At 43.5% G+C, this 72089-nt stretch overlaps 2 protein-coding genes across 4 annotated transcripts; both read left to right on the top strand.

The window, feature by feature from the left end:
• Window positions 1-3794: 3794 nt before the first annotated feature.
• On the top strand, window positions 3795-28289 carry LOC130360721 (uncharacterized). The gene is made up of 2 exons (XM_056563286.1): window positions 3795-3817; window positions 26842-28289. The coding sequence occupies exons 1-2, from the start codon at window positions 3802-3804 to the stop codon at window positions 27696-27698; spliced, it is 873 nt and encodes a 290-aa protein (XP_056419261.1). The 5' UTR covers window positions 3795-3801; the 3' UTR covers window positions 27699-28289.
• A 1965-nt stretch (window positions 28290-30254) lies between these two features.
• On the top strand, window positions 30255-62796 carry NOCT (nocturnin). Of its 3 annotated transcripts, none has more exons than XM_056563272.1 (3): window positions 30255-30493; window positions 60496-60765; window positions 61051-62796. In XM_056563272.1, exons 1-3 carry the CDS (start codon window positions 30433-30435, stop codon window positions 61884-61886), a joined length of 1167 nt encoding a protein of 388 aa, XP_056419247.1. In that variant the 5' UTR covers window positions 30255-30432; the 3' UTR covers window positions 61887-62796. The 3 variants fall into 3 exon arrangements, with proteins under 3 accessions (XP_056419247.1, XP_056419238.1, XP_056419250.1); XM_056563263.1 differs by lacking the exon at window positions 30255-30493 and adding an exon at window positions 46727-47143; XM_056563275.1 differs by lacking the exon at window positions 30255-30493 and adding an exon at window positions 55183-55345.
• Window positions 62797-72089: the final 9293 nt, after the last annotated feature.

Below are 72089 nucleotides of genomic sequence, written 5' to 3'. Positions count from 1 at the left end.
TGTGATCATTTTGACACCCCAGGGTGAGATCTTGCGTGGAGACCCAGATGGAGGGAGATTATCAGTGGTTTTGTATGTTTTCCAATTTCTAATAATTGCTCTCCCACAGGTTGATTTCTTAACACCAAGCTGCTTGCCTATTGCAGATTCAGTCTTCCCAGCCAGGTTCAGGTCTACAATATTGTTTCTGGTGTCCTTTGACAGCTGTTTGGTCTTGGCCATAGTGGAGTTTGGAGTGTGACTGTTTTAGGTTGTGTACAGGTGTCATTAATACACATAGGGCTGCCGTATAGAAATTGTGGGGCCCCTTACACAGCTCAGGCCTGGGCCCCCTGGACACCCCTCACAGTATCTGGCAATTGCGCATATCACGTTGCACGTCCTACGGCGTACAACATGATACCAGTGTCAGCACTACAAATCGGGCTGCTACCCTCGTGCACTTTTATCCCCCCTCTCCTTGATCAACCTCCTGTGCTCCTGTGCTATATCATTTTGACCCCCCCCCCCTCTCTGATCTCCCTCCCCGTACCACTTTATTTTCCACCCCCTGATCCCCCCTGTCACTTTATTTCCCCTCTCTGATCCTCCCCCCCCCCCCCCCTGCCCCTTTATTTCTCCAGTTCTTCCACTTTTCTGACACTAAGCTGGCCGGCAGGCTCAGGTACAAGGGCTCAGCTTATTAGCGAGGCTCCTCTGCGCTGCACTGACTAGTGATGTCCTCCCACACAACAGATTGATGTTAGGGGGGGGGACCACTTGTCAGAGCCGGCAGCCACTACTGCTCACTTTAAATCAGTGAGCAGAGCCAGCGGACCTACAGAAGCAGGCAGGGACGTGGCTGAAAACCACAGGGGCCCTGATGCATAAAAATTGCCCTGGGACTCTCCCACTCTTTCATGATCACCACCACAGATGAACCCATACTGTCCCCATAAAAAAATATATGGGAGCAGTATAAGGGCATCTAATGCTATAATAGGCAGTATAGGGGCTTACTACTACATGATAGATCTACACCAAAAAAACAAGGGTCCACATACCGCTAAAAGGTCATTTTATTAACACCAACAAAATTAAAAACATGTATGTAAGGTATCAGGAGAAAAACACACGTAAGCACCAGAGGCCACAACACACATGAAAATTCAGATATAATGGGGAGAGATTTATCAGATCCTGTGCAGAGGGAAAGAGGAGCAGTTGTAGATCACTTCTTTAATTTTTCAGAGGGCCTTTTTAAAATGAAAAGAAGCTTTCCCTCTGCACAGGATTTGATAAAATCTCCCCCATTATCTCTGAATTTCATGTGTGTTGTGGCCTCTGTGCTTACTTGTGGTTTTCTCCTGATGCCTCATATACATGTTTTTAATTTGGTTGGTGTTAATAAAATGACCTTTTAGCGATATGTGGACCCTTTTTTTATTTTGTGTAGGTTATTCGTTTTGGAGTTTTACCCTTACAGTTACAGTCGCCGGCAGATCAGCCAGGTATTGGGGCAGCAGTGGTGGCCGGACACAGGGGGCTCCGTCATGATTGAGACTGCTTCGACCATGATATTTATACCACATGTGTGAGGTATACAGTTGTGTGGGTAAAATGCAGTGTATGTGTGTGTGAACTATACTCTTTTTAGGACATCAGGACTTTCTTTTTTTTCCTCCTTACCTTCTTATAGCCAGAATACTTTTAATTTTCAACCTTTAGACCCATATGAGGCTTGTTGCTTTTTGTGACACCAATTGTACTCTGTAATGACATCACTCATGCTACCAGTCCACTTTTCAGTAAAAATGACATTATCTTTATTCTGTAGTTCCACACAATTACAACAATAAACTATTTTTATAGGCTTTGCTTTATTTTAATTCTTTTTTAAAATAACTTTTTGTACAAAACTTTATATACTTAAAATCATCCTTTTCTGACCCCCTATAACTTTAGTGTTTTAAAGGGGTATTCCAGGCCAAAACACTTTTTTTTATATATCAACTGGCTCTGGAAAGTTAAACAGATTTGTAAATTACTTCTATAAAAAAAAAAATCTTAATCCTTCCAATAGTTATTAGCTTCTGAAGTTGAGTTGTTGTTTTCTGTCTAACTGCTTTCTGATGACTCACGTCCCGGGAGCTGTGCAGTTCCTATGGGGATATTCTCCCATCATGCACAGCTCCCGGGATGTGACATCATCACTGAGCAGTTAGACAGAAAACTTCAGAAGCTAATAACTATTGGAAGGATTAAGATTTTTTAATAGAAGTAATTTACAAATCGGTTTAACTTTCCGGAGCCAGTTGATATATATAAAAAAAGGGTTTTGCCTGGAATACCCCTTTAACTTTTTCCATATACTGGGATGTGTGAGGGCTCACCTTTTGCACTTTGACCTGTAGTTTTTTCTGGTACTATTTTTGTTTTGATGGGACTTTTCAATCGCTTTTTATAAATTTTTTATGGTGTATGAAATGACTAAAAATGAGCAATTGTGGACTTTGGTATTTTTTTACAATTACGCCATTGACCGTGCAGGTTATTTAACGTTATATTGTAACAGTTTGGACATTTACGCACACTGCTATACCACGTTTGGATTCTTAAATTATTTTATTTAAAAAAAAATAGGAAAAGGGGGTGTGTGGTGGGTGTGTTAAATGCAGTGTGTGGGAATTTTATAGTGCAGTGTTTTTCAAACAATGTACCTCCTGCTGTTGCAAAACTACAACTCCCAGCATGCCCAGTAGTTTTGTTACAACTGGAGGCACCCTGTTTGGAAAACACAGATATAGTTATTTGTGTGTGTGTATGTACTAAAGGTTACTTTCTCATCATAAATACATTCCCCTATACTGGAACTTTTTCCTATGCCTCCACAGCACAGCAGCCAGGCTCCTCCCACCCATGTGAGTGATCACATGATAATGACATCACTGAAGATCCTCTGCCATCCCATACACAGCCCGATGTTCGGCAGTTAATCGCTCTACTCAGGGCCGTTTGAAGGAATTTGGGGGCCCCAAGCAAAATGGACATGGAGGCCCCCCCCCCCCTTTGATGTTCACGCACGTCACGCTCTAGGGCTGGCGTCAGGACATAGTAACGCCGGCCCTTGAATTCTGGGAGCGCAACGTGAGCGAACGTCGATGCGATGCACATTAGGTGCAGCAGTGTTCCCCTCACATTAGGTGCAGCAGTGTTCCCCCCACATTAGGTGCAGCATAGTTCTCCCCACATTAGGTTGGCAGTGTTCCCCACATTAGGCAGGCAGTGTTCCCCCTTAGTAGGCAGGCAGTGTTCCCCCCACATTAGGCAGGCAGTGTTCCCCCCACATTAGGTGCAGCAGTGTTGCCTACCCATACCCCCTGGTGGGGGTATTACTGCTGAGGCCCCCACCGATCACCTCGGTTGAAGTGGTTCTCCAGCTGTTGGAAAGTTAAAACTCCCATCATGTCTGGAGAGCCTCTGGCAATGGGAGTTGAAGTTTTGTAACAGCTGGAGAGACACAGATTGGACAGTTTTACCCATCATCACTGCAGAACTTACAAGTGACTACAGCTCTGATGGGACAGTCAGGAGAATACACAATGATATCAGTGACCTGAGTGACGTCTTCTGCCTTGAGTGATATCTTCTCTGTTATCTTTTCTTCTTCATCAGGTCCAGAGACCAGGTCTTCCTCCAGCTCCATCTTCTCTGCAGAGTCTGACATCCAGACATCATTGGCTCCTCACTGTCAGCAGATCCTCATCCTCTGTATGAAGACAGTAATCATTATAACCCTGCCAGAAAGTGTACCCTAAATAAATGACTGCCCCACAAGGTACCCTGAATACTGCTATACACTGTACCCACTAAAAATAATACTGCCCCACACTGTACCCTGAATAGAATACTGCTCCACACTGTACCCTGAATATAATACTGCTGTACACTGTACCCACTAAACATAATACTGCCAAACACTGTACCCTGAATATAATACTGCTATACACTGTACCCTGAATATAATACTGCTACACACTGTACCCTTGAATACAATACTGCCATACACTGTACCCACTAAATATAATCCTGCCATACACTGTACCCACTAAATATAATCCTGCCACACACTGTACCCTGAACATAATACTGCTATACACTGTATCCTGAATATAATACTGCCACACACTGTCCAAACTAAAATTAATACTGCCACACACTGTACCCTGAATATAATACTGCCACACACTGTACCAACTAAATATAATACTGCCACACACTGCAACCTGAATATAATACTGCCCCACAATGTACCCTGAATATAATACTGCCCCACACTGTACCCTGAATATAATACTGCCCCACACTGTACCCTGAATATAATACTGCCACACACTGTACCCTGAATATAATACTGCCCCACACTGTACCCAAAATAAAATACTGCCCCACACTGTACCCTGAATATAATACTGCTATACACTTAACTCACTAAATATAATCCTGCCACACACTGTACCCTGAACATAATACTGCCACACACTGTACCCTGAATATAAAACTGCTATACACTGTACCCTGAATATAATACTGCTACACACTGTACCCACTAAATATAATCCTGCCACACACTATACCCTGAATATAATACTGCTATACACTGTACCCACTAAATATAATACTGCCACACACTGTACCCTGAATATAATACTGCTATACACTGTACCCACTAAATATAATACTGCCACACACTGTACCCTGAATATAATACTGCCACACACTGTACCCTGAATAGAATACTGCCACACACTGTACCCTGAATATAATACTGCCATACACTGTACCCTGAATATAATACTGCCATACACTGTACCCTGAATATGATACTGCTATACACTGTACCCACTAAACATAATACTGCCCCACACTGTACCCTGAATATAATACTGCCCCACACTGTACCCTGAATATAATACTGCCCCACACTGTACCCAAAATAAAATACTGCCCCACACTGTACCCTGAATATAATACTGCTATACACTTAACCCACTAAATATAATCCTGCCACACACTGTACCCTGAACATAATACTGCCACACACTGTACCCTGAATATAAAACTGCTATACACTGTACCCTGAATATAATACTGCTACACACTGTACCCACTAAATATAATACTGCCACACACTGTACCCTGAATATAATATTGCTATACACTGTACCCACTAAATATAATACTGCCACACACTGTACCCTGAATATAATACTGCTATACACTGTACCCACTAAATATAATACTGCCACACACTGTACCCTGAATATAATATTGCTATACACTGTACCCACTAAATATAATACTGCCACACACTGTACCCTGAATATAATACTGCCACACACTGTACCCTGAATATAATACTGCCACACACTGTACCCTGAATATAATACTGCCATACACTGTACCCTGAATATAATACTGCCATACACTGTACCCTGAATAGGATACTGCTATACACTGTACCCACTAAATATAATACTGCCCCACACTGTACCCTGAATATAATACTGCCACACACTGTACCCTGAATATAATACTGCTATTCACTGTACCCACTAAATAAAATACTGCCCCACACTGTACCCTAAATAAAATACTGCCCCACACTGTACCCTGAATATAATACTGCCCCACACTGTACCCTGAATATAATACTGCCATACACTGTACCCTGAATAAAATACTGCTATAACCAGGGGGGGTTATGGGGGGGTGATGAGGAGAGGTGCAGGGGGAGCACCTCTCATCACCCCCATAACACCCCTCCCTGCACCTCTCATGACCCCCATAACACCACCCCTGCACCTCTTATCACCCCCATAACACCCCCCTGCACCTCTTATCACCCTCATAACACCCCCCCCTGCACCTCTTATCACCCCCATAACACCCCCCTGCACCTCTTATCACCTCCTGCACCTCTTATCACCCCCATAACACCCCTACTGCACCTCTCATCACCCCCATAACACCCCCCTGCACCTCTTATCACCCTCATAACACCCCCCTTGCACCTCTTATCACCCCCATAACACCCCCCCTGCACCTCTTATCACCCTCATAACACCCCCCCTGCACCTCTTATCACCCCCATAACACCCCTACTGCACCTCTCATCACCCCCATAACACCCCCTGCACCTCTTATCACCCTCATAACACCCCCCCCTGCACCTCTTATCACCCCCATAACACCCCCCTGCACCTCTTATCACCCTCATAACACCCCCCCCTGCACCTCTTATCACTCCCATAACACCCCCCCTGCACCTCTTATCACCCTCATAACACCCCCCCTGCACCTCTTATCACCCCCATAACACCCCCCTGCACCTCTTATCACCCTCATAACACCCCCCTGCACCTCTTATCACCCTCATAACACCCACTTGCACCTCTTATCACCCTCATAACACCCCCCTGTACCTGTTATCACCCTCATAACACCCCCCTGCACCTCTTATCACCCCCATAACACCCCCCCTGCACCTCTCATCACCCTCATAACACCCCCCCTGCACCTCTCATCACCCTCATAACACCCCCCTGCACCTCTTATCACCCTCATTACACCCCCCCTGCACCTCTTATCACCCCCATAACACCCCCCTGCACCTCTTATCACCCTCATAATACCCCCCCTGCACCTCTTATCACCCCCATAAACCCCCCCCTGCACCTCTTATCACCCTCATAACACCCCCCTTTACCTCTTATCACCCTCATAACACCCCCCCTGCACCTCTTATCACCCCCCCTGCACCTCTTATCACCCTCATAACACCCCCCTTTACCTCTTATCACCCTCATAACACCCCCCCTGCACCTCTTATCACCCCCATAACACCCCCCCTGCACCTCTCATCACCCTCATAACACCCCCTGCACCTCCCATCACCCCATAACACCCCCCCTGCACCTCTTATCACCCCATAACACCCCCCCCTGCACCTCTCATCACCCCCATAACACCCCCCCTGCACCTCTTATCACCCCCATAACAACTGTTGCTGCCTGTAAGAGCCTCCGCACATACAGGGAGGAGAGGACAGGTGGCAGTAAGTATTGGGTCACAGCTGCCAGTGGAAGCAGGAGACCAATGTTTTAACAGCTGTCTTCTGCTTCTGGGCTGGGGCTTCTGCAGGGGGGTGCAGCTCCCCCTTAATGTGGTACTGGCTGTTCCCCCTGATGGTCGCCCTGAATACAGGTATCGTGTGGAGGACAGAGGAGACTCTTAAAGGGGTACTCCATTGGAAAACTTTTTTTTTTTCAAATCAACTGGTGCCAGAAAGTTAAATAGATTTGTAAATTTTTTCTATTAAAAAAAATCTTAATCCATCCAGTACTTATCAGCTGCTAAAGTTGAGTTGTTCTTTTCTGTCTGACCAGAATGCTCTCTGCAGACACCACTGTCTGTATCAGGTGCTGTCCAGAACAGAAGAAAGTCCCCATAGCAAACATATGCTACTCTGGACAGTTGTTAAAATGGACAGAGGTGTCAGCAGAGAGCACTGTGGACAGACAGAAAAGAAATCCAAAAAGAAAAGAATTTCCTCTGTAGTATTCAGCAGCTAATAAGTACTGGAAGGATTAGAATTTTTTAATGGAAGTAATTAACAAATCTGTTTCACTTTTTGGCACCAGTTGATAAAAAAAAATATTTTCCACTGGAGTAACCCTTTAAAGAAGAAGTTACAGGTATGTGATAGCCAGAAATCTTGCTTGTTTGTAGGTGACCAAATAATTAATTTCCCCCATAATTTTCTAATTAATTCTTTAAAAATCAGACAATGTGATTTTATGGATTTTTTTTCTCATTAGGTCTCTCATAGTTGAGGTATACCTATGATGAAAATTACAGGCCTCTCTCATCTTTTTAAGTGGGAGAACTTGCACATTTGGTGGCTGAATAAATACTTTTTGCTCCACTGTATATATACTTTTTGTATTACATTTTGTGACCCCCATAAGGTCATAAAAGGCTTTCCCAACCACCTCTTGCAGCTACAAACAGGTAGGAGGTGGCTGGAAAGGCGAAACAGTAATATGGGACAACCCCTTTAATTGCGGACCACTTGGATGTTTTAAGTCTACAGTCAATCAGCAAGTTATGTTAAAATCCAAACGATTTAAAGTCAGTGAGGAAAAACTGTGGCAAACCCACAAAAGACAGTGGCAATAGAAATAAAACAGTTATTTAAAATAACCTGAATTGCGTTAATGGGATTTTGAACTTAAAGGGGTACTCAGGGAACATAATAGAAGATAAGTGTCTGATCATGGAGGTCTGACTGCTGAGACCCGCTGCAATTACTCGTCCTCAGCGTGCTCCGGCCCTCACTCTCTTAGTGCAAGTCACGGGCCGCTCAGCCAATCACCGGCTGAGGCTGGACATCACTGTGGCTGGTGATTGGCTAAGGAGTTTGCCACTTGCGCTTGTCTCGGAAGATGGGAGTTGGAGCGTGTCGGGGATGAGTAAATAGGATGGGCACCTTACAGAAGAATGTGGGAGGTCCTAGCAGCAATCTGACACTTATCCCTATCCTAGGGGATAAGATCAGTTTCACAGAGTAAGGGTGCATTCTCACCACGTTTTGTACATACGGGTGCCGGCGGGGGAGGGGCAAACCGGGCGCTCCCGTACCCCAGCCGGATCAGCCCGTGACTCCCTTTACTTTAATGACCCGAGCGGAGTCAAACGGTGACTCCGGTCGGCTCAGTTTTGACCCGTATGCAGTTTTGGACTGGACCTAAAACCGTAGTAAACTACGGTTTTAGGTCCAGTCAGGAAGCCGCATACGGGTCAAAACTGAGCCGACCGGAGTCACCGTTTGACTCTGCTCGGGTCATTAAAGTAAATGGAGTCACAGGCTGATCCGGCCGGGGTACAGGAGCGTCCGGTTTGCCCCTCCCCCGGCACCCGTATGTACAAAACGTGGTGTGAATGCACCCTAAGGCTGCTTTCACACTATAAAAACATAAAGTTCTTCCATTTTAAAGAGCCGTGATAATGTTCCGTTATGAAAACCCTTAAAAACAGCAGATAAACAGCCATTACAAAATCCTATTAAAGTCTATGGGATTTTTATATTATCCATTTTCACCCGTCATGTTATTTGTGACGGAAGAAAAGCGGTACATGCACTATTTTTCTCCCATCACAAAATAATGTCCATTATTAATAACGTGCTATGATGGGTTAAAACGAATAATGTAAAAATCCCATAGACTTTTATCGGATTTTGTTGGCTGTATGAAATCTTGTAACAGCCGTTTAACGGCCGTTTTTAAGGGTTTTCATAACAGAACATTATAACAGCTCTTTAAAATGGAAGAACTTTATAGTGTGAAAGCAGCCTAACCCTTTAACCAATAAAAGTTTCATAGTTTGTTGTTTTGTAATGTCCATGTACATACGGTATCAAACAGTTGTAAACAATTTGCTGCATTTTTGCTATCATTTGTTTATTGAATGACATTTGTTATGCTACTTAAAATGATAGAGTGCTATCTATAAAAGATCAAATATATACCTTATTATTATTAAGTCATCTGACATCAAGACAAACCACATGACAGCCCTCACAATACAAACATATTCTGTCATTCAGCTATCCTAATGATGTCCTGTCAACATGTAAAGGAAATGATTATCAGATGACTTAATGTAAAGGTGATGACAAAGCTAGAAGTCAAAAATAAAAACAACAAGTGTTTGTTTTATTTGTAAACACTGTTCATAGGGTGTTCCATTCATAAACCCAGGTACAATACCAAATGACAGCAGTTTATCTTTTTCCTTTGAGAAAGCCAGAACCTCCATTTCTAGGATCAGTCTCCCCCCTTTTTTATTTAATTTTTTTTTTAAATGAATAAGAAATCCACAACTAAAAGTGACATCATTTTACAATAAAAGGTAACTGTACAAGAAATGCATGCATCTGTCTAATGCTGTTTGTTTACATTAACACATATGGCAGGATTTACTTGACAGACTGGTTGAATTACATTCAGGCATCATGACAATAGTAACAGATAATTATGTTTGTGCTTTAATAGATAGAGTGCAGCTACAACTGCATCATGGTTACCTACATGCAGTATTTTTAACTCTATGTACACAACAGTGGTGCAGTTTACTTTAAAGGGGCAATGATAGGGGATAAGATATCTGATCGCGGGGGGGGGGTCCGGCCATTGGGACCCCCCACAGTCTCCGGCCCGTAACCCCGCTTTTCTGAACATTTACATTCAGACTGCCTGCTGTGGGGCGCTGTGTTAAAGACATCTCGCTTCACCCCCTCCATTCACGTCTATGGAAGGGAACTTGATGGCTATGGTCAACCACAGCCTTCATGCCCCTTCCCATAGACATGAATGGAGGGGGCGTGACATCCAGACCATAGCCGCACAAAGCTGGCATTCTGAACATAAATGTTCAGAATGCCAGGGTGCCGGACACCCAGCGATCAGATATCTTATCCCCAATCCTTTGGAGAAAAATTTGTTTGTGTGATGTTTTATACAAAACTACACCAGAAGCCATACAGTGCTAACTTTTATTTAAGGTCTATAACAAACTGTTGAAAATGAAAACATTATTAAAATGAACACTAAAGCTGCAGAACCTTTTTAAAGGGGTATTCTGGTATTCAGAGAATTGTTTTTAAATAAACTAACACCACAAGATATATAACTTACTAATATAGTGGTGTCACAAACTGTTCTGGTTTCAGTATGTTTTTGCCTAAACTACCCCTGACACAAGTGGTCAGCACCTGTACCTGCGAGGAAGGGGTTAAGTTGCAACGCATAGCTTCGCCACTTAACTCCTTTGGGGTCAGATAGTAAGCAGCGATCTATGCATATTGCTGCTTACTATAGAAGGCAGAACCCCCTATTAAAATACCAGGTGTCCTAATCCTCTATGGGAACTTAAGGGGAACTTTTAGGGTAACATTTTACTCTATATAACTGGTGGCAACACTATATACATATATATATATATATATATATATACTTGCCATATATACTTACTTCAGGCAGATCTGGGACTTGCTAAATTAAACATTTGAAGTCCTGTTCCCTCCTGCAATTTGCAACATCATGCTCTAGCTGCAGTCATGAAGAGCACCATTAATTTACTAACATTTTTTTCCTTTTTTTTATTTTCAGATAACTGTATCCAGAGGACTATGTCGGATTTTCTCATTTTTATTTATAAAATAGTTAAGTTCTTATATAAGTTAGATAAATGTCACTAGTGTGTTGTCTTTTTTGTTTTTTCTTGCTACTTGGCTTAGTAGTGGAGGTGTCTAATAGAAGGCATCTATTAAAAAGCTGGGGCTTAGTGCTAGCCACTCTCTGTATTACCCACTGCCACCAGGCATGCTGGGGAAGAGTCAATTACTGGCAGTCCTAGACTGTCAAAAATTACCTTTCAGGACTGGAGCAGTAGCAGGCTGGTATTATTAAGCTGGATAGGGACAAAATAAGTGGCTTTTTCCACCCTGGTACTACTAGGATGCTGCTGCTTTGTTCTTGGCTGGTTAAGGAAAAGATGGAGAACCCCATGCATTTGTTTAAAATTATTTAGTTATTTAAAATAAATGTATAGGGTCCCCCCTCTAATGACAAAACAATAGTCGCAGATTAATATGTATGGATATGAAAGGTCTGTCAAAATGTGAAACAGTAAGCAGTAAAACTTAGCTTTTCAGGTTATTTCCAGTTATTCTGATGTTGAAAAATTAACATATAAAACAGAATGACCCTGAAATTAGATTAAATGACTAAAATTGACAAACACATAAAAATACTATGTGGAAGCATATTGGCATGAAGTGAATATTAGTGAATCAGAGCATGGCAGCTATTCAAACCTTATCTGGTTTACCTTTGGCACATATAGGTTATTTACTAATCATAGTCCACTGTAGTGTAAAAAAAACTATTGAGTACTGCTGGATGTCAAAAGTCTGTATTTGTTTTACCAGAATATCCGCCAGCTGCACAAGCTGCAGTAAGCGAGGTTTAGATATCATTTACTGTTCTGCATAATGCAAAAACAACAGGCTATTCCAGTTATTCCTTATAATGAAAATAGAATATTTTTTCGACTTAATTATCAAAAAGCAATATGGCTGCCATCACTACCACATGGGTTGTACAGAAATGTTTATACTATAAAGGTGTTTTCCAGCTATTTTTTTTTCTGCTTGGGCTGCTGCAATAATAATAATAAACTTAAAAATACCTTCCACCAATATCGGTCTCCAATACTCTGATCCCAGTCTTTTTTTGGCTACTGGGGCCGACACGTAGCACTGCGCTCAGCTAATTGTCAGCCCCAGCATTATACTGCCTCGGCCAGGGATAGGCGGAGCTGCAGTGTGATGTAATGGACTGGACATCGCTGCCGCTGGGCATTAATTGAGCACAATGTTATGTGTCGGCCCCAGAAGCCGAATGAAGACTGGGGCCAAAGTTGGGAATACCAATATTGGCGTCACCGGGGATGTGGCTAAAGTTAAGTTAAAGTTTATTATTTTAATTGCGGCAGCTCGGGCATGAATAAAAAATGTTAACAAATTGTTGGATAACCCCTTTAACATAACAGGAAAACTAACTGAGTAACCAGTGCTCTGGTATAGCTAGAAATGTAGCATGTTAACTGTGTTAATGCTTCAAGTTTGACTTTTAACTCTGCTACAACTGTAGTTGGACTTTAAACAAATTAAGATAAAGGTCTTTAGTGCTTTAAGGAATTTAGCTTAGTACATAGAATGTTAGATGGCCTTAGAATGTAGATGGCCTTGTACACAGGACAAACTGGCTAAATGAGCCATGTATTGCCTCTGTAAAAGGCATAGCGCTCAACCAATGAACAAGTAAATCATCTTGTTCGGTGGATAATTAAATCTTTTAGGTTGAGCAATAGTTTGGGCAACTATTTGCTGCCAATTATTGGGCAATCAAAAGGCTCCTTTTAATAAGCACCGACTTGTACATAGTCAATCGGCGCTCGTACTGGAAAGCTTTATGTCCATGTAAAAGGGCTTTAAATCTCAAAGGAATGGTAAGTATAACTAAATGATTTATGGGTCTGGCTCTGTCAGGTTGAGGGATCAGATGGTGAGTGCAAAAAGAATAATGGCAACACGAGAGGAATTTACTAAAACCGGAATCTCACACCCAGATGTTTAGTAAAATCCTGCAGTCTTAAGATTTAGCCGATTTTTTAAAATGCATCAGACACTGCATCGGCTGCCCCATGCGACGCACTTTGAAATCTATACTAGTTCTGAGCTAATGTAGTTTTCAGCTGCATTATATGCTAGTTCTCTAGTCATGCCCCATTTCACTCTTAACCATGCCCATTTAGTTGGATGTCACACATCTGACATAAAACAGAGAGCTTAGAGATAAATTTCCAGCTATTCTATGCTACATTATAGGTGTACAATGTTGAAAATTTCCCCCCACAGTTTAATATAACTTCCTCGAACTCAAGATGACTTTTTACCTCACAGAGGTACTCAGTGCATGGCATTTTCCTACCAATTTACACAATGCACAGAAGCTTGAGGGTTCTCACAAAGAGATGAAGGGGGTCATGTATCAAGGCTAAAATCAGTGTATCAGTGTAAGTCACACACTTTTAGATGTTTAAACAACTTCTGCACTGTTCTGGTTATTGGAACTTCATTATGGAACAACTCGGGTCTCAGAGCTTACCTTATTAGAAGAAGAGCAATTTTGGGAGGAAAATGGTGTACCTCAATTGGGGCAATTATATGATGGGACAGTGTTTAAGAGTTTTGCTCAAATGCATGAGGATTTTTTTTTTTTTTTTTACATTCAGCATTTGAAAAAATAAATCTGAAGTTGAGGCATGCTGTGGAGGTTCAGTCTCTTTTGCATGGCCTTCCTTCTGTTGGCAGGATGGATTGGGTTCTGGAGTCCACTAATATGAAAGTGGTTATTTCTCTTGTTTACAATAATCTGCTGGATGTCTTCCATGAGTGCTATCATCTTTTTCTTAGAAGTCAATAAGAGAGAGATGTAGGATCTTTGATGGAGGAGCAATGGTCTAGAGCCCTGGCGATTACATCTCAATTGGCTGAAGTGCACTGCTTATCTCATATCTATGTCTCATATCCATGTCATACATAAAGTGCATCACATTTCTAATCCTAATTTGCATCACATTTGCCTGCGGCCAAACTCCTGCTTTCCCCGATATTGGGTGGAGGAGACTCATTTCCTTCCCTTTACTTCCTTTAATGTGGGAATGCCCGTTTGCACCCCTTTTGCTTCTATTGATTAGACGGCTATATAGTGTTGTTCTTCCAACAGGTCCAATTAAATGTCATCTTGGCCTGGTAGGTGAGGGTGATGTAACAGAAGGTATTAAAATTGGTATAGAGAGGATTCTTTATCAGGTAAGGAAGCTAATTGCCAAACATTGGATCAGACCTTCCACAGTCTCAGTTGACAAATTGATTGCTAGACCTAATGTGCTCATTAGATTGGATAAAGGTATCTAAAAAGCACCTTGCGGACAGAAAGTTTGAGATGATATGGGTCCATTGGATTGATACTCGGGTTCTGCATATCAGACATACATGGAATGTTTGTTCCTTCGTAAAACTGAAAAACTATTAAAAAAGATTATCTAATAAAAAAAAAGTCCAAAACTTTTGCGCAGATGCCACCCCGGACCACATATAACTAGCCGTGACATGCTGGTTTTAGCTATGCATGGTATGTATTACTCCACGGATCAGATGCAGCGCGCCCCCCTGCTCACAGAGTTTTAGTACATATGCAGCAATGCATAGCATCACTACTTATGTGTGCTAGCTGTACAATATACAGTGGTGCAGAGTGCACCTCTGTATACTGTGAAGGAGCCCAGTTTCCCCTCACTCTTATTACGGGAGTTCTGAGCTAGCTGTGCCCACAGGTGCAGCTGTGGCTCAGCAGGAGGTATACATTATATACCTTCTGCCCAGCCAGGAAAAAGTTAACTAATGATGCTGTGATCGCTACATATCTATTTTGGAGACACATACTACCCAACGATCTATATAAATCGCTGGGTACTGCTTCCTTGCACCCCTCTCTAAGCTGAGCGCTCTGAACTCTGCATTATTAAGGCTGGGGAGAACAAACAAAATGGCCCTTGCCTCCCTGGCAACACCAGCCTGCTACTGCTTGTTTTGAGTGTACAACACTGTGGAATCTGTGTCACTATATAAATAATTATTATTATCTGGCTGGTTATAAAAAATAAAATAGGGAGACCTAGCTTTCCCAACCCCCCCAAAAAAAAAGTTTAAAAAAAAGTGAGCTCTATGTTATGTAACGTAACACACAAGGAAGGCATTAGTAAACATTTCTTAATTTCATATACTGTATAACAGATTCTGTTAGTGGGCATGAGACCACCCCCTTTACACGTATACGTGAATAAGATTTGTATAAATAAAATTTTGGATTTAGAGCTTTCTGTATTTTTTCAATATATTATACCGGTCCTTTTGTCTTTTATGATGTTTTTCCTTCAGTGACCTGAATGAGAAATAAAAACAATGGTTAGACTATATTCGCATGAAACTGTCTAAAAGCACAGTACAAGACATCTTGTGCATATACAGCTTAATTAGATAGTACATGCAGTACTGACAATAAATGACCAGACCGAACATTGAGCTTATTCTGAACATTGCTGATTTGGAAGTTAATGTTTGTTTGGGGACGCAGTTCTGACCTTCAGTCTAATCCCAGTGGAGTATCAGCGGTTTATCGAGATAATAACACCATGTAAATAAAGCGGACATTCTACTCCTTTATATCTGTACCAGTTACTTCTTACTTCCCATTACGTAAGAGTTGGTGTGTAGCACAGGAATTTGTACTGCTGCTATACAATAGCATGGATTGATTTTAGAAGGTGGACAGTTTGTTTTTGTTCTTAGTTAAGCTGAGTCTTTATCTGAGACTACTTAGATATTACTGAAGATAAGATATTACTTATTTGAAGATAAGTGCCCTCAAGAACATTGTTTTTCTTTGTCAAATAAGACTATGTCCATTGTACATACATTCTATTTGAGGTATGTACGTGTGGCCTAAATGTTGTGAAGTTTCCCAATATATATCTCTAACAGAAGTCTCTAACTTATCGATATGTGCATAGAGTGGGATACATTGCCCATACAGCCTCCTTTCCTTCTGTACAAGTCTTGGAGTTCATTGACAGCTGTTTATATAGAGGCACATAACATAAATGGATAGTTAGGTCACTGGACTTTGCCTGGGCTGCAGGAGTTCCCGGACAAAGCTTCAGGAGAGGGGAAGCTCTCTGAATCCTGATGTTCTGCCTGGGTCTTAGCAGGAGAAAGGGGTCACAGTTGTTGGGGTGGAGGCAGCAACTCCCTCTGCCATGAGTTGTCTTATATAGTATAAAAAAGCAATGACGCTTCCCAATGCCGTACAGTGGCATCTGTAATAGGGTCAATCATAGGATATAATGCAGGATGCCGTGGTGTGAAATAGTGTAGTCTACTACACTAATCTATGCCCTTTTAATGGCAGTATAACCTACACCAAACAGAGTCATAGCAGACACTCTTGTAGCCTCAGATGGGCAATGGAGACCGATAGACACATTTATTATGTATGTTGGAAGCTTTTAAGAAAATCTACAGGAAAATTTGCAGTGGGAAATCCACACCAATTTCTTAGCAAAATCCATGCGTTCTGTTATGGATTTGCTATTGTGGATTTGCTGTGAGACATGTTTGCAGAAAATTCATCTCTTGTGGATTTACCTCTCATGGTATGAAGATCTGGGGAGCCCTTATGGTAGGACATCTAACTGCCAGATCTCAGCAGGATAATGCTCGCCCCCATTCAGCAGGACAATGCTCGCCCCCATACAGGAGGGTTTCCCAGCAATGTCTCCATCAGATTACAACACTTCCTTGTGTGGTCCTTTTTTTTGTTCATATTTAAATTTTGATAAAAATAGCATGTTTTAGACTATAGCCTTTACTGTATCCCCCCACCACCAAAAAATAAAAAATATATATTTACAAAAAAAAATAGCCAAAAATGAGCAATAAAAAATACAGCCAATTTTTGGAGCCACAAAATGAGACTCAAAAACAGTGTGTGAACATAGCCTTAGGTTAAATAGATGAATTTGCTGCTGGAATTTTACACAGTAAATTCACCAGTATCTGCAGGGAAATCCATAGCAGCAAATCTGTAAGGCATGGGCATTTGACTTCCGTTATGAACGCTCGTTAGGAAATCGGCAGTTATACGGCCGGTACAAAATCACTAACGGGCGTTAGAAAATCCCATTATAGTCTATGGGATTTTTCTAATAGCCGCTTTAACCCGTTATCGCCCGTTATTAATGAACGGGAGAAATAGTGCATGCACTAATTCTCCCATTACAATCGCCCGTCACAAAATAACGGCCGTTGGTCATAACGGGCGATAACGGGTTAAAATGGCTATTAGAAAAATCCCATAGACTATAATGGGATTTTCTAACACCTGTTAGTGATTTTGTACCGGCCGTATAACGGGCGTTCATAACGGAAGTATTTTTATAGTGCGAAAGGGGCCTAAGAAAAAGGTGTGGATTTTCCTGAAGATTTCCTCTTACTTAAAAACCTATAATTAAAAACCATACTTGTGGATTATGATGTGAGGTGCCCTCTGGTTATGCAAACACACGGTGGGGCAGTGCCACACATCTATTTGCCAATTTTGTTATTGTGTAGAATTCTATGTTTGTACTCTTGACTTATGTTTTTTTGTATGGATTCCAGGTTATCCCTAGTGAAGAGTTTCTACATCGTTGTTTAAATAGCGGGGCTGGTGTCAACTAGTCCACAGTGGAGTGTGACTGCTATCTGTGTCAAAGGTCTTTTTTCATCACTACATTGTATTTTATTTATACTGCTCCTGATTTATTTTATGTTGGTATATGATTACTAATGGAATCTCATGGTTAAAGGTATAGCTATATACTGTATTGATCTAAAATGGCACTGGAATTTACTGCAGATTTTACATGCACAAAGTTTGTGCAGAAAATCTTCAACAATTCTGTCCTAGATGCTTTTAACATTACTAGGTCGGCCCCATGATTTAAAGGGGCATTCCAACCCAAAAATGTATCCTCTACACACAGAAAAGAATCTGACTGTGGGAGTCTTAAATCCTGCAATTTTTAGAAGGAAGCCCTGATTTTTCCTTCATAATGGAGCAGTGGGTTGGTCCATTTATTGTCTGTGGTAGCCTCAGAGATACCTAAGAGACATAGTGAACAGAGGAAAGATTTAGGGCTGGAATTCCCCTTTAAAGGGGTACTCCGGTGGAAAACTTTTTTTTTATCAACTGGTGCCAGAAAGTTAAACAGATTTGTAAAATACTTCTATTAAAAAAATCTTAATCCTTCCAGTACTTATTAGCTGCTGAATACTACAGAGGAAATTATTTTCTTTTTGGAACACAGAGCTCTCAGCTGACATCATGACCACAGTGCTCTCTGCTGACATCTCTGTCCATTTTAGGAACTGTCCAGAGCAGCATATGTTTTCTATGGCAATTTTCTCCTACTCTGGACAGTTCATAAAATGGACAGAGATGTCAGAAGAGAGCACTGTGGTAATGATGTCAGCAAAGAGCTCTCTGTTCCAAAAAGATAAGAATTTCCTCCGTAGTATTCAGCAGCTAATAAGAACTGGAAGGATTAAGATTTTTTTAATCGAAGCAATTTACAAATCTGTTTAACTTTCTGGCACCAGTTGATTATAAAAAATAAAAAAAAGGTTTCCATCGGAGTACCCTTATAAGCAAAATTGTTACATTATAGTCAAGTATTCAAAACAGGCATAACAGGTGTGGTAATGTAAATATATTTCTATTACTAATAAACATCACTAATTCCTATTGCTTTATTGGTGAACCCCTACATATCAATAAACCAAAAAAATAAAAAATGGAGTCACTTAAATGACACGTTAAAACATCAGTTTTAATAAAGTCACTAAAAATGTGTGATAGCCTGGGGGAGTTGGGTTTGGGGAGTGTAGCTGTGCGGTGGCTTGTTAACCCTTGCTATTCGTGATGCCAGGGTGAGGGCTCCTCAGTAATGTTTGTCCTACCGCCACCATTCCCAAGAGCAATAGGGAGGTAGATAATAATGGAATGTCCACAACCGGAGAGTTTGCTGAAACAGTTGTAACTTTTACTGAAGATTTTATGCAAGCTTCATAACCAGAACAGTTGCTATACATGCAATCTTTCTTTGGAGATGGACAAAGGTTGGGACTTTGTCAATCTATTTAGAGTCTTTAAGATAACATGAGCTGTTCCACTGGATTTAGGGGATTAGTTGTGGTCCAGTAGTTATGCTAGTTTTAGCGGGGGTAGTTTAGAACTCACGGTTTAAGTTCCGCTGAGGCTGGTAGGTTTTCGGGCCTAGCGTGTCTTTGCAAGTTGCGCAGATCTGTCCTGCTATTCCGGCATCCACGAGAGCAGCAACCCAAGAGAGCGATAATTGGCTACAGCTCCCTTGTATGGGCAGGGGCTGGACTAATGGTAATTGGTCCATACTTGTGTCAATCACCATTACAAAGGATTGTGGGCAACACGTTACCCAAGGACCTCCAAAGGTCCGCTAACATACCATAGAGGATATTAACATGGTCACATGACCGAAGGTCCTGCGACGCTTAACAAGGTAAGTACTATACATTATATTAAATATACATTATTACCAAATGGATACATGTATTAACAGCATAGAATTAGAGTTGAGAAGAGATGACTAGGGGCTGTCCCACCTGGGGGACCATACCTGAGCGTAGTTACTCTGACTTTGGGGACAACTACACTAGTTACGGTATGCAATACGGTACCGTGACACCACAAATGCATGTAGAGTATAAAAAATCTAAAAAAGAGGGGGTCCCACCACAAGGGAAAAAAGCAACACCCCATGCTCACATGCACCCCTATAACAATTAAACTACATGAATGATCCTTACCCATCCATACTCCACACAACATTTTTGTTCGGATGTTGTACAGACCTTTGGTATGTAAATATGTCTACTGCTCCCTGTGCTCACAGTATTTTGTTTGATAATAAATATGCATTGTATTTATTGCTTCATATACCGTATTTATCGGCGTATAACACGCACTTTTTAGGCTAAAATTTTTAGCCTAAAGTCTATGTGCGTGTTATACGCCGATACACCCCCAGGAAAGGCAGGGGAGAGAGGCCGTCGCTGCCCGCTTCTCTCCCCCTGCCTTCCCTGGGGTCTAGAGCCCTGCTGCTGGCCCTTCTCTCCCCCTAGCTATCGGCGCCGCTGCCCGTTCTGTCCCCCTGACTATCGGTGCCGGCGCCCCACTGCCGGCGCCGATAGCCAGGGGGAGAGAAGCGGCGCCGACAGCCAGGGGGAGAGAAGGGGCAGCGGCACCCATTGCCGGCGCCGCTGACAGGTTGCCTCCCCCATCCCCAGTGGCATAATTACCTGGGTCGGGTCCGCGCTGCTGCAGGCCTCCGGTGTGCGTCCCCTGCGTCGTTGCTATGCACGGCGCGGCGCATGACGTCAGTGCGCCGCGCCGTGCATAGCAACGACGCAGGGGACGCGCGCCGGAGGCCTGCAGCAGTGCGGACCCGATAGTCAGGGGGACAGAACGGGCAGCGGCGCCGCTAGCCAGGGGGAGAGAAGGGCCGGCAGCATGGCTCTAGACCCCAGGGAAGGCAGGGGGAGAGAAGCGGGCAGCGACGGCCTCTCTCCCCCTGCCTTTCCTGGGGGTATATCGGGGTATACACGCGCACACACGCACCCTCATTTTACCATGGATATTTGGGTAAAAAACTTTTTTTACCCAAATATCCTTGGTAAAATGAGGGTGCGTGTTATAGGCCGGTGCGTGGTATACCCCGATAAATACGATAGTCCAGATGTGTTGGGATAATTTAAGTATTTTAATTGTTATAGGGGTATACAGTATGGGAAAGATTTATCATGGGTGTCTGTGTGCAGTCATTCCTCCTGCCTTTTTTTTTTTTTGCAGTGTTTTTGGCTTACTTGCGCCAAACTTATTAATAAGGGGCACAGAGTTTGATAAATTGTTCACAAATAAAAAATCACCTAAGAACTTGCTGTAGGGTGTTACTTTTCTAAGGCAAGGCAGACGGTATGAATTTGCATTTTATTTTTTTTTTTGCTGCCTTTTTTTTTTAAAGACGCACATAGTAAATATCTTCTATTGCAATGTTAATAATGATTTACTGCATTTCACGGTCAGGTTTGCAGAAAGTGTCTAATTTGAAATTGTGCAAAATTTTTGCACAAAACTAACTGCACAAAAATTTTGCACCAAATTACAGCCCAAAAAATGTCAGAAAGGCAATGATAAATCTACCCCAATGTGAGAATGTGGTGTCCCTTTTGTTATCATCATTACAGTCACACATATAAAATTATATTTGATTCCAACAACTTCTTGGTACGTTGTTATTATTTGTGTCAATGAGAGTATATATATATATATATATACACTACATACATTTATACAATTTACCTGCCCTTTACAACCATGGAAAGTCTACCTCAGCTCCCTTTGTTATGGTCTTGCTTTGATGACAACATAACTTATTTGTGTTCAGGACAGCAAAATGAAGAATGAAAACAAACTGGTTAACCCCATGACATTAATATGCTGATAGCAAACTCAAGGGTAGTTAGAAAAAATCTATAAATGCTTGTAAATATTAATATATATTTGATACATACAGTATATATGTTTCATGCAGTTGTTTACAGTCACAAGGTTCATGGTACACAGCAAGATAGGGGCCATATATGGGTTAAATATCCACCATGTCAATAATGCATGGTTGAGATCTATGCTTGGAAAACCTCCAGATATAAACACTGATGTACCCATGTACTTTAATCCCAAAGTATGTCAAAACTGTGCCTGTACCATATGTTTTTTATATACAAAAAATTTTAGCTAATTTTTTTCATGTCTTTTTAGTTTTTTTGCTTAAATGTATATTTTACTGCATGTGCGCATTTCCCATATACCCTGCTGAGCGGTATGTTTCACACTATCTATGACTAAGGACCGATAGGCTAGTAACAAGGTAGATGTTGTGTGCACCAGACTGCACATTGTTCTAGGATATTGTTACATTATGCGCTTCGGCCGCACACGCTGGGGGTGAGCGAATGGTCCCGTTACCTGCTGCTGCCGGTGGGGCTGGGATTCGCATCGCGGGACGGGCTCGCATGCGAATCTCAGCTGATGCTTCTCCTGCCCCTGCTTCTGCCTCTCTGCTCCGGCGCGTGGGTCCCGGTCCCTTAGGGCGCATGCACGCCAGAGCTTTAAGATTTAAAGGGCCAGTGCGCCCATTAGTCAAGTAACACCTGTGGCTCATGGATAAATTCCTCCACCTCCCACACTTCCCTGCTGGATCTTTGTTGCCCTAGAGCCTTAGAGAAAGCAATCCTGTGTATTGCCTTGCCGTGTATCATACCCTTGCTCCGTGACCTGACCTTGCTCCTTTGCAGCCTGCCTACTGACTATTTGCTACGTTCCTGAATACGCTACTGTGCCGCCTGCCCTGACCTCCTGCTATCCAGACCATGAGTTTCCTTATCCCACCTGTGCCTTGAATCTCCTCAGCCACCTGTGTGGCCGAGCTGTGCCAGGGGTAGCGACCTGGGTGCCGCCTGCCGCAGCAAGTCCATCCCCCTTTGCAGCGGGCTCTGGTGAAAACCAGTGGCACCTTAGACTCCACTCCCTGGTAAGGTCCGAGTCATCTACCACACAGGTCCAGCTGATCGACTATCATCAGTATTCCAGTCTACTGAAACATGAGTGGTGCAGTAAGATCCGGCCATGGATCCCGCTGAGGTACCCCTGCCTGAAGTTGCGGATCTTTCCTCCGTTGTGGTATGTCAGTCCCAGCAATTGGCGCAACAGGTGCAGCAACTTACCCAACTGTCTGCTATGATGCAACAGCTATTGGCCTTGCAACAACAACAGCAGCAGGTATCGCAACCTGGCCCAATCCCACCACCAGTTCCTGCAGTGGAGCTCAGGTCTGAACAGTTTCCGACAGAACTGTTAGGGACCGACCAGGGGACAGGGAGAGTGAGCCATAAACTGACCCTAAAACCGCTCTCCCTGCCTACTTGCCCATCCACCCTAACCGGTGGATCGACAACTGGGCGCCGGTCCCTCCCTGAACTAAAGTGCAGGGGCCTAATAAAAACACATACTAATAAATAGTCGGTCACAAACCAGAAAAATAACAGGAACATAGTACTCTATAACAGGTTAAGTTCAGAGGACACAGATCAGTGAGGAGCACAGGGGACACTATGGATCATGTAGAATCCAAAAAAAAAACACTAAAACTTAACATTTAAAGGGGTACTCCGGTGAAAAACTTTTTTTTTTAAATCAACTGGTGCCAGAAAGTTAAACAGACTTGTAAATTACTTCTATTAAAAAATCTTAATCCTTCCTGTACTTATTAGCTGCTGAATACTACAGTGGAAATTCTTTTCCGTTTGAAACACAGAGCTGTCTGCTGACATCACGAGTACAGTGCTCTCTGCTGACATCTCTGTCCATTTTAGGAACTGCCAGAGTAAAAGGAAATCCCCATAGCAAACATATGCTGTTCTGGGCAGTTCCTAAAATAGACAGAGATGTCAGCAGAGAGCACTGTGCTCATGATGTCAGCAGACAGCTCTGTGTTTCAAAAAGAAAAGAATTTCCACTGTAGTATTCAGCAGCTAATAAGTACAGGAAGGATTAAGATTTTTAATAGACGTAATTTACAAATCTGTTTAACTTTCTGGCACCAGTTGATTTAAAAAAATAAATATAAAAGTTTTTCACCGGAGTACCCCTTTAATTAAAACTATTATAAGAATCCTACTTGGATCCAAGTAGGATTCTTTTAATAGTTTTCATTAAATGTTAAGTTTTAGTGTTTTTTTTTTGGGATTCTACATTTGTTTTGATACACTAATCAGAAATCCAAATACGGTGACTTTTTTTGACACTATGGATCCGTGGTCATGAACAGAGTACACTATAGATCCATGCTTGTAAACAGAGGACACTATAGATCAGTAGTCATGTACAGAACTCCAAAGATCTGAATAAAGATTTAATAAACATATAGAGTTCAAAACACTAGACAGGAAAACAGATAAATCTGAATACGGACAGGTAAACGGGATCTATCGCTAAATAGGAATATATGCATTACCTATGCAAACCTCCAGTAGACACAAAGTTCCCATGGACAGGTAATAGGGATGCAAGCATACGCAGGATATATTTATAGAACACTGCTCACACTGAACACAAGACAGGAATAATCGCAATCCCATCAGAACACCTCCAGTAGATGTAGGAATAACAATATACCATGGACAGGTAACAGGGATGCCTAGTTACAACTCAGAAAAACGGATACAACATGATATAATTATAGAACACTGTTCACACTGAACACAAGACAGGAATAGCAATCCCTCCTAACACCCCCAGTAGACAAGGAGTCCCATGGAGTGGTAACAGGGATCTAACATAGGACACTGTTCACACTGGACACACAAACGTAGCCATTAATAATAAATCCAAATAGACTACTGGCCAGCGGCACACTCACCAGTGTGGACAGGATGCTGGCCCAGTAAGATTCACATAAACGGATACAAGAGAAAACACAGTGTGGACAGAAACATAGCAGAAAGGATATACAAATCCTAAAACCGACTATACAAACACAGATTAAAATCCACTGTAAACATGCCACCTCACATAGGCTAAAACCAGAAAATACAAAGAGCATGTTAAAACATAAATAGAAGATTAAAAGCTCAAATAAGAAGAGTTTCACCCAAAGCCTCCATTAGCAGCATGGCAGTAGCAAGATGTAATGAAGTCCAAATGAAGTCAATCACCAGCCCAGAGGCTAGACTGGGCTGACATTAAATAGACACACCCTAGGAGCTATTGGCTAACAAAAGCTGAAGCTGAAAAAGCCAGAGAAATTAAAGTGGTATTCCAAGAATTTTTTTTTATTTGACTATGCTACAGGGGCTGTAAAGTTAGTGTAGTTCATAATATAGTGTCTGTACCTGTGTGTGACTGTTTTCTCACAATTCTTCTGTGATTTTCACTCCAATATTTATTTCTACCAGCATACAAAATAACTGTTGTCTCAGATTTTTCCCAGGTTGCAATGTGGCCGAGACCTGACTCACTAGTCAGCTGATGACAGGGAGCATGTCTGCTTCAATGGGTGAAGTGATCGCTTGGTGGGGGAGAGATCAATCTGCAACTAATGCAACAGCTGTAGGCACCCTGATTAAAAACCACAGGTCTTTGAATGGATGCAACTCATTTCTGTTTCAATGGGTGGGGTGGCTGATGTGTGGGAGGGAGGAAAATGGAATTGTGGGATTTGTAATCAAAAAAGAAAACTGAAACAGGAAATACCAGTTCACAAAAAGCTAGCCACAGGATTATGGTTTCGCACTAAATGAAGCGCTTCTTCCGGCCATACTACCTACTGGAACTGCTTCCCTGATATACAGGTGACAACTCAGGTGAGACACATTCACCAATCACCAATGTGACACCCTCACATGTGACTACTGACGTATCAGATGGGTGTTCCTTGAAATCAAAAACACACTGCGAGATCTGTCCTCTCATTTAACCCCAGAGGTCCCATTGCATTTGTACGTATAATCCATTTTGTTTCTTTCTTCAGGAGCGTTATGTCTATTCTTTCTCCTGCTATAATTTTTATAGCCCAATGAAACGTAGGACCCCTGGGTTATTATCATGCGTCTCTTTCATGTGGGACAATAAACGAGGGACACCATTCTTTCCTGTGCGTATGGAATAAAAATGTTCTCGAATACGCTTGAAGAGTTGCCTTTTCGTTTTTCCCACGTAAAAGAAATCGCATGGGCAGAATATCGCATAGACAATGTTTTTCGATCGACATGTAATTAGATGTTTTACTGTATGGAATAGCGGACCTATTTGTAAATTTATTGTTGCTATGAAGTATTTACTATAATTACAGTCCCTGCAGCTATAATTACCTTGCGGTATTAAATCACCTAGCCATGTAGTTTTTTTTACTCGTCTGATCTTTTTTTCTTAGTTTGTCTCCTATTGTCTTATTCTTTCTGTAGGTGATTAAAGGTTTCCTTACTGCTATCTCTTCTATTTCCCCGTCTGCCTCTATGACGTACCAGTTTCTTCTTCAAGCCGTCTGTATAGTGTGATTTAAGGGTTAATTTTCAAAAACAAATTTAAACCTTTTTTCTTTGATGTTTTTTCTTTTCGGGTGTAACAAATCTTGTCTATTTAGTCTGTCTGCTCTTTGTCTCCCTATTTTAATTAGTTCTACTGGATATGCTCTCTTTTTCAGCCTAAGTTCTAGTTTGTCTGCCTGCCTCTGGTATGACTCTTTTGTAGTGTTATTTCTTTTTAATCTTAAAAATTGTCCATACGGTATTCCCTTTTTAACTGTTTGTAGGTGCGAGCTATTGAAGTGGAGTATAATGTTCCTGGCAACTTCTTTCCTATATCTTTCTGTAACAAGTGTATTATTTCTGACCATAAGTTTAACGTCTAGAAATTCCATTACGTCTCCCCCATAATGGTAAGAGAAAGTCATATTCACTGTATTTGTGTTATTCAGGTGTTCCACGAATTCAATTAACTGCTGTCCCTTTAGAAGAAGTAAGAAGAGTACGAGAAGAGGAAGGAGAAATAGACAACAGCAAAGAATTGAACAGCGCAAGAACAGAAGAAGCGCAAAGTTCCAGCCTGGAGACCCCTGAACTAAATGTGATTAATTTGACCAATGAACCCCTGGATGAAGATACATTGTCATTACTGTCTAAAGGACTCAATTTTGGTCTAAAAGAGAAATTCGATAAAGTCCAGTTCAAGTTTGACTTGGCTAAGTCTATGAGAGACATTAATTTGTATAAATTCTTTTCTAATAAAGGTGCACAAGAGCATAATATTTTAGAGGGAGAACAGCCCATTAAGATAGGCTCTCTCGGCTTTTTTCCCAGCGAATTTACTAACTCATATAGAAATGTTGTCTCAATGTTAGCTACGGAATTTTCAGACAGCCAGACAGAAGGTCTTGTAGGTACCCAGGAATGTAGGAAATTTTTTAAAGGGAAAGAATCCAAATTCTCCCCTCCAATTCCCCAAGGAAGTAACCTAGACCTTTTTTCAAAAGCTGTAATTAGGGATGTAAAGTCTATATTATACCCAAAACCAATATCAAATTTGACCCCGGCAGAATTTACAGGCTATGAATTCCCTGAAAAAGAGGGAGGATCTAACAGTCATAAGGGTGGTAGTATTGTCATTCAGGAAACTATACAATATGAAGAAGCTGTTAGACAGCTATCCGATAGAGCGATATACACCACCCTTGCGGCCGTTCCGACCTTTAAGATTTTAAATAACTTAAGATCCTTTCTCCACAAGTATGTGGACAAGGGTATTCTCTCTAAAGAAAAACATCAGAGAAACTAATGCCAGAATCTCCAAAACTTGCTAGGTGGTACCATTTGCCCAAGGTACATAAGTCACTGAGCCGACCCCCAGGAAGACCTATCGTCACGGGGATCGGCTCAGTGACCGAGTACTTGTCGCAATATATAGACTGGTTACTTAATCCCCTATTGGTTTCAATTCCTTCTTACATTAAAGACACAGGCCATCTGTTAAATCTAGTAAGGGACATACATTGGGAGAGTGAGTTCAAATTGTGCTCAATTGATGTGGATAGCCTGTGCACCCGCATCCCGCATGATGCGGGTGTACAGGATATAAAAGAATATTTACAGTCTACAGAAATATCGACAGAGCTTGGCAACTTCGTGACAGAAGGGCTACAGTTTGTACTTACTAATAATACATTTAAACATTCGAATCAATGGTACAGGCAGGAGACTGGGACCCCGATGGGGACCCCAGTCTCCTGTACCTATGCTAATCTTTTTTTAGCAATTTTTGAAGATAAGTACATATACACCACAACCAATCCATTTTTACAATATGTCAAAATCTACGCAAGATATGTAGATGACATATTGGTTATATGGACGGGACAAAACAGCAGTTCATTGAATTCGTGGAACACCTGAATAACACAAATACAGTGAATATGACTTTCTCTTACCAATATGGGGGAGACGTAATGGAATTCCTAGACGTTAAGCTTATGGTCAGAAATAATACACTTGTTACAGAAGGATATAGGAAAGAAGTTGCCAGGAACATTATACTCCACTTCAATAGCTCACACCAACAAACAGAGAATACCGTATGGACAATTTTTAAGATTAAAAAGAAATAACACTACAGAAGAGTGATACCAGAGGCAGGCAGACAAACTAGAACTTAGGCTGAAAAGAGAGCATATCCAGTAGAACTAATTAAAATAGGTAGACAAAGAGCAGACAGACTAAATAGACAAGATTTGTTACAGCCGAAAAGAAAAAACATCAAAGAAAAACGGTTTACATTTGTTTTTGAAAATTCACCCTCAAATCACACTATACAGACGACTTTAAGAAGAAACTGGTACGTCTTAGAGGCAGACGAGGAAATAAAAGAGATAGCAGTAAGGAATTCTTTAATCACCTACAGAAAAAATAAGAAAATAGGAGACAAACTAAGAAAAAAAAGATCAGACGAGTAAAAAAACTACATGGCTAGGTGATTTAATACCGCAAGGTAATTATAGCTGCAGGGACTGTAATTATTGTAAATACTTGATAGCAACAATACATTTACAAATAGGTCCGATATTCCATACAGTAAAACATCTAATTACATGTCGATTGAAAAACATCGTCTATGCGATATTCTGCCCATGCGATTTCTTTTACGTGGAAAAAACGAAAAGGCAACTCTTCAAGCATATTCGAGAACATTTTTATTCCATACGCACAGGAAAGAATGTTGTCCCTTGTTTATTGTCCCACATGAAAGAGACGCATGATAATAACCCAGAGGTCCTACGTTTCATTGGGCTTGAAAAAGTAGAAATTATAGCAGGAGAAAGAATAGACATAACGCTCCTGAAGAAAGAAACAAAATGGATTATACGTACCAATGCAACGGGACCTCTGGGGTTAAATGAGAGGACAGATCTCGCAGTGTGTTTTTGATTTCAAGGAACACCCATCTGATACGTCAGTAGTCACGTGTGAGGGTGTCACATTGGTGATTGGTGAATGTGTCTCACTTACCTGTATATCAGGTAAGCAGTTCCAGTAGGTAGTATGGCCAGAAGAAGCACTTCATTTAGTGCGAAACGGAGCTTGTTGTCGCTTGTACCCCCCGCTCCTTCCCTCTCTCCTATGTTCTTATGTGAGTATTTTATGCAATAAAGCAAGAAGACATATATGGTGAGTGGCCGTTTTTTCTTTTCTCATCACTCAGAGAAACAGATGTCAATCCGGGAGGCCAGCTGTATAGGATCATTTAAGGTAGATGACAATTCCTGGACAGCAAGGATGTCTTTAATATGGCTAGAGAGTCCTCTTTTGAAAGTGGCGCAAAGCGCTTCATTATTCCAGGATAACTCTGAAGCCAGGGTATGGAATTGGATGGCATATTCGCCCACAGAGGAGTTACTCTGAGAAAGGCTCAGCGGAAGAAGCTCGTGCATGTTCTTCGAAAACACATTGGAATTCCGTCAGGAAAGCCTGAAGACTGGCTGTGAGTGGGTCACTGTGATCCCATAACGGAGTTGTCCAGGCCAGAGCCCTCCCAGATAGCAGACTGACAACAAAGGCTACCTTCGCTCATTCCGTAGGGAACTGTTCCGCCATAAGTTCTATGTGCATGGAGCACTGAGTCACAAATCCACGGCAGGACCTGGGATCCCTTCATACTTCTCGGGAAGAGACAAATGGAGCTTGGATCCCGTGGTGACTGCAAGAGCAGAAGGCATTACCGTAGCAGGAGGAGACTGTGGCTGCTTCGGTTGTTGCTGGGCAGTAAGCAGCTGCTGCATCATGGCGGACAACTGGTTTAACTGCTGCACCTGCTGAGCCAACTGCTGCGACTGAAGAGCCACTATGGTGGCGAGATCCAGATTCTCGGGCAGAGGTACCCCAGTGGGATCCATGGCTGGATCTTGCTGTAACGATGCTGGATGTGGATCCACTGACGTGAGTGGCTGATGACACGGGCGGTATCAGGGAGCGGAGTCTAAGGTGCTGCTGGACGTCCCCAAAGCCCGCCGCAAGGCAGGATGGATTTGCTGTGGCAGGCGACACCCAGGTCACTACCCCTGATACGATTCGACCACACAGGTAGCTGGGTATCTTCTCTGATCTGTGTTGGTCACTTTCTTTTTTCTTCTCCATCCGGTTCAGACCATCATGACAATTTCTTCCAGCCACAACTCGTCTCCGCAGAACCTGTCAGACAAACATTTTAGACACTGCACTTTTCCAGCACCTATAGAGTGCTATAAAGTAATAATAACCTAATTAGTGTCCTACACAGTAGAGTGGATAGATATGTGGGTTGGGTAGGTAGGTTACCCCACCCCCCCCCCCCCCCCCACCACCACCACCACCACCACCATTAAGTAGGTAGTTTGCTCCAATAGATACACAGCTCCCTTTACGTGATTTCCGCTATTATGAAGGTGGCCCAAATAGGTAGGACCTGGGTAGATAGCTGTACCAGTCTTCTATAAGTAGGGGTTACTCACAGTCGGTAGGGCCCACTGTAGATAATAGCCCTCTGTATATAGTTGCAGCCCCTATATATAGTAGTAGCAGCTCCATTTAAGGTAATAATAGAAGCCCCCTTTAGATAGTAGTAGTAGAAGCCCCATTTAGGTAGTAGTAGTAGCAGTACCAGCTCATTTTAGGTAACAGTAGTAGTAGTATCCCCTTTTAGGTAGTAGTACTAGTAGAAGCAGCAGCAGCAGCCTACTTTAGATAGTAGTAGTAGCAGCTCCTTTTAGGCAGTAGAAGCAGCAATCCCCCCCCCCCCCCCTTTAGGTAGTGGTAGTAGCAGCACTTCTTTAGATAGTAGTAGCAGCAGTCCCCTTAAGAAGGAAGCATCTGCATTTGGAAGCACCCGCCTTTTAGTATTAGCAGCACACTTTGGGTAGTATTAGCAGCTCACTTTAGGCAGTAGTATCAGCAGCCTCCTTTAGGTAGTAGCCATAGCAGAAGTACCCTTTAGGTAGTAACAGCAGAGGTTTCCTTAAGGACTACTACCTTAAGGAGTACCTATTATGAAACCAAACTTTTAAAATATTGTTCCTTGTAACGGGTCATGGCAGGTGGTGAATCCTCTATGCCTGTGTGGATGATGACGTGAGCTGTGCCAGGGAGCGGAGTCTAAGGTGCCGCTGGTTTTCACCAGAGCCCGCCGCAAAGCGCGATGGTCTTGCTGCGGCAGGCGGCACCCAGATCGCTACCCCTGGCATGACTCATCCACACAGGCTGCTGGGATGTGGCGTGGCACAGTAGGAAACTGGCAGGACGTGGCAAGAAAGCAGTATGTCAGGGCAGGCAACACAGGTGAAGGGGAGGTAAGGGAGCAAGGAACAGGTACACAGTAACAAGAATACAGGATTTTCACTATGGCACAAGGTAACCAAAGATCCGGCAGGGAACCAAGGGAGGAGCTGATATTTAAGGACAGGGGACAGGTGTAGACACTTGATTAATTGAGCACTGACCCTTTAAGTGAAAGAGCTCCTAGAAGGCAAGGGCACGCGCACCAGGGCTGCGAGGACATTAGAGGCGGAAGATGAGGGAGGTGAGTGACGGGCTGAGATTCCCATGGACAGAGAGCGCTCACGGACGGCGTGTCCGACCAAAGCGCAGTTGTTAAATTCCTTATGTAATTATAAAACACTTTGTTGTTGCTGTTAAAATTCTCAATCTTTATGAGTTTTGAATGTGATTGAAAAAATGGCCACTAGGTGGCGCTGTTCTGTTTCCTGCCACAAGTCAAACCGTTAGTTTGATCTCCTCGCGGCTGGCAGGAGACCAAACTCAGGAAGTGCGTGCGGGGCATGGTGAGGCACATCTCTCTCACAGGCTTCAGTCACGTCGTGCCTGTTGTGAAACGCCCACTTTCTCCTCCTGGGAGCTCACACAATTTGAGCAAAGGGAAAGGTATGATGCAGAGCTTTTTAAAATTTGGAAAAAAAAATTTAAGGGCATGAGGGGTGTTAGGAGTAGTTAGGGAATATAATCTCAGTTAGTGTAGAAAATATGGTTTGATGACAGATACTCTTTAAGGAAACTGCTGCTGTTACTACCTAAAGGGGCCTTCTGCTATTACTATTACAATAGCAGAAGCCCCCTTTAGGCAGTTCTCTTTAGGTAGTAGTAAAAGTACCAGGCACCTTTAGGTAGTTCTTCATGGGCGAGCAGTGTATAATTCATTGACTTATGGGGGCACAATATATTAATAAAGTCATATAAAGGGGAACAGTATATTAATACATTTATATACAGTATCTCCCATGAGTACACCCCTCACGTTTTTGAAAATATTTTATTCTATCTTTTCATGTGAAAACACTGAAAAAAATGACACTGCTACAATGTAAAGTAGTGAGTACACAGCCTGTATCAGTGTTTATAATAGTGTCCCCTCAAAATAACTGAACACACTGCCATTAACCCCTTAAGGAAATGTCCAAATTGGGCCCAGGCATCCAAAGCTCAGTGTTATCGCTCTCATACTCTCTAATTCTGGACAACATGGCACCTTATGAACTTGTTGAAGATCTGAAAAGAATTATTGTTGCCTTACATAAAGATGCCCTAGGATATAAGAAGGTTGCCAACACCCGAAAACTAATCCCTGGCTATCTAAAGGGGGGGGGGCCTGTCAGTGCTCAGACCATACACCGCACACTACATCCAATTGGTCTGCATGGCTGTCATCTCAGCAGGAGGCCTCTTCTAAAGAGGAAGCACAAGAAAGTCCACAGTGTACTGAAGACAATCAGACTAAGGACATGCATTACTGGAGCATGGTCCTGTGGTCCAATGAGATCAGGATAAACTTATTTGGTTTAGATGATGTCAAGCATGTGTAGCGGCAACCAGGTGAGGAGTACAAAGACAAGTGCATCTTGTCTAAAGTCATGCATGGTGGTGGGAGTGTCATGGTCTGGGGCTGCATGAGTGCTGCTGGCACTGGGGAGCTACAGTTTATTAAGGGAACCATTAATGCCAACATATTTAGTTACATACTCCATGCTCAAGAGGCTTCCATTGCAGTGCTGTAAAACTGACATTTTGGGCCAATTTGGACATTTCCACTTTGGGATGTTCTAAATTTTGTTGCCAAGGTTAAGACATTAACCCCTTAAGGACACAGGGCGTACAGGTACGCCCTGACGTCCTGGTAGTTAAGGACCCAGGGCGTACCTGTACACCCGTGGGAAATTTGGTCCCCACCACGCGCCGGGAGGGGACTCCAAAATGTGTCACATGTGTCCACTGTTCTGGCACCATGGGGGGCTTTGTAAACGCACGTTCCAACCAAATTCTCTCTCCATAAACGCACATTCCAACCAAATTCTCTCTCCAAAAGCTCAATGGCGCTCCTTCTCTTCTGAGCATTGTAGTTTGCCCGCAGAGCACTTTACATCCACATATGGGGTATTTCCATACTCAGAAGAAATGGGGTTACAAATATTAGGAGGCTTTTTCTCCTATTACTCCATGTGAAAATGAAAAATTTAGGGTAACACCAGCATTTTAGTGAAAAAAATTGAATTTTTCATTTTCACGTCCAACTTTAGCGGAAACACCTGTGGAGTGTTAAGGATCACTGTACCCCTTGTTACGTTCCTTGAGGGGTGTTGTTTCTAAAATAGTATGCCATGTGTTTTTTTTATGCTGTTCTGGCACCACAGGGACTTCCTAAATGAGACATGCCCCCCAAAAACTATTTCAGCAAAATTAGCTTTCCAAAAGCCAAATGTGACTTCTTCTCTTCTGAGCATTGTAGTGCGCCCGCAGTGCACTTGACGTCCACACATGGGGTATTTCCATACTCAGAAGAGATGGGGTTAAAAATTTGGGGGGACATTTTCTCCAATTGCCCCTTGTAAAAATGTAATTTTTAGTGAAAAAATGATTTACACATCCAACTTTAACGAACAGTCGTGAAACACCTGTGTGTGTGTGTGTGTGTGGGGGGGGGGGGGTTAGGCTTACTGTAACCATTGTTACGTTCCTTGAGGGGTGTAGTTTCCAAATTAGTTGCCATGTTGGGATTTTTTTTGCTGTTCTGGCACCATAGGGGCTTCCTAAATGTGACATGTCCACCAAAACCATTTCAGAAAACCTCACTCTCCAAAATACCATTGTTGCTCCTTCCCTTCTGAGCCCTTTAGTGCACCCACAGAGAACTTTACATCCACATATGAGGTATTTCCTTACTCGAGAGAAATTGGGTTACAAATTTTGGCGGGCTTTTTCTCCTTTTACCCCTTGTAAAATTTCAAAAACTGGGTCTACAAGAACATGTGAGCAAAAAAAATGAAGATTTAGAATTTTCTCCTTCACTTTGCTGCTATTCCTGTGAAACACCTAAAGGGTTAATATATTTTCTGAATGTCATTTTGAATACTTTGAGGGGTAAAGTTTTTATAATGGGGTCATTTATGGGCTATTTCTAATATGAAGGCTCTTCAAATCCACTTCAAAACTGAACTGGTCCCTAAAAAATTCAGATTTTGAACATTTTGAGAAAAATTGGAAAATTGCTCCTGAATCTTGAAGCCCTCTGATGTCGTCCAAAAGTAAAAACATGTCAACTTGATGATGAAAATATAAAGTAGACACATTGTATATGTGAATCAATATATAATGTATCTGGTATGCCTATTTTCCTTATAAGCAGAAAGTTTCAAAGTTTTAAAAAAATGCAAAATTTTCTAATTTTTCATCAACTTTTGGAATTTTTCACCAAGAAATGATGCAAGTATTAACAAAAATTTACCACCGACATAAAGTAGAATATGTCATGAAAAAACTAACTCGAAATCAGAATAAAAAGTAAAAGCATCCCAGAGTTAATAATGCTTAAAGTGACAGTGGTCAGAATTGCAAAAAAACGCTCTGGTCCTTAACCCCTTAAGGACCGGGGGGGTTTCCGTTTTTGCATTTTCGTTTTTTGCTCCTTGCCTTTAAAAAATCATAACTCTTTAAATTTTGCACCTAAAAATCCATATGATTGCTTATTTTTTGCGCCACCAATTCTACTTTGTAATGACGTCAGTCATTTTGCCCAAAAATCTACGGTGAAACGGAAAAAAAATCATTGTGCGACAAAATTGAAAAAAAAACCGCCGTTTTGTAAATTTTGGGGGCTTCCGTTTCTACGTAGTACATTTTTCGGTAAAAATTACACCTTATCTTTATTCTGTAGGTCCATACGATTAAAATGATACCCTACTTATATAGGTTTGATTTTGTCGTACTTCTGGAAAAAATCATAACTACATGCAGGAAAATTAATACGTTTAAAATTGTCATCTTCTGACCCCTAAAACTTTTTTATTTTTCCGTGTATGGGGCGGTATGAGGGCTCATTGTGCCGTGATCTGAAGTTTTTAACGGTACCATTTTTGCATTGATAGGACTTATTGATCGCTTTTTATTCATTTTTAACCCCTTAAGGACAATGGACGTACTCCTACGCCCCCGTTTCCGAGTCCTTAAGGACCGAGGACGTAGGAGTACGTCCTGTCCTTTCCCGGCCCCCTGCCGCTAGCCGGAGGGGAGCCGGTGCCCGATGCCTGCTGAAATCGTTCAGCAGGCATCGCGGCATATCGCCCAGGGGGGTCATTATGCCCCCCCATGTCGGCGATGGCCGCAGATCGCTGGACAATTCAGTCCAGCGATCTGCGGCGATTCCGGGTCAATCGGGTCTCCAGTGACCCGGTGACCCGGAATTACTGGCTGATCGGGGCCGTCAGAGACGGCCCCGAACAGCCAGAGCCTGCAGGGGTGAGGTGGCACTGGTGCCACCTCACGATCGCCCTGATTCGTCGGCCGGATTACCGGCCGACGAATCAGGGCGCCTGCTGCGGGTGTCACTCCCGCACCCGCTCCGCCCCTCTTCCGGAGGACGTGAGCGGGTGCGGGACATGCACCCCTGGTGCTGGGGACCCCGATCCCCGCCGTTAATGTTGGGATCGGGGCCCCAGGAGCGACGGCGGCGGCGAGACTGACCTGTGCGGCGATCAAGCAGCAGCAGGAGGTGAGTGACAGCCTCCTGCTGTTGCTTAGCAACAGCTCCCAGCATGCAAAAAGGGCATGCTGGGAGCTGTAGTTATGCAACAGGAGGAGGCAGACCACCACAACTCCCAGCATGCACTTATGGGCATGCTGGGACTTATGGTTTTGCAACAGCTGGAGGCACATTCTTTCTATGGAAAAATGTACCTTCAGCTGTTGTGTAACTACAACTCCCAGCTTGCACAAACAGCTTAAGTGCATGCTGGGAGTTGTAGTGGTGCATCTGGTGGTTGCATAACTACAACTCCCAGCATGCCCGTTGGCTGTCGGTGACTGCTGAGAGTTGTAGTTTTGCAACAGCTGAAGGCACACTGAGTTAAGTAGCAAACCAGTGTGTCTCCAGCTGTTGCATAACTACAATCCCCAGCATCCCCAGCCAAAGTAGTATGCCTCCCGCTGTTGCATAACTACAACACCCAGCATGCCCTTCCGCTGTCCGTACATGCTGGGGGTTGTAGCTTTTGCAACAGCTGAAGGCACACTGGTTGCAAAAGACTGAGTTTGTTGCCAAACTCGGTGTTTCACAACCTGTGTGTCTCCAGCTGTTGCAAAACTACAACTCCCAGCATGCACTGATAGACCGTACATGCTGGGAGTTGTAGTTTTGCAACAGCTGGATGTTCCCCCCCCCCCCCCCCCAATGTGAATGTACAGGGTACACTCACATGGGCGGAGGATTACAGTAAGTATCCGGCTGCAAGTTTGAGCTGCAGCAAATTTTCTGCTGCAGCTCAAGCTGCCAGCGAGAAACTACTGTGAACCCCCCGCCCGTGCGACTGTACCCTAAAAACACTACACTACACTAACACACAATAAAATAAAAAGTAAAAAAACACTACATATACACATACCCCTACAATAAAAATGAAAAACGTCTGGTACGCCACCGTTTCCAAAACGGAGCCTCCAGCTGTTGCAAAACTACAACTTCCAACATGCACTGATAGACCGTACATGCTGGGAGTTGTAGTTTTGCAACAGCTGGATGTTCCCCCCCCCAATGTGAATGTACAGGGTACACTCACATGGGCGGAGGATTACAGTAAGTATCCGGCTGCAAGTTTGAGCTGAGGCAAATTTTCTGCCGCTGCTCAAACTGCCAGCGAGAAACTACTGTGAACCCCCCGCCCGTGCGACTGTACCCTAAAAACACTACACTACACTAACACAAAAAATAAAATAAAAAGTAAAAAACACTACATATACACATACCCCACATATACACACAGCCCCCCTCCCCTCCCCAATAAAAATGAAAAACGTCTGGTACGCCACTGTTTCCAAAACGGAGCCTCCAGCTGTTGCAAAACAACTACTCCCAGTATTACCAGATAGCCACTGACTGTCCAGGCATGCTGGGACTTTTACAACAGCTGGAGGCACCCTATTTGGGAATCACTGGTGTAGAATACCCCTATGTCCACCCCTATGCAATCCCTAATTCAGGCCTCAAATGCGCATGGCGCTCTCACTTTGGAGCCCTGTCGTATTTCAAGGCAACAGTTTAGGGTCACATATGGGGTATCGCCATACTCGGGAGAAATTGTGTTACAAATTATGGGGGGGGGTATTTTCTGCTATTACCCTTTTTAAAAATCTAAAATTTTGGGGAAACCAACATTTTAGGTAAAAATTTTTTTTTTTTTTTACATATGCAAAAGTTGTGAATCACCTGTGGGGTATTAAGGTTCACATTACCCCTTGTTACGTTCCCCGAGGGGTCTAGTTTCCAAAATGGTATGCCATGTGTTTTTTTTTTGCTGTCCTGGCACCATAGGGGCTTCCTAAATGCGGCATGCCCCCAGAGCAAAATTTGCTTTCAAAAAGCCAAATGTGACTCCTTCTCTTCTGAGACCTGTAGTGCACCAGCAGAGCACTTCTCTCCCCCATATGGGGTGTTTTCTGAATCGGGAGAAATTGGGCTTCAAATTTTGGGGGGGTATTTTCTGCTATTACCCTTTTTAAAAATGTAAAAATTTTGGGAAACCAAGCATTTTAGGTAAAAAAAAAATTTTTTTTGGAACATATGCAAAAGTCGTGAAACACCTGTAGGGTATTAAGGTTCACTTTACCCCTTTTTACGTTCCCCGAGGGGTCTGGTTTCCAAAATGGTATGCCATGTGTTTTTTTTTTGCGGTTCTGGCACCATAGGGGCTTCCTAAATGCGGCATGCCCCCAGAGCAAAATTTGCTTTCAAAAAGCCAAATGTGACTCCTTCTCTTCTGAGACCTGTAGTGCGCCAGCAGAGCACTTCTCACCCCCCTATGGGGTGTTTTCTGAAGCGGGAGAAATTGGGCTTCAAATTTTGGGGGGTATTTTCTGCTATTACCCTTTTTAAAAATGTAAACATTTTGGGAAACCAAGCATTTTAGGTAAAAAAATTTTTTTTTTTTTAACAGATGCAAAAGTCGTGAAACACCTGTAGGGTATTAAGGTTCACTTTACCCCTTTTTACGTTCCCCGAGGGGTCTGGTTTCCAAAATGGTATGCCATGTGGTTTTTTTTTGCGGTTCTGGCACCATAGGGGCTTCCTAAATGCGGCATGCCCCCAGAGCAAAATTTGCTTTCAAAAAGCCAAATGTGACTCCTTCTCTTCTGAGACCTGTAGTGCGCCAGCAGAGCACTTTTCACCCCCATATGGGGTGTTTTCTGAATCGGGAGAAATTGGGCTTCAAATTTTGGGGGGTATTTTCTGCTATTATCCTTTTTAAAAATGTAACATTTTTGGGAAACCAAGCATTTTAGGTAAAACATTTATTTTTATTTTTTACATATGCAAAAGTCGTGAATCACCTGTGTGGTATTAAGGTTCACTTTACCCCTTGTTACGTTCCCTGAGGGGTCTAGTTTCCAAAATGGTATGCCATGTGTTTTTTTTTTTGCTGTCCTGGCACCATAGGGGCTTCCTAAAGGTGACATGCCCACCAAAAACCATTTGTCGCTCCTTCCCTTCTGAGCCCTCTACTGCGCCCGCTGAACAATTAACATAGACATATGAGGTATGTGCTTACTCGAGAGAAATTGGGCTACAAATACAAGTAAAAATTTTCTCCTTTTTACCCCTTGCAAAAATTCAAAAATTGGGTTTACAAGAACATGCGAGTGTAAAAAATGAAGATTGTGAATTTTCTCCTTCACTTTTCTGCTATTCCTGTGAAACACCTAAAGGGTTAATACACTTATTGAATGTCATTTTGAATACTTTGGGGGGTGTAGTTTTTATAATGGGGTCATTTATGGGGTATTTCTAATATGAAGACCCTTCAAATCCACTTCAAACCTGAACTGGTCCATGAAAAATAGCGAGTTTGAAAATTTTGTGAAAAATTTCCAAATTGCTGCTGAACTTTGAAGCCCTCTGGTGTCTTCCAAAAGTAAAAACTCATAAATTTTATGATGCAAACATAAAGTAGACATATTGTATATGTGAACCCAAAAATGTTTTATTTTGAATATCCATTTTCCTTACAATCAGAGAGCTTCAAAGTTAGAAAAATGCAAAATTTTCATTTTTTTCATCAAATTTTGGGATTTTTCACCAAGAAAGGATGCAAGTTACCATAAAATTTTACCACTAAGTTAAAGTAGAATATGTCACCAAAAAACATTCTCGGAATCAGAATGATAACTAAAAGCATTCCAGAGTTATTAATGTTTAAAGTGACAGTGGTCAGAATTGCAAAAAACGCTCTGGTCCTTAAGGTGTAAAATGGCCTGGTCCTTAAGGGGTTAAATTATATAAAAAGTGAACAAAAAGGCACTATTTTGGACTTTGGAATTTTTTTGTGCGCACGCCATTGACCGAGCGGTTTAATTAATTATATATTTTTATAATTTGGACATTTCCGCATGTGGTGATACCATATATGTTTATTTTTATTTACACTGTGTTTTTTTTTTATGGGAAAAGGGGGGTGATTCAAACTTTTAATAGGGGAACCAGTGATCGATGATTCTGCTGCATGCCTGGATCTCAGGCACTGAGCAGTCATTTGGCGATCGGACAGCGAGGAGGCAGGTAGGGGCCCTCCCGCTGTCCTGTAAGCTGTTCGGGATGCCGCGATTTCACCGCGGCTATCCCGAACAGCCCACTGAGTTAACCGGCAACTTTCACTTTCGCTTTTAGCCGCGCGGCTCAACTCTGAGCGCGTGGCTAAAGGGTTAATAGCGTGCGGCGCCGCGTGCGGCGCTACGCGCTATTAGCGGCGGGTCCTGGCTTCACTATGACGCCGGGCCCACCGTGATATGATGCGGGGTTACCGTGTAACCTCGCGTTATATCACCGGAGCAGGACCAACGACGTACCAGTACGTCCTTGGTCCTTAAGGGGTTAAGGTGAAAATGGGCTTGGTCCTTAAGGGGTTAAAGGGGTACTCTGTTGGAAAACCCTTTTTTTTTTTTTCAAATCAACTGATGCCAGAAAGTTAAACAGATTTGTAAATGACTTCTTTAAAAATCTTAATTCTTCCAGTACTTATGAGCTGCTGTATGCTCCAGAGGGAGTTGTATAGTTCTCTTCAGTCTGACCACAGGGCTCTCTGCTGAAACCTCTGTCAGTTTCAGGAACTGTCCAGAATAGGAGCAAATCCCCATACCAAACCGCTCCTGCTCTGGACAGTTCCTGACATGGACAGATGTGTCAGCAGAGAGCACTGTGATCAGACTGGAAAGAATTACAAAACTTCCTCTGCAGCATACAGCAGTCATTCACAAATCTGTTTAACTTTCTAGAGCCAGTTGATTTGAAAAAAAAAATTTCCACCGGAGTACCCCTTTAATGGCTGTGTGTTGAGTGGACAGAAACATTAATGCCCGTTGTTATAACGGACATTATTTTTACTGAGCATGCTCAGAAGAGGTGACATCAGTAGACTCCTGCAGTGCTGAGGGACTACTACTACCCCCATCATGGAACAGACTTGTTTCCATGCTGGGAGTAGTATTTCTCCACTGCAGGAGTCTGCTGGTGGCTGGGGAGGTTACATTAGTGTTTGTACTACTACCTCCATCATGGAAAATACTCTCTTCCATGATGGGGGTTGTAGTACAGGGGCTGAGGGATTTATCACACCGGGTCTCACTTCTGACACCCAATGCGATCAGAAGTGATTAAGCAGGGGAGCGGGCGGCATGGTCCGCAACCCTGCGATCACGATGTATTTTTTACTTTTATTTTTTAATTCCCCGCGGGGATCCCTGAATGGCCGGTACTGAGGAGCTAATCAGAGATCCCCCTGGGGTTTTAAAAATTGACAATGTGAGGGGACATATGTATAATAAAAGTGTTTATTGGGGGGGGGGGCATAGAGCGCTATATATCTAGCCCCCGCCAGCGCATTAATAAAAATATGACCCCCGCCAGCGCATTTAAAAGTATATATCTATACCCCCGCCAGCAAAAATATGACCCCTGCCAGCGCATTTATAAGTATATATCTATACCCCCGCCAGCGCATACTGTGACCCCGCCAGTGCATTTATAAGTATATATCTATACCCCCGCCAGCGCATACTGTGACCCCGCCAGCGCATTTATAAGTATATATCTATACCCCCGCCAGGGCATACTGTGACCCCGCCAGCGCATTTGTCCTAATTTTCTATTGCAGCGCTATATGTGACAACCATACCTATCAGAACGTATTCAGCAGCGGCGCGGCCAGATGATCCTGACAGATATACTATTCATTCATAGCGCCGGCAGCTGTATATGTACTGTATATAGATGTGCTGGGGGGGCAGACATATAGCGTTATCTGCCCCCCACAGTGCTTCTATATACATATGCAGCTGCCGCTCTATGAATGAATAGTATATATGTCAGGATCATCGGCCGAGAGGCTGCTGGATGCGCTCCTGACATATATACTTGTCATACATAACGCTGTATAAATGCGCTATATATGACAAGTATATATGTCAGCATCCAGCAGCCGCTCGGTCGATGATCCTGACAGGTGTACAATTCATTCATATCGGGGCAGCTGCATATGTATATAGAAGCACTGTGGGGGGCAGATAAAGCTATATGTCTGCCCCCCAGCACATCTATATACATATACAGCTGCCGGCGCTATGAATGAATAGTATATCTGTCAGGATCATCTGGCCGCGCCGCTGCTGAATACGTTCTGATAGGTATGGTTGTCACATATAGCTGCAATAGAAAATTAGGACAAATGCGCTGGCGGGGGTATAGATATATACTTATAAATGCGCTGGCGTGGTCACAGTATGCGCTGGCGGGGGCTAGATATATACTTATAAATGGGCTGGCGGGGGTCATATTTTTATTAATGCGCTGGCGGGGGCTAGATATATAGCGCTCTATGCCCCCCCCCCCCAATTAACACTTTTATTATACATATGTCCCCACACATTGTCCATTTTTAAAACCCCAGGGGGATCCCTGATTGACTCCTCAGTACCGGCCATTCAAGGATCCCCGCGGGGAATTTAAAAAGTGAAAGTAAAAAATACATCGTGATCGCAGGGAATGCGGAGCATGCCACCCGCTCCCCTGCTTAATAACTTCTGATCGCATCGGGTGTCAGAAGTGAGACACGGTGCGATCAATCCCTCAGCCCCTGTACTACAACTCCCATCATGGAACAGACTCTCTTCAATGATGGGAGTAGTAGTACAAACACTAATGTAGCCTCCCCAGCTGTCTGCAGACTCCCGCTGCTAGGGATTTACTACTCCCATCATGGAAACAAGTCTGTTCCATGATGGGAGTAGTAGTAGTCCCGGCTGTGGGAGTCTGTAGGCAGAGGTGTAAAAATGTTCAGTACATGGCGGATGTTTTGTAGCATCCCTTAATTCACCCGTTATTAAATGTCTGTTAATAATACATAATAACATACCTTTATTAACGGGTGAACTTCATAGTGTGAAAGCAGCCTTAGGGGTGTACTTACTTTAGTTTCCAAGGTTTAGATGTTAATGTCTGTGTTGAGTTATTTTGAGGGGACACAACATTAAAGGGGTACTACTGTGCTGACAACTTATCCCCTATCTAAAGGATAGGGGATAAGTTGCCTGATCGCGCGGGTCCCGCCGCTGGGGACCCCGCGATCTCGCACGCAGCACCCCGCTGTAATCAGGCCCCAGAGTGAACATCACTCCGGGTCTGATGACGGGGCCGGTGATCGTGACGTCACAACTCCAGGTGTCTCGCCCCCTGCCATAGACTTACATTGAGGGAGCGGAGCGCGACGTCACATGGGGGCGGAGCCGTGATGTCACGATTCTCCGGCCCCGTGATTGGCAGTCATCAGACCTGGAGCGATGTTCGCTCCGGGGCCTGATTACAGCGGGGTGCTGCGTGCGAGATCGCGGGGATCCACAGCGGCGGGACCCCGCGCAATCAGACAACTTATGCCCTATCCTTTAGATAGGGGATAAGTTGTCAGCACGGTAGTACCCCTTTAAACACTATTATACAGGCTGTGTAATCACCACTTTTATATTATAGTAGAGTGTCATTTCTTCAGTGTTGTCACATGAAAAGATATAATAAAATATTAACTTTATTTGTATTCAGGGGCACAGTGTATGGCAGGATTGTTTCATTATTGTCTTTATATACTGGATGAGGATCTGTTGACAAAGTAGGGAACTAAGGCTGGGTTCACACCACGTTTTGTTAAATACGGCTCCTGTATACGGATGGGAGGAGGGGGGCAGGGCTTAATCGCGGCGCCCGCACTCAGCCGTATTCGGGAACCGTATTTAATGTATGTCTATGAGCCGACCGGAGTGAACCGCAGCCTCCGGTCGGCTGCTTTTTCGGCCGTATGCGGTTTCCCGACCGCAGGCAAAAACGTGGTCGGGAAACCGCATACGGCCGAAAATGAAGCCGACCAAAGGCTGCGGTTCACTCCGGTCGGCTCATAGACATACATTAAATACGGTTCCCGAATACGGCTGAGTGCGGGCGCCGCGATTAAGCCCCGCCCCACCACCACCCCCCCTCCCAGCCGTATACGGGAGCCGTATTTAACAAAACGTGGTGTGAACCCAGCCTAGTTATGTCCGGGCATCAGACTCGGCAGAGGGAAGATGACGTAGAAGAAAAAAAGAAAGACAACATAGAAGACGTCACCTGTGAGTCACTGATATCATTGTGTATTCTGCGGTGTCCCATTAAATTTGTAGTCAAACCGATACTCCCAGCATACACTTACCACTGTGTTTTTTTTATTATCCCCTGTGCCCGGGCTGCAAAACTATAAGAAAACAAACTTTAACCCGCCTACGTTCCCCAGTTGCTCCGATACCGGTGTCCCGTCCTCCGGTCCCTGTCTTCTTCCGCTTCTTCAGGCTGCTCTCATCGTATCACCGGCCGCAGCAATATCCCGCTGCGGCCGGTGATATGCTGAGCGCAGTGTAACTCACCGACCTGCAGAAAGCAGAAGGAGACACTGCTGTTCCTCCCCTATGTTTTGCCAGACTGAGCCTGAGTGGGATAGCTATCATATATCTCTGTTTGGAACAAGTGAACTATGACTGTTACATTAAGGCCAAATCTCATCCCTTTGTCTTTCCAGACACATTACTTTATGTACGAGAACAAAGAAATATTTTAATAAAGTTACAATAAAGATATTAATTTTTAAGGTGGATCCCTAGTGAAAGGGATTAAGTCCTGGAGGGACAAAGCTCCAAAGGGTTTTGTGAATATATTACTCCTATTCTGGACAGTTCCTGACACAGACAGAAGTGTCAACAGAGAGCACTGTGGTCAGACTGAAAAGAACTACACAACTTCCTCTGTAGTATACAGCAACTGATAAATACTGAAAGTACGTGTCCATTTTAGGACATAGTCAGTTGTCAGCCATACCTCTGTCCTCCTCCTAAAAACACCGTCCCGCCTCCTCCCTCGGACCAATCTCCGTCAGGCGTCAACCGCAACTCCCTCCTTTGTCATCCTAAAGTCTCTCATCCAAAACTCCATCATCCCTCAGACGAAAAACCTTCCTGCTGTGTAGCAGATCCGAGTCAGTACCGGCTCTGTGCTGTACGGATTCTGCTGTACATGCTATTCAATGTCGGCTCTGCTATGCGTCTGAGAGAGAATCGTCTGAGGCATGACGGCGTTTTGGATGAGGGACTTTCGGATGAGGGAGTTGTGGCCGAAGGATGACAGCGATTGGTGTGAGGGAGGAGGCGGAGGACGGAGTTGCGGCTGACAACTGACGGCGATTGGTCCGAGGGAGGAGGCGGGGCGCTGTTTTGCCTGACGGAGGACGTAGTTGCTGCTGATGACTGACGGCGATTGGTCCTAGGAAGGAGGCGGGATGCTGTTTTGCCTGACAGAGGACGGAGTTGTGGCTGACAACTGACGGCAATTGGTCAGAGGGAGGAGGCGGGACGCTGTTTTGCCTGAAGGAGGACATAGTTGCTGCTGATGACTGACGGCGATTGGTCAGAGGGCGGAGGCGGGACGCTGTTTTGCCTGAAGGAGGACATAGTTGCGGCTGATGACTGACGGCGATTGGTCAGAGGGAGGAGGCGGGACGCTGTTTTGCCTGAAGGAGGACATAGTTGCGGCTGATGACTGACGGCGATTGGTCCGAGGCGGGACGCTGTTTTGCCTGATGGAGGACTGAGGTACGACTGACGGTGTCCTAAAATGGACGCCGTATGGAAGGATTAAGATTTGAAATAGAAGTAAATAACAATCTGTTTAACTTTCCAGCGCCAGTTGATTTGTAAACATTTGTTTTCTACTGGAGTACCCCTTTAATGATCAGGCAGTTATAATCCAACATGGCCCATCGTGCTCCCCCCAACATCTGCTCAAAGAGTGGAGACCCCCCCTACACATTAGGTCTGTCCCGTTGACACCTATGGAATGTATATGACCCTCCTGGGGTAGGGGCAGCTATTTATAACCCCCTCACACTGCGGTTATAGATTTCTGCTTGCATAACCTTTCACCCACTTCCCATGAGTCACTATAGTCACCTACGATCCTCCCTCTTCAGGGAAACCCTGCTAACGACAGTACCACTCTGCTAGATAATAGGGGGGAGTCTAAAAATATAGGAATACACCTCTGTCTATATTTATTTGTGATTGTTACCAACCTGACAGAAAACTATATACCGTTATCATTAACCAATAAATCAGCATATGGTTCTTTCCGTTATCATGAATAACTCGATTTAAAAGAGCAGTTCTCCAGCTCCCCCACCCCGGGCAGTGGTACATCCCAGCTGATGACGTAGCAGACTTGTGACGAAACAGAGAAAAGAGCGCAGGGAGTGGTACAGATGTGAGAAGCCGGTGTGTGCTGTCATAGGAAGGACGAGAGAAGCGGAGCCGCCATACACCGAGCCCTAGTGAGCCACCACCTCGCAGCCGAGCCGCACGGGATGTATCAGGGCCCGGCAGGAAGGCTGTGCTCGGCGCTAAGAGACGTGCCCGCACTGTGCGCCTCCTCTCTGCGGCAACAACCGCACCACTCCCCGGTGAGGAGGAGAGCGCTCTCGCCGCCCGTGCTGGGCTCCCTGGCTGGCTTCAGCTGCTGCCATAGTCTGGCGGGTTGGATCGGTGACGTACCGGCTAAAGCGGCATCTAACGCGGGCACAACCACCCCTCCAGTGCCGACAGGCGGAGCGGCCGGGAGTCCTGCCCGGTCAGCCTCACGGTCAGGTGAGTGCGCTGCGTTATGTAATGTGTGGGGGAGGGGCATACTGCGGTACCGGCTATGTGTTCTAGTACATTGTGTGCCAGGCTGTCTTTGCCTCCAGAAACCCACCGGTGCCAAGGAGTCTCCATGGTTACTGCAGATGATCTGGGTGCAGCCTGGCATCACTGCTCCACTCAGACTGCTGCTGGGCATGTGGCATGGTGTGCTGGCTGAAGAGGGGCACTACAAGTGATTTCAGTCCCCCACCAAAGATGCCCCAGACCAAATATACTACACCAGTGTTTCCCAACCAGGGTGCCTCCAGCTGTGGCAAAACTACAACTCCCAGCATGCCCGGACAGCCAACGGCTGTCCGGGCATGCTGGGAGTTGTAGTTTTGCCACAGCTGGAGGCACCCTGGTTGGGAAACACTGTACTACACAGTAGCACTTGAGTGCCAGTGGTTTCAGGTGTGTGGTGGGCAGTGCCCCCTATAGGAAGCACTAGGACTCACAATGTCTGACCAGGACACCCACTGGGCACCACAGGGACCTCAGGAGATGATGGGGAGGGGATTACAAGTTGTGGATGTGGCACAGACTTGGTCACATGACTGGCATCCACATGAGATTGTACTGCCCTCCATAGGGTTCAGGCACCGCTCCATAAACTAGGTGCTGTACCTCAGCATGCCACTATAAGGGTGCGTTCACACTGAGGAATTCACCAGGAATAATTTTCGGTCAGGGAATTTGTTGCCTTCTCCATCAAGCGGAAATAAAGAGGAATGAAGGAGAAGGCTATTTCATCTTTTCTGAGTTCTGCTTGAAAATGATGTCGGGCAGAATTTTTTTATTTTTTCCATTGACTTCTATTGGATTCCGCTTGAAGAATGAACATGATTGTTCTACAAGCGGAAAGGAATTCGGCGTTGGAATTCCGATAGCAGAATTTCCGCAGTGTGAACAGGACAGCAGAAATAACATTAAAGTCAATGGGCAGAGGGGATGTGCATTAATTTGGAGCAGAGAATTCAAGAGGAATTACTCAAACTCTTCTTGAATTACTCAAGTAAACGCACACTAAGGGATCCATGCACATTTAAGATTTGGACATATCTTATGACTAATATTGATAAGGCTGGGTCCACACCATGTTTTTCCAATGCAGTTCCCGTATCAGGTTTTTGATTTAAAAAAACGGATTCCTCAAAACCTGACTAAACTGTATCAAGGTGTGTGTGTGTGTGTGTGTGTGTGTGTACAAATTTTAATCTGTATACGGTTTGAAAAATGATGTCTGGTTGCATCAGTTTTCATTCCATTATGAAAAAAGTTTCACTTGTTTGATTGAAATTCCCCCCAAAAAGTCAAAAACTGTATGGTGCTAACCGGATGGAACCGTACGCACATACGGTTCCCAACGACTCCCATGTTTAAAAAAAAACAAACATATATGTTTCAATAGGTTTTTCACCAGGAACCAAAAACCGTAGTGGACTACAGTTTTGGGTACGGGGGAAAAAAGACAAAACCGTACAGGATGCAAAACGGACACAACCTGATGCATCTTTTGGCATACAGTTTTCAATACAGTTTTCAATACGGTTTTTAAATTGAAAACATATACGGGAACTGTATTGCAAAAACTTGGTGTGAACCCAGCCTAAGGGCCCGTTCACACGTCAGAATTCAAGAGGAATTTACTCGAGTAATTCCTCTTGAATTATCCGCTCCAAAAGAATTGCCATCTCCTCTGCCATTGACTTCAATGTAATTTCCGCTGTCCTGCACACAGCAAAAATTTCCGCTAGCAGAATTCTATTGAAGGCAATGGGAAAAAAAATTTACGCCCGAGATCGTTTCCACGTGGAATTCACGCGGTAAAATGTAGAAGAGACAGTGTATGGAAAAAGGATGACGCCCATTCTCCACCCCACACTCCACCCTTTTTTTTTTTTTTTACTCATCAGCCACATCAACTTGTAATTTGTTTGTAGATTTTTTTTTTTAGGGACATTTTGGGGCTTATATAACACTTGCAGCTCTAATTTCTGACTAGCACAATCATAAAATGGCCCATTTGGCCCTCCCACAAGCCCTCCCCTTCCTCCTTGCGCATTTACGCGCGGATTCCGCGCGAAATGAAATTTCTATTTTTTTTTTCGGACTTAATTTTTTGTGCTCTAATTCCTCTTGAATTCCGATGTGTGAACGCACCCTGATGTATCTGGCAGGGTAAGGTGTCCATGCATGACAGGCTGAGCCAAATTAGCATGTCTCTGGGGGATCAGAGGGGAATAGTGACTAATGCAAAAAACAATGGGGGAGACTTACTATCCTTGTCTATTCTCTGCAGCACTTTAGACCAGAAAAGTCTCTCAAAAGTCGCACAGCCTGAGACAATTATCTAAAGTTGCAAGTTCCATGCCCACAAACCTCCTAATATCCATTTTATAATCAGTCTCCCAAACTAACTCACTTTTACCCTCTTTGTCATCTTTTCGCCTAGAGCTTTTCCATGTGGACATTCCGTCATGAGAACATAGCCTTAGGCACAGTCATTATTCTGCAGCTTAGTGTCGTGGATGACGTGTAATGGAAGAGTGGTGCAGTTGACCATAGCAACCAGTCGGATAGCTTTTTCATATATTTTTATTTTTTTCAGGTCACAACAAAATTTTGTTAAAGGAATCTGGTTGCCATGGGAAACTGCACCACGCTTCCACTATACATGTTTTCAGAAATCTCCAAAGATGCGTGTGGCGTAAATTCATATGCTTTCTTCCAATCAGCTGCAAAAGTGAAATTGGAGCACTAAAATATAGAGAACCAAAACAAAAAATTAGCATCAGACATCAAGGATAACAAAAATGACCCCCAAAAAATTGGGATTATTGGAATTGTAGTATTTTAGAATTTATAGATTATATTACTCTTCAGATTAAAGCGCAACTGTCATGAAATCTGGGTGCAGTAACCTGCACACAGCCTTTGTATTATGTGCAGGTGGTGGGTATAGCAATGTTTTTACCTAATATTTGCAGGCTTTCATGACCCCCAAAACATGCTTTTGATCAAAGCCACTGACGGTCGAATAGGCCTGGTACGCGATGCCCTGCCCACCCCCTGTAGGTCAGCGCTGGGACCGCTGTGTGACTGACCCACATGTCCCAGCGAATGTGCCCTTCAGCTAATCTAATATGTGCGCTTCTGCGTGTCATCCAGCAAGCGCTCGCTCCCGCAGCAGTCTTCCTCCGAGTACTAGCTGGATGACACGCAGCGGTGCGCACATTAGATTGGCTGAAGGGCGCATGCGCTGGGACCTGTGTGCGAATCACACAGCGGTCCCAGCGCTAACATACAGCATTTTTTTTTTTGGGGGGGGGTCATGAAAGCCTGCAAATATTAGGTAAAAACATTGCTATACCCACCACCTGCACATAGTACAAAGGCTGTGTGCAGGTTACTGCACCCAGATTTCATGACAGTTGCGCATTAAAGCTAAAATGTCATTTTGAAGTGTAAACTGCACGGTGTTGGCTTGTACGTTACAAAAAAATTGCTGAAAGGCTTCCTAATAAGTATTTGCTTTGGATTTACACCAGGTCTGACATTTCTGCATATTTTCTGTTGATGCAACTTTTTTGAGACTTTCCAAGAAAAGCCCCAGTTGATAAATTCCTGACCAATGCATTTTAAACTCTATTGTAGACCACTATATAACGCTGCTCAAAAAAATAAAGGCAACACTAAGATAACACATCCTAGATCTGAATGAACTAATCGTATGAAATACTTTCGTCTTTATAGTTTAATGTGCTGACAACAAAAATCACACAAATTATCAATGGAAATCAAATTTATCAACCCATGGAGGTCTGGATATGGAGTCACACTCAAAATCAAAGTGGAAAACCACACTACAGGCTGATCCAACTTTATGTAATGTCTTTAAACCAGTCAAAATGAGGCTCAGTAGTGTGTGGCCTCCATGTGCCCGTATTACCTCCCTACAATGCCTGGGCATGATCCAGATGAGGTGGCGGATGGTCTCCTGAGGGATGTCCTCCCAGACCTGGACTAAAGTATCCGCCAACTCCTGGACAGTCTGTGGTGCAACTTGGCGTTGGTGAATGGAGCAAGACATGATGTCCCAGATGTGCTCAATCGGATTCAGGTCTGGGGAACGGGTGGGCCAGGCCATAGCATCAATGCCTTCCTCTTGCAGTAACTCCTGACACACTCCAGCCACATGAGGTCTAGCATTGTCTTGCATTAGAAGGAACCCAGGGCCAACCGCACCAGCATATGGTCTCACAAGGGGTCTGAGGAGCTCATCTTGGTACCGAATGGCAGTCAGGCTATCTCTGGTAAGCATATGGATGGCTGTGCGGGCCCCCAAAGAAATGCCACCCCACACCATTGCTGACCCACCACCAAACTGGTCATGGCGGAGGATGTTGCAGGCAGCAGAACTTTCTCCATTGTTTCCAGACTCTGTCACATGTGGTCAGTGTGAACCTGCTTTCATCTGGTGAAGAGCACAGGGCGCCAGTGGCGAATTTGCCAATCTTGGTCTTCTCTGACAAATGCCAAACATCCTGCACGGTGTTGTGCTGTGAGCACAACCCCCACATGTGGATGTCGGACCCTCATGGAGTCTGTTTCTGATAGTTTGAGTGGACACATGCACATTTGTGGCAGTGCTCCTCCTTTCACAAAGGCGGAGGTAGCGGTCCTGCTGCTGTGTTGTTGCCCTCCTACGGCCTCCTCCACGTCTCCTGATGTACTGGCCTGTCTCCAGGTAGCGCCTCCATGCTCTGGACACTATGCTGACACACAGCAAATCTTGCCACAGCTCGCATTGATGTGCCATCCTGGATGAGCTGCACTACCCGAGCCACTTGTGTGGGTTGTAGACCACTATAATGAAAGCACCTCCAGCATTCAAAAGTGGCCAAAACAGCAGCCAGGAAGCATAGAAACTGAAGTGGTCTGTGGTCACCACCTGCAGAACCACTCCTTTATTGGGAATGTCTTGCTAATTGCCTATAATTTCCACCTGTTGTCTGTTCCATTTGCACAACAGCATGTGAAGTTGATTGTCAATCAGTGTTGCTTCCTGAGTGGACAGTGTGGTTTCACAGAAGTGTCATTGACTTGGAGTTACATTGTGTTGTTTAAGTGTTCCCTTTTAATAAATATAGTCCGGTTATCAGATCTGTCCGACAATTAACCAGTCACCTGTCATCTATCACATGACTACTACAGATCTATATACACTATTTAGGTGAACAATGAAGGGTTCCATTAAATAACTGGAAGCATTAAGTGACGAATTAAGAACTGTGACGAATTTAGGTGAAAAATAACTGGAAAATTGTTCCTCTTTGTTATTTAGAAAAAAAACTATAAATATGTGCTGAAACCGTAATAGAGCCTGATATCCACTGTGAACACTGCCTTTCCATACTGCCATGTGAATGTAATAGATGGGAGCCCTGTTAGGACCCCTCCTGTTATTCCAAGCATTCGACTTGTGCAAAGAATGGCCCTTGCTTTGGAGAACCGCTGCTGTTTATGCAAACTATATACCAAGCTCCTCCCTTCCCTGGTACTGGACAGGTTTCGGGTTGAGTACCTGCCATCCGATATCTTACAGTAGCTCACATAAGTGAGTCCACACTTCCTATTTTTGTCACCCCCCCCCCCCCCCCCCCCCAAACCGTAGCCTACCCCGGGTTTTTGGTCCAGGTTAAAAACCGTATTGAAAAGTATAGGGTTTTGTTTTTGTTTTTTCTTTAACATGGAAGTCAATGGGAACCATATGTGCGTACGGTTCCATCCGGTTTTCACCTACACGTTTTTTGACTTTGCATGTGTTTTTTCTTTTTTTTTTTTTTATCTTAGAATTTCAATAAAACAAGTGAAACTTTATTCATAATGGAGAGAAAAATTAAACGTGTTTTTTTTTTTTTTCTTAAAAAAATAAAAATAAAAAAGCGATGACACCGGACATTGTTTTTCAAACCGTATACGGATTAAAATGTGTACACACGTTTTCATACAGCTTTAGGCTGCATTCACACTTCATTTTTACATTACGGGTGCTGGGTCCTAAAACCGTAGTATACTACAGTTTTAAGTCTGGTCACAAAACCGGATACGGGTCAAAAATGAGCCGACCAGAGTCACTGTTTGACTCCAGTCAGCTCATTGAAGTGATTTCAGTGCTGGTCCAGCTGGGGTACGAGAGAGCACGGTTTGCCTCTCCTCCAGCCAGATCCGGCACCCGTAATGTAAAAAACGAAGTGTTAGTGCAGCCTTAGGCTGGGTTCACACCACGTTTTGTTAAATACGGCTGGGAGGGGGGCGGGGCTTAATCGCGGCGCCCGCACTCAGCCGTATAGGGGAACTGTATTTCATGCATGTCTATGAGCCGACCGGAGTGAACCGCAGCCTCCGGTCGGCTGCTTTCTCGGCCGTATGCAGTTTCCCGACCGCAGGCAAAAACGTGGTCGACCACGTTTTTGCCTGCGGTCGGGAAACCGCATACGGCCGAAAACGAAGCCGACCGGAGGCTGCGGTTCACTCCGGTCGGCTCATAGACATACATTAAATACGGTTCCCCTATACGGCTGAGTGCGGGCGCCGCGATTAAGCCCCGCCCCCCCCCCTCCTCCCAGCCGTATACGGGAGCTGTATTTAACAAAACGTGGTGTGAACCCAGCCTTAGTCAGGTTTTGAGGAATAGATTTTTTTAAATCTGATACGGGAACTGTATTGCTAAAAAGGTGGTGTGAACCCAGCTGTGCACTTACTACTTTACATTGTAGCAGAGTAGTGAAGTATTTGCAATGGGAAATACTGTCATACACTCACAAATGCTATTGGGATTTGTCTTACTGCAGAGCTAATACCTAGCAGCACAGAACTACGTTTATAAAGGACTGTACCCCTATAGGACTTGGCATGTGATGTGAGGCCAGGGTATGTCCTGTACAGACTTGACTGGTCAGGACTGAGCCATACTGGTTTGTGGAATGTGCCCAGCTCTGACTGGCTGGTAGTGCTGGTGTCCGAATGTGTTTAGGATGACATGTAGGGTCAGGGATACGGCTTTCTGCATTGACCCCTTCAGGCCTTAGGGGGAAGGTGAAACTGACACTGGATTGTTCCAACTGTTTCCAAGTCCCCTCTCCTATACCTATACTAGGTAATGATCTCTGCTTTGGCCGATCCCTACTTGTCAGTGACCCCTGACAATAAGCTGATAAATGATCCACATGCTGGAACTCCCCCTTATCTAGACGTTAACTGTTCCATTTTCCTGCAGCGCCACCACAGGTAAAATGAAGCATTGCACAGTGCGGAGAAGCCCTCTATTTACTGGGATTTCTTGAAAAGGGTCTATGAGAATGAGTAGTAAGATTTGTGACATTAGGGTTTATTGCAGAGGTCTCCACTGTTTTAGTAAAATGAGGGAGCACATAGCAGCCCACTGACTCTACTACCAAACTGTTTTTTATTATTTTTTATTTTTCTTACAGTGACTAACCAAACCCAGTCTGCGGAATGCCTGTGTTATTTATGGGCCTCTTCATGTGTGCATCCCACCAGTCACATATGCTGCTTGTGTCATACTGGGGCAGTGTTTCCCAACCAGGGTGCTTCCAGGTGTTGCAAAACTACAACTCCCAGCATGCCTGGACAGCCTTTGGCTGTCCAGGCATGCTGGGAGTTGTAGTTTTGCAACATCTGGAGGCACCCTGGTTGGGAAACGCTGTAGTGGGGAGTTGGATGCTGCACTCGTATAGGCACAGCCTGGATTCTGTGTCAGGTGTGTAGTGAATTAGGAATGTCTTGTAGGTGTATGTGATCTATGCCTCAGGCCTATGGCAGCTTTAGGAGCTTGAATAATCTAAGACTCACACAGTGACACGTGACAGAAGCATGCTGCAGTGGTTTCCTCTTAGCGCTGAAGTGCTTGTATTTTTCCAGTTTTATCCACTAGATGTCACTGTGGCCTCTTCCCTTTTTTGTCCTGTCTGTGTGCCTGGACTTTGAATGTCTTGGATGTCTCTGCTGGAGCTGCCAGCCTTCTGTGGCTTTGTGAAATTGATAGCGTTTCTTAGGTGCTATCGCGGCCTCTTCCTTCCGGTCATGAATTGCTTTCCTTGGCACATTTGCAGCATGGATGAGCGACAGCTGCAGGAGTGAACAGTGAGTGCTGTCTATTGCTTCTCTTCTGCTTTATTATTTCCAAGAGCTATATCCATGTAGTTACTGTGTCGAGGCAAAGTCTCGCTAGCCGTGATCCCAAGGTCAAAGAGGTTGTTCAGAGCAGACTCTAGGAGGAGCTATGGCTCCATCTTGGCTCTGGAGACATAAACAAGGTCTTCTGTAATGTAACACCTCTGCAGGATCTTCTTGTTACCATTCCCACATTTGGTTGTTCTTTCACGCACACTGTGACTTGCACTAAATCCTAAGCTGTGAATACATAGCTGTATTATCAGTGTGTTCTTGCTCCTGGTGACAGTCATAGACTCCTATAGAAGAGACGGGTCCTTCTGACCTTTCCTTATTGGGGAGGGGAAACCGTTTTACCATAAGCTAACCAGCATGTTACAAATGTTTTGTTCTCTTTAGACCAGTGCTTCAGATAGTAGTTTTATAGTGGAAGTGGTGAGCACAAGCCTTAAAGGGACACTACACAAAGGATTGTTTCCATTTGATATGCAGTTTACTACAGTCCTTTCTTCCCCTTTGTCAGCTATTTGTCTGGGGATAGGTTGCCTGCACTGTTATTAAAGGCTAAATAAACCCGTGCATTGTTTATTTGCTTTCTAAATAATAGCTTGCTGCTATAGAGTTTGTGTAACGCCTCGCGCCAGCCTTCATACTAACAGACAGCACACTCTTCCTGGTTGTGTGAGCTTTCCACATGTAGTAGACCCGGCCCCATCACTTCTTAGGCTGGGTTCACACCACATTTTTACATTACAGTTCCCGAATCAGGTTTTTCATAAAATAAAAAAGATTCCTCAAAACCTGACTAAACTGTATCAAAATGTGTGTACAAATTTTAATCCATATGCGGTTGAAAAATGATGTCCGATTGCATCCATTTTTAAGAAAGTGTATGTTAACTTTTTTTATTCCATTATGAATAAAGTCTCATTTGTTTGATTGAAATTCCAAGTAAAAAAACTGTATTGATGGAACTGTAGGCACATATGGTTTTGTACAGTTCCCATTGACTCCCATGTTAAAAAAAATAAAAAAATTAAATAAAATTAAAAAAAGTGACGTTTCAATACGGTTTTTCACCTGGACCAAAAACCATGGTAGGCTACGGTTTTGGGTACAAGAGAGAACCTGACAAAGCCGTACAGGATGCAAAACGGACACAACCTGATGCATCTTTTGGCATACGGTTTTCAATGGAGAGTCAATGCATACGGTTTTCAATACGGTTCCGTGAAAACTTATACGGAAACTGTATTGCAAAAACGTGGTGTGAACCCATCCTTACCCAGTGGCAATCGAGGAGAGGTGATTGGGAGTAATTTACAATCAGAGTTGAGGTCTTCAAAAAAAAAAAAAACAGCACCACACCTGTCATTGGGTTGTGTTTGGTATTACAGCTCTGTTCCATTGAAGTGAATGGAGCCTAGAAGTAATGCCGCACTTAACCTCAGGACAGGCATGGTGCTGTTGTTTACTTTTCCAGGATAACCCCTTTAAAACACCTTCTCTCTCCCCCCTCCCCTCTTTTTTTTTTTTTTATTTATTTTTAAATATACATATTCTTTAAACACCTTCCCATTAGTCTAAGTCAGGGAACCTGTCAGATGGCTCGGGGTGTGTATTAGGCATACACTCCCCTAAATGTCAATTATTCGCACCCCTGACTGTATAATCCCACCAGTCACCTCACTCCCATTATTAATGAGGAATATACAAAGCAGCTCATTAACATGTCGCTGATCCTGGTGACATTCCCTTAGACTCGGAGTATCTACTCACTACAGAGTCTGGCTACACCGAAATTTTGCCAAGTTGGATACCTTTCCAAAAGGCAAGACCTAACCCATTCTGCAGACATGAGCGGTTTTCCAGATTTCTCTTCTCAAAGTTGTTAGTGGAGGGATAAATGTCTTTAAAAGTCTCCATGCTTTATGCACATAGAAAAATCTAAACCCACAATAAAATATATTTTTTTTCCTTTTTTGATTTACAGTTCCCACAGCATTTCATTGTTTGTAGGAAAGTGCCATTAGGCTTCCTTCACACTTCCATGTGGTGGTGATTGGATTAAAGAGGGTTTCTGAAAAATGAATATGAAATTAGTGGTATTTATTAGGGGGTCACTTTCTGTATTTGGGGACACGGATGTACAGAATGTACATAGACATGGGGAGTGTGGTTTGAAGCGGGTCATGGTGTAGGAGGATACTCCTGTCTGTCTGTAGAGGAGACACCAGTATGAGGTATGTAACCCTGTGTGCCAGGACGTCTGAAGGCTGCAGTGTCTCATAGCCGCCCTTGAGTCAGTGACGTGGCTTACGGTGTGACGTGTTGCACATCCCTTTATCTGATAGCTTTAGACAGGCTTAGCAAGCAAGGTGATATGAGCCCTACTTTACAAGGATCAGACAGGAGTCTGGTCAGTAAGGCAGTATTCAGTACAGTGAGAAAACCATTTCAGGCAGGATGGATGTCCAGTTTTCAGTGTCCATGCCAACTACACGGGGATACCATGGTCTGTCTGTACAAGGTAGGATGCCAGGCTATATACTTTATATAAACAGTGTTTGGTAGCAGCTTTCTTCACCCAGATATTTTGAGGTATACCTTTTTATTTTTTTCAGATTTGCTAACTTCTATTTCTTCTAATAGCTTCTTATTCATAGGTATACAAACATTGTACAGTATCGGGTAACATCTCCACCATAATGTTTGTGATAGATAATTTATTTATATATTTATTACACATTCGGTTGGCAATAATCTAGCAACCAAAAGCTATTTTACCCTCTTGTCCAATAGTTATCTTTGCCATGGGTTCAATAGTGCCTATATTTGGTGCTGAATAGGAGTACATGCCCCACTGCCATCCCTATACAGGAGATACATTTCTGTATACATAGATTGTATATAATTCATGGTTCCCGGTACTTGGATAATTTTAATCTACACTGTGGATCTTGTTTAGTTAGGCACCTATTTTAATATTGATATGAATAAAAGATATGTTTTAAAGTTAGTGGAGAAGTTAATTTGTGGCTAACATTAATAGTTCCTTCCTTAGTTAATTTGTGCCCCTCCCAAGGTTTAACCCCTTAAGGACACAGCTGATTTCGGCCTTGAGGACACAGACAATTCATTTTTTCTTTCATTTTTTTCTTTTCCCTTCTAAGAGTCATAACTTTTATTTTTCCACAAACAGACCTACAGTATGAGGCCTTGTATTTAGCTTGGCCAATTGTATAAACTTGTATTATGCATGTGACAATACCAAATATGTAAATTTTTTTTTTTTTTTTTCTTTTGGAAAATAAGGGTAACTTTATTTTATTAGGGAAGGGGGTTTTATATAATTTGCTGTATAGTGCTATGCTCATGACATAACAGTAGTGTGATCGGCAATCCACTTATATATAGCCTGGCTCAGCCAGGGTAAGGGGACCCTCCTCTGCCATTTTAGCTTATTGTACCCTGCAATTACATTACAGGGTTATTGTAAGCTCCACAGAGCTACCTGCAAGCTTTACTCTCACTTTAGATGCAGTGATCAGCATTGATCATGACGTCTACAGGGTTAAATGATGAACAGCAGCAGGATCCCCGCTGCCCGTTATCAGCAGGAAGTGTCTTCCTTATGATAGTAGCCGATCAGTTCTCTAAAGCGAGCGCAGCTCCTGCGCTTGCTTCAAAGTTACTTAACACTTCAGGCCATACTGGTACACCCTGGCATGTTAAGGCCCAGGAGGCAAGGATTCATTTTTTTTTTATTTATTATTACTCGGTTGACTAGATGAGATTTGGAAAGACACCCTACTGTCTGTATAAGGTCTTTAAAGCTGACAATGCATATCAGAGCAAAAGCCAAGCCATGAGGGGGAAAGAACTGCATGTGGAGTTACAGATCTGGAGAGGGGTAAAAATATATATTTCTAGGGACTAAAAGTTCCGAAGACTCCAGTGGTCTCCATAATTCGTAAATGTTAGTTTGAAACAACCTGTAATCTTTCTACAGATTGCTGACCCCACCAAACTAAGAAGTTTGGGGGGGGGGGTGCTTTGGAAAGAGGTGACAAGAATCCAGTGGGCACTCTGGCTAGTCTGAAAACCTGAACCCAACTGCTCTGGAACTTTGACTGGGGAAAAGGTTCATCTTCCAACAGTGACGCTTAGATCACAGTCAAGACAACTGTGAATGTCCTTGCATAGCCCAGCCAGAGTCCTGACATGAACCCGATCACAAACCTCTGGAGAGACCTAAAAATGGCTTCCACACTCTGTCCCCTTGTAACCTGACTGGGATTAAAATAATCTTCAGAGAAGAATGGCAGGAACTCCCTAAATCCAGGTGCAAACCTTGTGGCATCATCCCCCAAGATGACTGTAGGGTAATGCCAAAGGTGCTTCAACGAAGACCTGAGTAAAAGGTCTTAATAATTTTTTTTTTTTTTTTTTTTTTTTTTTTTAAGGCAGCAACATAACAAAATGTGAAAAGTAAGAGTGCATTGGTATTTTAATGATTTGTCTTCATATAGGCAGCTTAATTATGTTGTTTATTTTTTATTCTGTAGTACTTGTGCCCCTTTTTAAAGGCTATACTATAATACTATAGGGAAAAGCTAAACACTTGTTAGAATTGGTGTAGTTTTGGGAATAGAGATGCAGGACTGATGGATTCACAGTACCCCAAATGTGTCATGTGGAGCTCCTAATCTAGCTCCTAACCACCCCCATTTGTGAGGGTCTGGGTTTTTGTCCCATGCAAATCAATGAGAAATGTATGTTCCCTCATAACTTCCATATGGCTGGAGATATTTCAATACCTGGTACACATATTACAGGTCTGGATAGGAGGACGAGTTAGGAGGTCGGGAAATGAGGACCGGATAGGAGTGGAGATAGGGGGTCGGGGATAGGTGGTCGAGATAGTACTGGAAAGGAGGTCGGGTTGGGATATGACAACAATATATGGCGATGGGATTTGAAGTCAAAAGCTTCCTCTTTTGTTGATTTTCCTCCCCCTACAAGGATGAGGAAGGAAAAACCGGGCAACGCCGGGTACTCAGCTAGTCCATTATAAAAGTAGAAATATTTTAACTTTGAGTTTTTTTTTTTCTCCATAGTTTGTTCCATGGGAAACAGTACCAGCCGCTTGTACAGTGCTCTTGCCAAGACGCTCAGCAGCACAGCTGCCATTTCCCAACATCAGGATTACCTTGAAGAATCTGAGCATGAACAGCTGGATCCGTTGGACCCCAAAGATCTTCTGGAAGAATGCCAGGTTGCTCTGCGAGAACGGCCTGCCAGGCTTCATAGGGAGTTTGTCGGTCGGACTGATGGTTTCAGCAGCCCACATGGCTTTCGAGTGATGCAGTGGAATATCTTGGCTCAAGGTATTACTGTTAATGCTGCTTCTACCTGACCTGTTGTGTTTACTCTTCTATTACACTACAGGCTTACTGCTTCTGGTATCCTGATCAAACCTTTTATTGCCTAAATTTTAGGAAGAATAGTCTAAGGTGCCACAAAAGTAGTAAAAAAAAAAAAATTAAAGTTTAAGCCAATAAACAAACGTATACTAAAAGTTCCCAAATTGTCTATTAAAAGCCCAAAGTACCCTTGACGTGAAATAAACTGTGTGCCTTACAATGTATATAATGGTTTGTCTTTGTTCACAGCCCTTGGAGAAGGGAAGGACAACTTTGTTAAATGTCCCATGGAGGCACTAAAGTGGGAAGAAAGGAAGTACATGATCCTGGAAGAGATCCTTCTGTATCGCCCTGATGTCTTGTGCCTGCAAGAAGTTGATCACTATTTTGATACTTTCCAACCAATCCTTAGTAGGTTGGGTTATCAATGCACTTTTTTGGCAAAACCATGGTCTCCCTGCCTTGATGTGGAACATAATAATGGGCCAGATGGCTGTGCCTTCTTTTTCCTTCAGGACCGCTTTCAGCTTGTCAGCAGTGCCAATTTTAGGCTTTCAGCTCGGACATTAAAAACCAACCAAGTGGCCATTGCTGAGGTCTTGGAGTGTAAGGAAACTGGCAGGTTGTTGTGCTTTGCTGTCACCCACCTGAAGGCCCGCAGTGGATGGGAGAGGTTCAGACTTGCACAGGGCACAGATCTTCTGCGGAATCTTGAGACTGTCACTCAAGGTGCCAAGATTCCTCTGGTCATTTGTGGGGACTTTAATGCAGAGCCCACTGAGGAAGTATACAAGCGATTTGCCTCTTCTAGTCTGAATCTCAACAGTGCCTATAAGGTGCTCAGTGAGGATGGAGAAACAGAACCTCCCTACACAACATGGAAGATCCGTCCTACTGGTGAATCCTGCAACACCCTGGATTATATATGGTATTCCCAGCATGCCCTGAAAGTTAACTCTGCCTTGAGTTTGCTGACTGAAGAGCAGATTGGTCCCAACAGACTTCCTTCTTTCAACTACCCTTCCGATCATCTGTCTCTGGTCTGTGACTTCAGCTTTAACACAGATCCTGATAGGTTGTTGTAGTTGCTTTCACTCTGGTCACTGATGTGTAGCTGGTGTCGGGAGGGGTGGAAATTCTGTATGTGTACTAGGGACTTTAAATAAGTAAGCTATTTATTTTACTGGACTGAAATAAATGTTAAGTAATCTGTGACCATTTCCTCACCAGAGCTGGTACACCACCAAGGTTACCATGACATGGGACTCTATAGCTGATAATCTAGACGTGTTTTTTTGTATGTTTACACTCTTTTCTTTCTTTCATCCTGATCTGTAGCATCAACCAAACCAAATGCCTTTTTGTGATGAGATTTGCACACGTATTTCATTTAATTGTAAATGTCACCTTTTTCAAAGTATTTATTTTTCTACTTGAAGCAAGTGTATAGAGTTTAGCAGCTGAAATCTATTTATTCTTTAGTTTTAGGTGAGGTCCAATGACTGACAAATTTGTTTAGTTCTGAAGTGCAATATAAAGGGATTTGCCAGTCCGAAGGCCTAATGTAATTTTCATACAGCAATCTGTATGTTTTTGTGGAGCAACAAAATGAGTCTCCAGCCATACATTATGAGAATTGTTAGAACAAACCAATGCAAAGGATAACTAACCTTAGAAGTGGTTTTGACGAATGTACTTTTCTCTAAAATGTTACTTATATAGAGTATTTTAAAGCGTAATAGTGGCTCTATAGCCTCCTTGCATCTAGGTAAAGTGCAGGACATTTTTCATCCTAACTCTGACTTGACTTGTTTTAAAAGAAATAAACTGGACACTTGAATGTTTCACTTTAAAGTGGCATCCTGGTTCATGGCTTGTTTTCATAGAAATTAACACTTGCTCTTTATCACTGTAATGTATTTCAACCTGAATGACATTTGATAAAAATATAGTATCAAACCTTGTCACAGTGGAGTCTATAAATCTTTATTGGAATTTGTGTTTGTGCTTATTTCAATATTTTAGTGTTTTCCAACTGACAATCTCTGTAAAATGTAATCTAAAGCCATGTCCCAAAGTAAACCTCATGCACTGACCAAATGTGGTGTAAATGCATCAATTTCTGCACTTCCCACTAAAGTAACGATGTGAGGAATGAGCATAAGACTGCCATAGAAATTCTAGCTTTCCTATTTAGATATCACTACAGTCTGTTGTAAAGGAATATGTAGTTATGTTGGCTAACTGATCCTTGGTATGTTGGGGACATACAGGTGTGTCCACCATTACCTTAATGAATTTTGTTGAAGCAAACTTTGGGGGGGTGTTTACCTCTATATGGCTAATTCACCACAATGTTACCCTAGCTGTATCAGTACACTTAATTACTGAAGCTGGGTCATGTGGCCACTAGGGATGTACAGATACGCTCCGGTGGGCTGGAAAAGGTGGATACATTCCTAGGAAAGAGTCTCCTAAGACTGTATCCACCTTTTCCGGAGCACCTGAAAGCTGAACTAATTTATGCAGGCTAAAGTCAGCAAACGCTGAGCCGCAAGGTTCGTAACTAATCGAATCACTAACTTTGCTCATATCTAGCCATAGTGATGGTTGGAGCACCGAAGCGGGGCAGTACAGACATACTGCCTCCAGCCATATACAATATATGGCTGAAGGCTGTATTTCTATGGGGGCCTACAACTATATATTGGGGCCACAAAAATAGAGGCCCTAAAAATATATACTGGGGCTACAAAAAGAGGTGGTCTGCAACTATGAGGCACAGAGGTCTGCAACTATATTTGGGGGCAGTGACAGAGGGGGCTGACAGCATATAGTTCAGCTTATTGGACTTTTGGTTGGTCACAATGTCTTACACCCCCCCCCCCATATGTTGTTCATTGTATTGTACTGTTCTATATTGGGACATCCCTAATGTCCACTACTTGACATGATTTTATGTATTAAAAAAAAGTTAGTCTCTCCTATATGGCTGACTTACTGTAAACTACAGGATTACATTTCCCTATCAGATCCCTCCTGGTAGCAGTATTCTATAAATGGAGAAACAGATCATGCTATCTTTCTGGGACCAGGAAAGTAGTGACCTATAGTAGTAAAGGTCCACACACTGATTAGCTGCAGAGTTATAACACTGCCTTGATCACAATAAGGGCATCAGCTGTTGTGAATAGATTCTCTCAGTGATGTAGCCAGACACTGCTGTCCTGTGTTTAGGCGCTACAGGGAGAAAGGCTGCTGCTCATATCATGCCGTACAGTCTGAGTTAGATCAACTTCTGTCCTCTATCATTTTCTGCCTTTTTATATACTACATTTATTTTTTTCAAATAAAGTTAGGAAATTACTTCTATTAAATACTGAAAGGATTTTTTTTTTTTTTATCAGCTGCTGTATGCTCCAGAGAAAGTGGAGTTGTTCTTTCCAGTCTGACCAGTGCTCCCTGACACCTATGTCCATGTAAGGAACTGGCCAGAGCAGGATAGGTTTGCAATGGGGATTTGCTCCTACTCTGGACAGTTCCTGACATGGACAGAGGTGTTGGCAGAGAGCACTGTGGCCAGACTGTAGAGTACCTCTTTAACACGGTTTGTCTCAGCAAAGCCATAGACTACATGGGGAATGGAGGCTGCACCAGAAAACAATTTGAGGGGAAATAGGGAAACAAATTTCAAACCACTAATGCCTGCCACATCAACTAAAATAGGCATACACTGTAACCGCTACATTTATGTCTAATAGGCTATGCTGCTCTATATTATCAACACAAAGATGCCTAAAATGTGGCTGCATTTAAGCCATAATTTGGGAACACTTGGATGAGTAAATCTACCCCATTATCATGACATAATTGCAAAACCCACATGCTGCAGTTTACGTCACAACCAATAGGTGGCCAAACAGACACAGCACAATCATCTCAACCAGTCAACCATTTCAGAAACTATTTTTGTGTTTCTCACCTGGAAAATCCTTTCCTCACTTAGTTCATTTAGTGACACAGAAGCCACGGGTATAGGCTAGTGCCTCTAGGAGACAATCCTATTCAAGGAAAGGTTTACACCTCCAAAGGCTTTACCCCCTCTTGCAGGCACTGACCGTATCAGTTTGTACACAAGTAGCATGAGCAACATGACAATCATACATTGAAGTTAAAAGGGAAACCTAAAATGTTTCTGGCCTATTGAGGATAACAAAAGGTCATGTGGGCTGTGGCTCTCTTCTGGGTTCCTGGCACAGAGGGGCAGCTCTTCTGCAGGGTTGGCAGTTTGGCTCAATCTAGTCCCCAGCTTATTTCCGGACTTCTCCCTGCTACTCTCCATTAGGGATCAACCGATTATCCGATTGGGCGATATCGATTTTTGTAAGGTATCGGCATCTAACCTAGCCAATAAGTGGCCTGGACATCCCTGTGTCACGAAAGATGTTTTCGGGACACAGGGATGGCCCTGGGTTAAGATTAAAAGTGCAGGGGCTGCCAGGAGAGAGCGCACGCCGGGATGTCATTGACGTCCTGTGCCCATAGCGATGGAGGCATGGAACATGGAGGTGGAAGATGGGCGCTGGCCAGCATGGTAAGTGACTGGTGGCACGTCAGCTTCGGTGCTCAGACCTCCGGTCCTCAGACCTACTGCTATGGCCAGACTGGAGGAGTGGTGGTCAGAGCACTGAAGTGGGGCAGTACACAGGCATACAGCCTCCAGCCATGCACTGTATATTGCTGGAGGCTTTAGGTCTGTGGGGGAACTATACTGCCAATGGAATATCGGTATAAGTTATCGGCCTGAAAGTTCACAGGTTATCGGCTCTAAAAAATCAATATCGATCTATCCCTACTCTCCATTCTTCTCTAGGATAAGCTTCCTTCCACACCCTGTAGTGAGGTCTCCTTCAGCTGACAGACCCCCTCCACTAACCTTTCCAGACTACAAGGCTCTGCTTGCCAGAAAGTTAGTGTTATTTTCACTAGTAAGAAAATTAAAAAAATGCTCCGGTCAGTGTATCAATGTGCACTGAGACTAGTATGTATAAAATGCATGGTTTTTATATGTAAAAAAACATTGCTTTATGTTGTACTGTGCTCACTATTCTTGCACCTCACCTGTAGGAGTTGATCGGGAAGTAGGCAGCTCCCCCATTGGTCAATGCTGCTGACTTCCATCTTTCTGGGAGTACCATCCTTCCCCCCCTAGCAGATGGTGTTTCTCTTAGTGACCCAGTGGATAAGAAGCCTTCCTTTTAAACCCAAGCCCTCCTGGCAGCCCTGCTTTAAGAATTCTAAAAAAAAAAAAAAAAAAAAAAACCTCCGTTAACTGAAGATTTGGCCCAAAGCGAGTCTTTTACTCAAGTGAGGTCAGTTCCTCTTCTTCAGATAGGTCTGGCTTTCCCATGTCAACGCTTTGTTTCAGGAGGTTGTGTCGTCTGTGTAGAAGATTGCGTTCACTTCTACTCCTCCAGTGCAATTCATTCCATCCAGGTCTCCTTCTGGAGCTTTGTTTTTTTTTCCCCCTGCACTATATACAACAAGCTTCTACAGGGTAGAGTTGTCCCGGTGCCTCAGTCCAAGCATTTTCAGGGGTCCTACTTGAACCTTTTCATAGTCCCCAAGAAGGGCGGTTCTGTCAGGCCCATCCTAGACCTCGAGAGGATAAATCACTGTGTCTGGAGATTTCAGATAGGTTTATGCAAAAGAAAAACAGATGGCACGACCTGGTGCCGTTACCCAAGGTGATGCTTGGTGAAAGGAATAAAATGTTTTTGGGGCTCAACATTTGTATGCACATTTGGAGAAAGACCTTAATAGGATCCAGCAGCCACCGATACCCCCAGCCTGTCTGTGTAGGATGGTCATGCACACGCTCCTACTACTCTCCCTTGATGCTGAAAAGGCTTTTGACCAGGTGGAGTTTCTTATCTGCAACTCTTTCTCAAATTGGTATAGGTGAGACTATACTATCGCGCATTACGGCTCTCTACTCCAAACCCCAGGCCCAAATAAGAATTAATGGTCGCCTGTCTTTGCCATTTAACGTTTGCAATGGCACACAGCAAGGTTGTCCCTGGTCTCCTTTATTGTATGTCCTCTGTATGGAACATCATCTTATAGCCATTAGACAAAATCCGGATATCAAGGGACTCTCTGTGCCACCACGCCATTGCAAATGCTCAGCATTTGCAGATGACCTATTTATATCTTTCCTCTCCTCTAATCTCCCTCTCTTCCCTTATGTCCACTATTTGTCGGTTCTCTGCTTTATAGTAACTACAAATTAAATCAAACCAAATGTGAGGCCCTATTTACCCTTCCTCCCTCCCTTGTACACCAGTTATGATCCTCCTATCCATTTAAATGGCAATCTTCCTCCATTAAGTATTTAGGTATTCAGGTCCTTGCGAAACTGACAGACACATACAAACTTAACTCCCCCCCCCCTTTCTGCATTCCCTCAAAGCAGATCTAACTAGATGGGAACTTAAAGATTCTTCATGGCTGAACATCATAAAAATTTATATGCTCCCACACCTCCTTTCTCTTTTATGTCATACCGCTCCTCCTTCCCCGCACTTTTTTTTTTTTTAAGGGAACTCTGTGATGCATTTAGACTTTGTATGGGCACGAAAACACTCCAGACTTGTCAGAAATGTCCTGATTAGGAGAAAAAACAGTGGTCTGGCTCTCCCGAATTACCTTCTTATCTTATTACGTGCTGACTGTGTTAACTAGAATTTTAAATTGTTGTCACCATCGCCATCATAAACAGTGGGTGACTCTGGAAAGACACATGAGGTAGTGACCCGATGGCTTCTATTTGGTGCCCTCATACACCTAATCCATCCACTGCTATATCGTCATTGCCTCCGGTCTTGCTCTCCATCCACAAAACTAGACGCTCCTACCTATCCCGTTTAGACGCCCTCTCCCCTGATGGACCTGACTCCTCTCTTTGATAACCCGACCTTTCCTCCTACGCAATTTCGTCGACATTTCCTATCTTACCAGCAGGGCCAAGGAGTGATGTTTCATTCCCTCCTGACCTCCTCGTCACTAAAACCTTTATCAGATATATTCCAAGAGACCTCTCCTCTCCCGCCCAGCTCTTTCAATGTGCTCAATTAACACATTTTTACCACTCAATGAACCGCAAAATCCGCCTTCATTGTCCGCTATCTAAATTTGAGTAACTATGCCCTGGACCAATTTGTCACACGATCAGGGTCGTATATGCAGTTCTGCTAGAGGCAACCACTACTTCACCACTTCCTTTTAGAGCTGTCTGGGAAAGGGAACTAGGCCATTCAATTCTGGAAGAAGATTGGTGTAGAGCAATGGCCCTATGCCACAAATCATCTATCTCCTGTAAGGCTCAAGAGATCAACTATAAGGTTCTGACGAGGTGGTACAGGATCCCTGCTCTTCTGACTATCTTTATCTGTCCCTGACATGTGTTGGCACTGCTACTTGGCTAGAGGTACTATGACGCATACTTCACTGACCTGTCCCTCCCTAACGGAGTTCTGGACGAAGGCTATAGATATTGAACGCATTACCTGTATACGCCTCCCTATCACCCCTGAGGTCAGACATCTTTCTATTTTACCGACCTCTATACCCAAAAACTCCTCTCACCTGATCACCTTTTTACTCCTAGCAGCCAGAACTGTCATTCCAAAATTGTGGAAGTCGACAACCCCTCCCACCATTTCATCCTGGTTTCGAGAAGTTACACATATTCATAGGATGGAGAAATTGACGGCTGATACCCGTACCCAACTGACGAAATATACTCTAACATGGTCCAGCTGGAATGCTTTCTTGACCTCCCCACACTTTCATACTTTTACATCTCACAACCTGACTTCTCCCCTCTCGGTCAAAAACTACCCTTCTGCCATTTTTCATGTGTTCTCCCAAACATATTGCAATTCATCTGATGTATCCTGGGCACCATTGAGGTCTGGAGCTCATCCATCCCGCAAGGTAAGCACATGTTTATGTAATCTTGATCCCATACCCTTATTTTTCTGTTATTCCCTCATTCCTATTATGGATCCTCCCCCCCCCCCCCCCCACCCCTATCTCCTCTCATGCCATACTCCCTTCTTTCTCTGTCTTCTCTTACCTCCTCTCTTTCCCCTGTCATACCCTGTTATCTTGTCACACTCATGTTGCTCACTGACCCTCGTGCCTTCCTCGCCTGGGTTTCTACCCACGCACTATAGATATCCTTTGATTTTTTTTTTTTTTTATAACCTTACCGATGCTCCATAGACATTACCTTTTGCAATTCTGATTGTTCGCTTATTTGTTTTAACTGTTTCTTTGTGAAATCCAATAAAAACTTGAAAAATTTGAAAATAAATAAATTGGGAGACGAAGAAGAGATGTAATGGGTCTTTTACTAGTGGAGTGGCAAATCTTGTGGCTTGGAAATAACCCTGTTAGGCTTGCAGAGGTTATGCCTTGAGAAATATAAGAAAATGTCCTTGCACACTTTGGGACTCTGCTACGCAGATTGTAAGGTGCAGCTTGGCAGCTACTTGTCATTAAAGGGGTTCTCCGGTGCTTATACATCTTATCCCCTATCCAAAGGATAGGGGATAAGATGCCTGATAGCGGGAGTCCCGCCGCTGGGGACCCCCGGGATCATGCCTGCGGTACCCCGTTTGTAATCAGTCCATGGAGCGTGTTCGTTCCAGGACTGATTACAGGCGACCACCGGGCCGGCGACGTGTGATGTCACGCCTCCGGCCCCCGGTGTGATGTCACGCTCCGCCCCTCAATGCAAGCCTACGGGTGGGGGCGTGACAGCTATCATGCCCCCTCCCGCAGGCTTGCATTGAGGGGCGGAGCGTGACGTCACACGCCGCCGGCCCGGTGGTCGCCTGTAATCAGTCCCGGAGCAAACACGCTCCGGGGACTGATTACAAACGGGGTGCCGCGTGCATGATCCCGGGGGTCCCCAGCGGCGGGACTCCCGCAATCAGGCATCTTATCCCCTATCCTTTGGATAGGGGATAAGATGTGTAAGCACCGGAGAACCCCTTTAAGCCTGGGCCAGAAGCCTAATACAGGTCATACTGGCTACAAAAGAGAAAAGAGAGGTGCTCCATGGTGCAGGATAGCTACAAATTACGGGCAAAGAGGGGAGGAGATAAAGCAGCTTACCGGAGCAATGGACACAACAATGGTAAGCGCGTGGATGAAGGTAAACATTCAGCCTGACTATGTAGAGATATGGAACAGCAAGTGACTTCAGTGTAGAACAGGAATCAATGACGCTGTGCAGGACTTCAATCACGGGAGACACCAGGTAGCGTGTAAAATCTTTGCTACAGAACCATGCAACGCGTTTCACTGCACAAGCGCAGCTTTCTCAGGCATTTCACATAGGGAAAACCCTCCCAGTCTTATACCGGAGGGTTTTAACCGTGGCCCTGCCTTTTAGAAAGGGAGCGGACTCGCCCTGTGTCCTTAGGGGTTAAAATGCTGGATGTCTCTCTTAATTAGCTCGCAACATCGGCACCGACTTTTTGTACAAGGACTACAATTAGATTCAACTTGAATCAGGACATCTATGTTTTTCAATCTACTTGGCGCAACCAAGTTGCGTAAATTTTATGGATGCCTAAAAGTGATTCCAAGTTGCTCAGGAACAACATTTCCTAAAATAGGGTCGCTGCGAATAACTGGCCAATTTTTTGGTAAAATCTTTTTAATATGCGTGGCTCCACTATTAAAATTGGTGATAAAATGATATTTAAATCTCTGATCCATTCTTTCTCCACTGTTCTCAATTTTCAGCTTTTTGGTTATAACTAACTCAGTTTGCTTCCTTTCTCTTATTTTTTATATGCCTTACTCAAAAGAGACTTGGGATAACCCTTTTCACAAAACCGCGCCCTAAGAACAGCAGCCTGCGCATCAAAAGTCACCTTCCAAGGTGCAATTCCTCCAGATGTGCAGGTACTGTCTGTACGGCACCCCCCTCAACCAATTTGCAAAGTGGGCGCTATCATAATGTAAAAAACTATTAATATCCACTGATGTTCTGGTTGCTATCTGACCAATGTCGGTCTTAAAAAATTCTAAATCCAAAAATTGGATCGAACAAGTGGAGAAATGCATAGTAAACTGAAGACCATATTTATTTGGGTTCAATTCCTTCACGAACTCCTTAGCTTCCTCCTTTGTACCCACCCAGATCATAAGCAAATCATGAATGAATCGATGAAAAAAATAAACAAACCGAACATAAAATGGGGACTGTGCCATGACTTGGGACTTGAATCGCCCCCATAAACAGATTTGCATAGCTAGGGGCAAAACGAGTCCCCATGGCATAGCCCCTAGTCTGAAAACAACATTATGGTTCAAAATAAATCTAATAGACTCCAATAAAAAGTCTGCCTGGTCACTCCCAAGTAATGGATCATCTAGAAAAAATTCTATAACTGCTGTGACCCCCAAATCCGTATTGATATTTGAATAGAGGGAACACATGTCTAGTGTCAAAAAAGAAAATTAGGACAGCAAAGAAAGATTAATAAGTTCCTGAATTAATTGTGCAGAGTCTCTGAGATATGATGACAGTTTTAGTACATATGGCTGTAAAAAATAAATCTATGTAATGAGAAAGGTTAGCTGTAATTGACCCAATTCCGGAAATAATAGGGCGCCCGGGGGATTTATTAAATTTTTGTGTAATTTGTGTAAATAATAAAGATTCGGTAGAACATAATTTTTGAGACTCAAAAATGTGTGTTCCCTCTTATTCAACAGCCCTAAATCTGTAACTTTTTTATTAAGGTACAATAGGACCTATAGTATTCAGGAGAAGGATCATTCACCATGATGCAATAATATTCTGTGTCGGATAATATACGTAGGGCTTATTTTTTATAATCTGTACGGTTTAACACTGCAGACACCACCACCCCCCTCCCCTCCCCCTTATCGGCTGGACATACTACAATGGGTGTATTACTTTATGGGGTTTTAATTGCATGTCTTCTTGCTTTATTAAAGGTGTATTCCAGGGGCTGTAAAGTTAGTGTGGTTCATAATATAATGTCTATACCTGTGTGTGACGGTTTTCTCACAATTCTTATATGATTTTCACCCCAATATTTATTTTTAACAGCATACAAAATGACTCAGATTTTTCCCAGGTTGCAATGTGGCCGAGACCTGACCTCACTAGTCAGCTGATGACAGGGAGCATGTCTGCTTCAATGGGTGGAGGGATCGCTGGTGGGAGAGAGATCAAT

The sequence above is a fragment of the Hyla sarda genome, chromosome 1 (genome assembly GCF_029499605.1).
Source record: "Hyla sarda isolate aHylSar1 chromosome 1, aHylSar1.hap1, whole genome shotgun sequence".
NCBI lineage: Eukaryota > Metazoa > Chordata > Amphibia > Anura > Hylidae > Hyla > Hyla sarda.
Note: the sequence above shows the minus strand (reverse complement) of the source record. Positions and strands in the feature narration are given on the sequence as shown.

Excerpts from the sequence above, each read along its gene's own strand:
- NOCT (XM_056563263.1), top strand. The coding sequence starts at position 46,864 with ATGTATCAGGGCCCGGCAGGAAGGCTGTGCTCGGCGCTAAGAGACGTG. Across the intron at positions 47,144-60,495 it reads CCGGTCAGCCTCACGGTCAG|TTTGTTCCATGGGAAACAGT; the intron begins GTGAGTGCGCTG and ends TTTTCTCCATAG. Across the intron at positions 60,766-61,050 it reads GTGGAATATCTTGGCTCAAG|CCCTTGGAGAAGGGAAGGAC; the intron begins GTATTACTGTTA and ends CTTTGTTCACAG.